General features: G+C 40.1%; 1 protein-coding gene across 1 annotated transcript; it reads left to right on the top strand.

The window, feature by feature from the left end:
* The first annotated feature begins 32,833 nt into the window (after positions 1-32,833).
* On the top strand, positions 32,834-38,496 carry IRX4 (iroquois homeobox 4). The gene is made up of 5 exons (XM_043978407.1): positions 32,834-32,878; positions 33,748-33,999; positions 35,267-35,376; positions 36,876-37,195; positions 37,625-38,496. Exons 1-5 carry the CDS (start codon positions 32,834-32,836, stop codon positions 38,428-38,430), a joined length of 1,533 nt encoding a protein of 510 aa, XP_043834342.1. The 3' UTR covers positions 38,431-38,496.
* Positions 38,497-72,089: the final 33,593 nt, after the last annotated feature.

Here is a 72,089-nt window from a genome sequence, read left to right as displayed (position 1 = left end):
AGGCAAATCACAAGCCCTACACACTTGCTTATTCTGTGTAACTCTTGCCCATGTCCCCACATCTCTTCATTGTAAAGGATCCATCCAATCAATATACTGCCGACCTTTCTCAATTTCCCCTGACATTAATATTAATAGATAATATTTATATAGGAGCAGCTAGGTGGCCCAATGGATAGATCGCCCAGCCTAGAGTCAGGTAGACCCATTTTCCTTAGTGCAAATTTAGCCTCAGACACTTACTAGCTGTGTGAGCCTGGAAAAGTCACTTAACATTGTTTGTCTCAGTCTCCTCATCCGTCAAATGAGCTGAAGGAGGAAATGGCAAACTATTCCAGTGTCTTTGCAAGAAAACCCCAAATGGGGTCATGGAGCATCAGACACAACTAAAGAACAACAAAAACATTTATGTAGCACTTAACTTTGTGCCAGGCACTAATTTAAATACTTTACAATGATTATATCATTTGATCCTCACATCTATTATTGTTATCCTGATTTTATAAATAAGGAAACTGTGGCAAACAAAGATGAAGTGACTTGCATAGGTGATATAGTCAGAAAGTGCCTGAGGCAGGATTTGAACTAAGATTTTCCTAAAGCCAGGACCAGTGCTTTATCCTTTGTGCTATCCAACTGCCTCTACATAAGGATACCATGGATCATTCAGGTTATCCACCTGTAAATTATTACAAATCATTTCTATCTGACAATGTTTAACAATAATGGAAATAAAATTTAATTATTTGTCAGAAAAATATTTCTCTTTTAAATATATGATTTGTAAATGTCACCATTTTAAATATTCTCTATTCTCTTATTTGACCTATTGTGGGAAACCAATTAGCCTTTCTGAGCCTACCTCTTTTCCCCCTCAATAAAATGAAAATAGGTTTAGATGTGGTACTACATTACAGACTTATAGACAGTAAGAACTAGAAAGAGCCTCATAGGCTCAGTGGTCCACGCCCACCTCATTTTATGGATGAAAAAACTCCCAGGGCATGCAAATCACTCCAGAGCCATTGGGGCCATACTTAGTACTTGTTGTTAATGGTTTAGAAAAACTAATGTATTTCTCGATGTCATAAAGTTAGCCTTTTGAACAGCTTACATTCTGAAAGACTAACCAATTAATTTGTGATTCATTTATAAGTAGCCAAGAAGATAGAGAATTAAAATACCCATGTCATAAACTAATCTTATTATATAAGATCACTGATCTAGGTAATAGAATGCTGAGCCTGGAATCAGAAAGATCTGAGTTCAAATTTGACCTCAGGCACTTCCTACCTCCATCATCCTAAGAAAGTCACTTCACCTCTGGTTTCCTGAACTATAAATTGGGTTTAACACCACCTACCTCCCAGGTTTGTTGTGAGTAGCAAATGAGATAATATTTATAAATTGCTTAACAAAGCGCCTGGCACACATTTGATACTTTGTTTTGGTGGGGGGTTTTCTTCATTTTGTTTTTTGTGAGGCATTTGCGGTTAAGTGACCTGACCAGTCACACAGTTAATGTGTCAAGTGTCTGAGTATCTATCCACTGTGCCACCTAGATGTCCCATTTGATACTTTGTAAGAACAATTTGAAACTACACTCAAAGAGCTATCAAACTGTGCAAAACCTTTGACCCAACAATACTACCATTAAATCTGTATCCCTAAGTGATCAAAACAAATGGAAAAGGACTAATTTGTACAAAAATATCTATAGCAGCTCTTTTTGTGGTGGCAAAGAATTGGAAATCAAGGGAATGCCCATCAAGTGGAAAATGGCTGAATAAGTTGTGGTATATGATTATGATGGAATAGTATTGTGATTATAAGAAATGACAAATAAGATAGTTTTAAAAAACTTGGGAAGACATATATGAACTGATGTAAAGTTGAGTGAGCAGAAACAGTAGAACACTGTGTACAGTAATATCAATATTGTAAAGGATGATCAACTATGAAAGACTTAATTATTGTGATCAAGACAATGATCCAAGACAACTCCAAAGGACCCATAATGAAAAATGCTGTCCATGTCCAGAGAGAATCAATGAATTCTTTGTACATATTGAAACATGATTTTTTATCTTTATTTTTTGTGGGTTTCATATGTTTTCTTTTATAACATGGCTAATATGGAAATGTGTTTTGCATGACTTCACATGTATAATCAATATCATATTACTTGTCTTCTCAAGGGTTGAGGGAGGCATAGGAGAAAGAAAACATGGAACTCAAAATTTTAAAAAATAAATGTTCAAAAATGTACATGTACTTGTTAAATATTTAATAAAATAAATTAACACACTTTTTTAAAAAAGGAAAGTGATGAGGGAGTGACTTGTCTAAGGTCACACTAGAGAAAGTGGTCAAGCTGAAACTCAACCCCTGGTTGATTCCAAATTCATTCATTCAGTGCTTTTTCTACTACCCCATTCTATCTTCAAGCCATGTTCCTTATTGCAAAAGGAAAGATAAAAACCAAAGTCTAGTAAAGTATTGTACAAATGTTCCACCCTGAAAGTGGTTGATGAGGAGACTGACATGCCTGTGGGGAAGAAAGCAGAAAGAAGAGACCAATAAAGAGAAAGGAAGTAAAAGCCTCTTGGGATGAGGCTACATGGAAAAGCAAGAAATAGGATCCCTGTCATGTTAAAATGGTTTTGTTGATGACAGTCCCTGAACGCAGGCTGATCTAAGGAAAAAGTCATAAACTGGCCAAAAAAAAAAAAAAAAAAACACCACCCACTGTATGTAATTTCTTCTGAGGGAAGTTTGAACTTGCTAGTACTGATGAAATAATTTCAGTGACCTGGTTGTGAGCTCAAAAAATTGTCTCTCCATGGCAAACAATGTTCTCAGCCCCAAGAAGTTTATTTTAAGAAAAGAGAACTCAGGGCTTCAGCCACCCCACTGAACCAGAAGCACATTAAAACATATCTCTCATTCTGAGTCTATGCAGGCAACATGTTATTTTAAGTAATAATCTAACTGATTCAATGTGTGTAAGAAGTCAGTCTGGATGATTTGGGTCTCATCAACTCCTCCCCCCTTCCTAAATGATAGAGTTTGGGGATTTTGCTGGAATTAGCTCATTTTCTTCATCGTCCACTTGATTTTGCCTAGGTAGATGACAAAATTGCCTAGGTAGTTGAGTCTGGACAATTCCTTCACTACACTATAAATGGTCATTTATTTAATAGTATCATGGACAAATATAAATTGAGTAATCCTTAGAAATAAAAAAAAAGAAACTCATCTTTCCCTTCAAGTCTAAGAAGAAAGTAGAGTCAAGTAGAGATTGCTAGCCTCATGGGCTACATTTCTCATATTGACTTAACTGAAATAACCTATTTGAGTTTTGTTTAGAAAGCTGTGGCTCATAATTATGAATAAGATGGGTGAAAAATTCAAGAATGCATGTTCCTGTTTAGTTCATTTAACTGTGCCCATTTTTAAGAAAATCAAAACCTCAAGTTATATAAGCTGATTATTATCTTAAATAAGACAACTTAAATGTCTCTTGTTTTAGATGGAAGCTATTTTCCTTCTAATAAGTATGACTAGAAAGTAGCAAGACAGTGATATTCTTTTCACAAGCATAACAGCATTTATACAACTAAATGAGTGTTGTGCCCTTCAGAGTGTCTCTTGGGAGGCTAGACACCTATTCCATCTTGCCATTACTCAAAACATGTTTGAAGCTCTTCAAAGGCAGCTTACAAGCCAAGCAAGAAAATCAGACTGTTTTCTTGACAATAGCATCATTATTCTGTTTGAATATCCATTTTATTTACCGAACTTGGACCTGAATACTTTTGAATATATGCAAAATTCAAATTCACCCTTTGAAAACAGAAATTTGAAACCATTGAGGATATTCTGAAGAATGTGTTCCCACTTGTGAAATAAACTCCAAATACACCATGGCCAAAGTATCCCCAAAATGCTAGTAGTTGACCTGATGAATTAGAGAAGCTTTTTACATACCAGTGCTTCACCAGTATCAACTTGAGTAAATTGTTAAATAAAATATTTAAATCATCCTTTGGTTTTCTGAAGTAGTTGCAATTTATTTAAAAAAGAAATCAAAATGAAGGATTAATTTAAAGGACATAGTGACCATCTTCTCAAAACTAGCTACTGTTGTAAAGGCTGTCAAACAACCTGAATTTACTTTTCATTGGGGAACATGCAATAAAATCAAGTCTTGCCAACTGATGATTTAAATTATTTTGATTTGTCAAATCCTACAAATTCAGCCCCACTGACATGCAGAACTATAAACTGTATCCTCATGTGTTTTTCCTTCTATTTTTTTAAAATATGTTTCAGAACATACCCTGTAGGCTATTATTAAACCTTGCATGAGAGAAAAACAGAATAAAAGGTGGAGTGATGTGTTTCAACTCAATGTACTTAGCCTAGAATCCCATGACACATCAAAACCATATATTAATATCATACAAGGTCATAAAGATAGAAAGCAGCTGAACCAAGATTTGAATTCAGGTCTTCAGATTCCAAATTTGGTGCTCTTTCTACTCTAACAGTAATGTTGTGTCTTTAATCAGCAACAACTTCAAGGATTCACGATCACTTAAAAAAGAAAGACTTGAATAAGGCATTTTATATGAATGTTTTACATGCTGTGAAATATACTTGTCATGTTCCAATCTGAGCCAAAGAAGACAGATGCCTACCAGGCTAATAGGGTCATTTGAAAGCATTTGATATATTCAGGTGGTTGTTGACAGTTGTCCAGGGTGTCCAGGAAAGGCTTTGAGTGGAGAACCAAAATAAGAAAATAATGCTCAAGATGATTTTTAAGAACCTTTTCAGAAGCAGAAACTGTTGCCTGATAGTGCCTGGAGTGGTTTTTGCCCATGGTATCTGAACCAAAACATTCCATGCAAAAAGAAAAGCCAAGTTCTAAAGATGTGCTATTTTTGGAACCAGCCCTACATTCCTCAGATGGGCCAGGCCTACTTTAAAGGTGAGGGGTGCTTGCCCTGAACAAGGAAATGACTGTCTCTTACCAAAACAGTAACCTAGGGGAGAAAAAGAGTAGTCATTTAGTTGTCTTATCAACTAAAACCTACATTTCCAACTAAATCATATCTAGAATTGGTGCCCTGTTCCCCTACTCTCTACAAATGTGTATGTGTTACTAAATATTATATAGATTATCTCCTGCTTTACTGAATACATTCCAACCAAGATGGCTCTTTAGCAAATTTCTATGAAATTAATCCCATTTTCTCCACCATGTTCCATTATAAAATTAGAGATGGGTTGTAAAATCAAGACATCTCTAAGGCCTTTCCAACTCTGTCTCCCCATACCTAAAAGAAAGGCCCCAATAGACTAAGTTGAAGAAAACTAAAACACAGATAGAGTCAAGACTAAAGACAAACAAGGCAGGCAGCTATCTAGGCTACAAAACATTGGGGAGAAGGTACATCTTGGATGAGAAGGCATAGTGAGATGGTTTTTTTAATGTACTTGTAATAGATTTGTTTTTAATGCTGGAAAATTCTTCTTGGTGGCCTGTATTTTGTGATAAATAAATCAGGTCATCTTCCTGAGTTCAAATATGGCCTCAGATACTTACTAGCTGTGACCCTAGACAAGTCACTTCACCCTTTTTGCCTAAGTTTCCTTATCTGTAAAATAGGCTAGAGAAGGACATGGCAAACCACTCCAGTATCTTTGCCAAGAAAACTCCAAATGGGGTCATATGAAGAGTCGGACACAACTAAATCACTAAACAACAACAAATCAAGTTGCTATGTAATATAGCATATGGAGTCCAGGAAAAGAGTACTTGGAGTCAAAAAGATTCAAGTTCTACCTTTAACATATAATAGCTAGGTGACCATGGGAAGGCCATTTAACTTCCTAATGCCCTAAGGAAATTCTGTAAGACTGTAAATTAGAGATGAGCTGTGGGACTTCTGGTGGAGACTTTCCACATAGAAGAGGTATCTCCACACCGGAAGTGTCCTTCACCAATGAAATTCTAGGTCTGAACGAAACAAAAAAAGTCAAGTCACATATTGTAGGAAAGGCCCCCAAACCTCTTATGGGCAGCCACATACACGGAGCACAGTTTTCAAACATTTTGGAGGACACACAAATGCTTTGTTCGGGCTCTCCAGGGGTATAGGAAGGCTCTGTGAAATCCTCAAGGACACCTGGAACCTCAGTCTTCTCTAACTTTCAGTCCAAGGCTATTTATTACACTAGATGCCTTCTTACTATATACTTAGGCTTGTACTAAGAGCTAAGGAGAAGTTCGTTTTCTTTAAAGAAGGACCAGCCATATTCCCTACTCTCAAGGATCACAGACTTACAGCCAGAGCAGGCCTTCATCTTCCTATGCCCAGTGTCTTACACAGTATCTGGCACACAGCATGCTGTTCATAAAGTATTGATGATTGTTTGATTATCTTTAGATGAAAAGTAGTACAGCCTGCTCTATTTATGATGGGGAAACTGAGTCACAGAGCCGTTAAGCAACTTACCCAAGGTCCTACAGATAGCACCTGGCAAGTAAAGAGTCAAAACCAGGCCTGCTGATTCCAAATACAGTGCTCTTTTCACTGTAACTCATTGTAACTTATCAGCGTTTGGGTTATAAAATAACCACACAGGCGACAACTAGAAAATAGAAGCAAGTAGAGTCGTATGGCATAAAGAAATAATAAGAAATGCCAGACCAGAGAATGTGGGAGAATTTGAAGAAATGCTGATGGAGGTGAACAGTGCTGGTCCTTGACAGTGAGTCATCTTCATTAATTATATGATGTGAAAATGATGTAATAGAACATAAGTTCCTTGAGGGAAGGAACTCTCATGTTTGTATTTATTTTCTCAGTGCCTAGAATAGAGCCTGGCTCAAAATAGGTGCTTAATTAATACTTGTCAATTAATTGATTAACAGGAGACTTTTTGTATCCTTGAAAGCTGTATCAATTGCTCCCAGGTGCAGAACAAATTTGAAATTAACCTACTTGTGCAGCATTGTCAGTGTACATTTTCAAAAACATCTCCCCAATCATAAGCTGTTGCCAGTGGCATCCACTCTTTGCATTTGCTGTTTCCATAATTTTTAGATGAAGGAAAGCTACCTAAATTGATAGGACCACAAGTGAATGAATAGGACAAAAATTAAATTAAAATGCAAAAGATTTGGCTGAAAAACAAAGGAAAGGATGGTTTGAAGAGCCAGATTAAAACAAGCAGTGATCAGTGTGAGAGGAAGGAAACAAAAGTTACTTTCTCTGCCAATTAAGATTTCTGTCTAGCTGCTTTTCACTTTAATTTTTAATTTCCTGCTAGCAAAGACCAGAAGGTACTGACGAGAAACTTCCTGACCACTTGTACAATGTACTGACCCAAGGCACACAGGATGCTTTGGCCAGAACAGCAAAGGCTCATCCACATATAACTATGAAGTCTATCCAGGCAATCAAATAAACAGGTTATGTTTGGAGTAGGGAGGAAGAAACAACCCAGAGAGGCCGGAATGAATAGCTAAGCAGCTTCCATTATGGTTGTATGTTTCTATGACCTGAATGACCCAAAGTAGCTATCTATACTGACTATATTTACTAAACAAATGTTCATCTCTTCTCTCCCCTAGGCCTGCAGAACGATTTGAACAAGATCACAAGTGTTTGAGCAACAATAATAAATGCCTTTAGTCAAAGTGTCTACCCAAACAGAGGGGGCTGAACACTTTAACTGATTATGTACTTATAATTCAGACAACAAATGTCAAAATAATAATTAATTGATTAATTAAAGTTATATTAATGAAGAGAACACCAGACTTGGAGCTAGACCTGGATTCTGGCGCCAGCTCTGCCACTACTTGGCCAAGTGACACTGAGAAAGTCATTAACCTCACCAATCCTCAGTCTCCTTTTCTGTAAAATGGGCAGTTTGCACTAGTTGATCTCTAAAGTTCCTTCCAGTTTTGAAACTCTTTGATCCTAAGTGGGAAAAATGAAGCAACCTTCCAGATGGTAAATTAGGATTTCTCTTTATTCTCCCCCCAAAAAGTCTTTTATTTTAACTATATAGATAACTCAGTCACAATAAGTATCTTTGCAGTTCTCTACTTCTCTTTGAAAGATGGAACTTTTAGAACAGTAGTAGAAACTCATTTTGAATATTGGCCATTTTCATTAGCTTTATTCAGTAGTTGCTCAACTATTTTTCTGTTGTACTGTTTTCTTTCCTCTCCCCAAGTGGTTCCCTCTCAGGTGATTGGCTGGAATGCCCCTCCCCCCTCAACAGACTAGCCTGCTGTTGAAATTGTTTGTCTAGCATAAGCAACTAAGTGGAAGGACATGGGAAGGAGAGATAATAAAATGCTTATTTTAAAAGGGGAAAAAAAAGCAAAAATAATAAATGAATGAATGAATGAATGAATGAGAAAACCAAAGACACCAACAAAAGTTTTTTAAAAAGAAAGAAAGAAAAAACATTTCCCAAAGCAATTAGACCAGTTCATAGTGCTCACAGCGCTTGGAAGAGAAATGCTGGCTATGGACTCCAGAAAGACACAAATGCTCAGATCCCAGCAGAGAGATAAATTAATGAAGATTCCACAAAGGGAGAAACATACTTCCTGTAACCAAATGCCGTAGCTTTACCCTTTGACCACATTTGTTCAAATCCTTTTTTTTTTAGTTTGAGGATAAAAAAAGCTCTGAGGATATTTTCCTACTCAGGGAGTTGTACTAAGACCTAAGAACTAAGAGGAGAGCTCAGAAAGCAAACATGATCTTAGCCTAGTTACCACATCACTGTGAACAGCTTGGTTAAAGGGAGAACATTCATTACTATTGGGATCCCCCAATTCTCTAGCGGCATTGCTGTGTGCCAATGTTTTAGAAATTTAGCTATTGGTGTACAGAGCTGTCTGAGGAAATTTTAGCCATGGGAGGAGAGAGTTGAAGGAAGACTACCTCCAGAAGAGAAGCCTACTGACTAATCACAGCGCTCCCTGTTGGATGGGTGACAGGGTAGCAGATGACCCAAAAGTTAGCACCTCAGGCAAGACTATAGTTCAAGAACATGGGGACACTAAAAGAATGAGTCCTTCCCTTCAGGAATAAGTGTTACTAGTCACGACATATCCAGTAGGTGGGAGAGATCGCTGAAAGAGTAGGTTGGAGGAGCTGTACATTTCCGCAAGAGGAGAGATCCTTATTAGCCATAGTAGATGGTACAGGTGGTTAAAAGAGCTATAACCTTCCTTTGCAGGGGAGAGGCTTACTAATTACAACTAGATCATAATTAGTTTGAATAAGGAATTCCATGAAATGACCACATTATTCAAATTCACACTGCATATCTTCACTGTGCTGAAATAAACGACCATATTGTATGTAATTATAATCTCAAATGTTGCAAATTCAAGTACATGTGACCACTTCATGGGATTCATTATTGACATTAATCAGGACTTGGCTACAGTATTCCTAGTCAAGGTTAGACAACATAGTGGGTCACCCTGAAGATTGCCAGATAGCTAAAGGCCAGCTGGAGTAAATAACCCCCAAAACCAGCTGAGAGCAATACCCTTTAGATAAGTAATATAAACTTAAATAGAAATGGAGGACACTAGAAAGTATATAAGGATCCTTGGAGGTGACATAGTGACTTATAAAACCAGATATTAAGATGATCTATAGGTGGCAGCTAGGTGGCACAGTGGATAAAGCACCAGCCCTGGATTCAGGAGGACCTGAGTTCAAATCCAGCCTCAGACACTTGACACTTACTAGCTGTGCGACCCTGGGCAAGTAAGTCATTTAACCCTCATTGCCCTGCAAAAAAAAAAAAAAAAGAATTGAAAAGTATGAGATACTTCTCCATCTATATGTTCTCTGTATATGCACCACATGTGATCCCTAGGAATGTACACTTTTAGCACTGAAGGCATCTGTATTTGTGGGAGGGTGAGTTCAAGGTTTATGGGAGAAAATAGTTTCAGTTTATGTTATTTCATTAAATAGCTTTACTTTGCACTAAATATGTCCTCTGGTTGAGTAAAAAAAAAAAAGTAAAACACAGTGGCGGCTTTTGAGCTATGGTTTAGATAGGATTGTGATCCACAAAATACCTAGAACTTGGAGTCACTTTCCAGAGGGCATATGGCAAAGGAGCCACAGGCTCCTTGCAGAGGCAAGATCTCTTATTACAGATACCCTATAGCCAGCAGGGACACATTGGGAGGGGGAGGTTTGGTCAGGCTGTGATTGGAAATGGTGTTTTCAAATGTATTGTTGTTCTTTTTATAGATCAGACCAGTTGTTTGAAAATAACTATTGTACTGCTGTATGTCAAGGTGACATTGAAGTATTATTGTTTATTGCTATGGTGATCAAATAGTGTGTTTAAAAACGAATGCTAAATTTCTAGAACACTGGTGCACAGCAATGCACCTAGAAAATATAGAGCACTGCTAGTTAAAGGAGCGCCTCAAGACCTAAAAGATAATGACTTTGAACCTGCCTTATGTGATGGAAATGGCTAGTTTCCTTCAAGGCTCAGTTTAAGCACCCCCTTTGAGATGAAGCCATTTTTGCCACCCCTCAACTGCCAGTGCCTCTCCCACCAGAAAAATCTTGTATTTATTTGCATTTATGTCTTGTATTTTATGTTTATATTACCTACATATAGACACAAAAACTGTCTCAGCAGATTATAAGCTGTTCCATGGCAGGGGGTGTTGTGCTTTGGTCTTTGTATTCTCGGTGTAAGCACATAGTGCATAATAAGAAATGTTCATTGATCAATTGATTTTTAGAGATGTTTCTGGAGAGGTGTGAAACATTTACTAACCAGTATGAAGAGACAAAAAATCATGCCTGTCTTCTATACATTAATTTAACCAGGAGATTAAAAATCAAATCCCTGGTGAAATAATAATTGGCAAGAATAATCTAGAAACTGCAAACTGGGTACTACCCTCACACACACACACACACACACACAATATGAGAGACAGAGAGAAAGAGAAAGGTCCATCACCACCACCTCTGAGAAAGAAAAGGTGGAACAAAGATTAAAAATTATCCTCCCTACAAAAGAATTGTCTAAAGATTCTGGGACGTGCAGTTTCTGTACATAGAAAGAAGTCAACATCTAAAGATGGGGATGAGGCTGGCTATAGCCTGTGCAAGGATTTCAATACTCCAAGTTATAAACCTTCTCAAGAGAATGACAGCACCTTATGGAAAGGAGCTATTCAAGTCCTTGATAAGACACGCCTCCGAAATACTGAAAAACAGGCAGGCAAAGGATTTGAAAAACTGGAGGAGATTAACGAGAAAATCTCAAGTGACCAGGATTTGAAATAATACACTCTTTCAAATCACTGGAAACTGGTGTCTCACACACAGTGTTGGAATGATGGCAAGGGCTAGAGAAGCATCTGGAAATGCTGAGGTTCCTACATGTCTAGGTCTAGTTTTTTAGCATCTTTTGATGTGAGGGGTGACAGCCCACTCATTGCAACATGTGGATAGGAGTAAAGAGAACAGTAAAGCCAAAAGTAGATATTATCAGGTATCTGCTAAACTAGCTCTGAACTTGTAGATAACATGAAACTTCAAGAACACATATTTGAGCTAGAAAGGGGGAAATCAATCAATAAATCATCAAGTATTTATTAAGCACACTATGTGGCAAACATTGCACTAGGCAATGAGGAGACAAGTACAAAGAATGAAACAATCCCTACTCACAATGAGCTTACATAGTGGGAGAGACAATAAGTACATATAGAAATATATTCAAAATAATTATAAAATGAATAAATACAAATATACACACAGTGAAATACAAGATAGTTTGGGAGGAAGGGCACTAGCAGTTGAGGGGTTCAAGAAAAGATTCATACAGAAGATGGTGCTTGAGCTGCATCTTAAAGGAAGGAGTGCATTCCAGGTATGATGACAGCAAGCAGAAAAGCATGGAGAAAGGAGATGGGTATCTGGTATGCAGAACAGGGACGTCAGTCTGACAAACAGATTGGATATTAGGAAATTCTGAAGGCAAACTGAGAAAGGATTTTACTGTAAAGAGAGAGAGATGCAACTAAGTGCAACACTTTCCAAAACATTTTCTTATGTATGAATTATGGGAGCAAGATGGAAGACCACCCCCTGTTTGGCAATACAAGGAGAAATTCTCCATCAGAAAATATTGAGATTATAAAGTTTTTCTCTAAAATAGTAAGTCTCAAAATGCATATATTATTCTGAGGATACTTTTACATGACAGTTTTTGGCATTTAAAATGGGCTTAATTTCCTCTATTCTGCTCCAAAATTTCTCCAAAGTCCTTTATTCCCCAATAATATTTTATATCCCCAGGACCCCTAGGGCAAAATTTCTGGGCTGCATCAATATATCTCAAGGCCAAGAAATGTCCTATGGATCATCAGTTTGAGGAATGGTAAGTCCCTATGGGACCCTCTAGTGGGAGCAAGGGGAATCCCAGCTGCACAAGAGCCCTGGTCATCTAGGGGAAGGGGTTAGGAGCATTAAACAAGGAAGCAATGAGATTTCAAAAGAAAAGTTCATAATTTCCTTAGAAACCAGGACAGGAATTAATAAGGAAATGAGCCAGTACCAGGTAGAGAGTAATGAAGGCTGGTGTAATTGTTGACTAATGCACACTTTACCTAGTCCCACTAAAATAAAGAAAAGACATCATCCCTAAAATCTGCTATATGCTGAACAAAGACTTCCCAACTTTCTGTTCCCTTTTAATGCCACACATCTTTGACACCTGCCCTTCCTCACTTCCTTACACTTTAACATCCTACAGCACTACTCTGCTGGGTGACTGATGACTTCTTAATCACTAAATCTAATTATCTTTCTCTCATCTTTTTAAGCTTTGCACAGCATTTCATATTGTTGGTAACCTCCTGAATACTCTCTTCTCCCTTATTTTCAGTAATTACACTCTCCTATGTCTTCTCCTACTTCTTAGTTTTTCTATTTTTACTCTATCTTCATTTTAGAGCTACTCATCGTCTTCCACCCTCTTAAAGTGAGTCTCCCTCACTTCTACCTTCAGCCTTCTTTTCTTCTCTTTAGACCAGGAGTCCTTTACATGTTAACCGAAGGTCATGGCACCCCATTAGTAGTCTGGTGAAGCCTATGACCTCTTCACAGAATATTTTTAAATAATTGAAGGAAATGCTAAATTTTAGTTTGAAGTTAGTGTGTAGATTTATAATTTCTTCCCATATGAATTCACAGATTCCCCTGAATTAATTCACAGAACTCCAGGATCCAAAAACCACAGATTAAGAACCAATTTTCTATGCTCATTCCCTATGTAATCACATTTATCTACTGAACTTCACAGAGATTCCTCATTTACTTAATAATTTTTAAAGCCCTGAATGAATGTTTTCTCTAAAGTGGAGCAGATCCTGTCTGGCAGTTTGAAGATATGTCTGTTCATTTGCCAGTATTCTAATTTCTATTCATGATCTGTTACAAATGCACACCCTATCATTGCCCTGCTTTCTGACTGCTAAGTGAAGCACTAGAAACAAGGACATTTGTAAGGTTGGTGTAAGATTACATAGGTGTGAAGAAATACCAAAGACTTTTCCAAAGTCTTAATTTTCCTGTAATTCAAACAGCTGTTCAACATCGATAACATCTGTATTACAAGTCATTCATAGCTTTCCAACCTACTAGTGTTTGTTTAGTAGATTTCCTCTCTACCAAAAACATGAAGTACAATGCCTAAAATGAAGAAAAACACTCCAAATTATCTTACCACCATTGAAGAACATTCAATCCTAATGGGAGACAGTTGAGTAATAAAGACAAAAGTAAAAAAAAAAAAAAAAAAGGCAAGGCTACTATAACTTTCATTTTTAAATCAACTTAAATTTTTAGAGGAAAAAAAGGGTAAAATGAATTCAAATCAGTTCAATTTAATAAGGATTTATTAAGGAACTGTTGGGTGTCCAGCACTTTGATAATTACTTTAAGGGAAATAAGGGTCACTTTGGAGCCAGGAAGACCTGAATTTGTTCTGGTTCTGAACCATACTAGCTATGTTAACAGTTGACAAATGGCTCAAAATCTCAGTGGCCCAGGTAATTCTCTAAGTCTGTAAGTCAGAGATGAGTTGTCCATTTGTATCAATGGAAGGAGTTTTAACATGGAGAGTTCATTGATGAATCATAAGCATAAGCCAAAAATATTTATAATAATATGTTTATTTTTTAAAGGAGATGATGTGGACAACTAGGTGGTGCAGTGGATAAAGCACCCACCCTGGATTCAGGAAGACCTGAGTTCAAATCTGACCTCAGACATTTGACACTTACTAGCTGTGTGACACTGGGCAAGTCACTTAACCCTCATTACCCAGCCCCCCCAAAAAAATTAGATGATGTATTCTCTACCCTTGAAAATCTTACAATCTAGATGTATGACATGGGTAGGAAAAAATAACGAAACAAAACAAACATAAAATAAGCATAATCTATAATCAAAATAAAGTATTACATGGAAGATAGAGCATTGACCCTATAGTCAGGAGAGAGCTGGATTTGAATACTGTCTCTAATATTAGTGTTGTGACCACAGCTAAATCACTTAACCTCTCTAAGTTTCAGTTTTCTTATTTTAAAAATGAATATTGAGAAAGTGTTCTTTGTAACTTCTTTCAACTCAATTCAACAAACATTTATTAACTTCCTCCTATATGTAAGACATTGATTTCAATTCAATTCAATAAGCACTTAACTGAGAATTTCACATACAATTAATAAGGATTTGTTAAAAAACCTATTATCATTATTAGCCTCCTCAATTCTTCAGGTGGCTCCAATGTCTAAGAGACATAAGAGAGCTCAAATGTATCTAATCTCTCTCCTTAACTCCAGTCCCAGCCAGATAGTCCTGAAAGATACCTTTACCTGAATGTCTCATTTCCATCTCAAATTCAAAAGGTCCAAAATGGAATTCATTACCTTCTACAGAATGGTGTAGTGGAAAGAGAATTGGACTTAGAGCCAGGGAACCTAGGATCATATTGTTATTGCATCACAATTCGGGCAGTCATTTAACCTCTCTGGGACCTACTTTTGTCATCTGGAAAATGACTGATTTAGACTAAATGATTTTTAAGATATCATCCATCTCTAAAGTTCTGATCCTACAAGCTCCTGTGATTATTCAATCATGGGAGGAACCTTGAATTTACCCTGTAGAGTTCAGTTTGGGGAGGGACATTGCCAGGATTTCCCATTTGGGTCAGATGACTTTGATATAACCCATCATACCAGATGTCCCAGGAACCTCCTTCAGAAATATGGTTCCAGGTTGGCCTACAATAGCTTTTTCCTGAAGAATAAAGGCCTCCACCCGACTTTGAGTGGCTGTTTGTTAACTCTCTCATGCTTATCCAGAGACTCCATAATCTTAGTGGGCCAGATGAAAAGTGGATTCATACCAAAAGCACAAAAAGTACCTAGACCTGCCAATCCCAGTAAGTCTCTACAAGAAAGCTCAAAGGTGCCCAGGCAAAGATCTGTTTCCTACCCCCAGGATGAACCTTAGATTTCCAATTTCCTCCTTTCTTCTAACGTTTCAGTCTATTGTTTTGTTGAATTGATCTATCACCAGAAAATTCTTAATCATTTAACATGTGCAAGGCCCTGTGGTAGGTGCCAGGAATACAAAGACAAAAATTAAATTATGCCAACAAATAAATAAACAAATAGAGAGCTAGTGCATAAATAAATGGATGGATGGATGGATGGATAGATGGATGGACGGATGGATGGATGATTGAAGCTATTACCCTTGAATTTTCTCACGTAAAGAATAACATCACAAGTATCTTACTGGATCAGAATAGAAGGGCTAAGGTAACCAGGGAGAGAATCATGATAAACATTTGTTGATTGATTAATGCTATGTGCAAGTAGTGCTATTAGAGACCAGATTTCCTTACTCTCATGAGTCTAAGTTCTTACAAAGGAAAATTGGGAATTGTAGATAAAAAGACAAAAGTGAAATTGTTCCAACCTTCAAGGAATTTACTCTCTACTGGAGGATATAACACATAGTATATTGATACTAATTCCGAACTTGCAAACACCAGGTCACATGATATATAGTTCACAGTTATTACATTTTGTTAAAAAGAGGCAAGCCAAATCAAGACAATAGAATGAACAGCCATTCGTTCCAAATCTTGAAGGCTCCTCTAACAAAATTCCCTTTTCCTTTATGTTCTGTTTTGGTGCCTTGGTTCTTGAGGAGGAAAAGAGAATGCAGACTTTTTTTTCCTCTTTTCCTTTCATACTTCTGTAGAGAAGCCACAGAATCTCTAGTTTCTCAAGTTAGTAATTTTTAAGAAATTTTATTTATTCTGAACTTTAGAAATAAAGCAAGCATTTCCACAACATAGTAGAATAGGGGGGAAAATTTAAATGTTTTTTTTTAAACACATCCAGTCTTTTGTTGCTATCTCTTGAATATAACATAAGGGCAGAAAACGAACTAACAATAAGAAACCCTAGCATCTTTCTTGCCTCTCCTGGTGCCATCACTCACATCACACGCAGTTCTTTTCTCCACCCTCACCTCTGACACCCCACTTCCACCTTTCTTCAGGCTCCTCTAATTACTAGCCCCACCTATCACCATGTATATTCACACTTTGTTTTCCTAAATTATTCAAATGAGGAAGAGGCAAATACCATAGTCTCCTGGCCTAGTTGTGCACTGTGTTGTGCTGGGAGAAAAATAAAAAGCTAAAACTGCCTATAAACTAGATCATGATCTAGCTATACATGTCTTTGAGATCACCAGATTGTGGCTGAGCTGTTGGGGCTTTCTTGTCTTCTGGAATTTCAAGTCATTTAAAGCTTTCATCTGTCTTCCAATCCAACTTCCCAAACAGCCACACACCTAAGGAGTACACATTCTTTGTGCTGTAAAAAATACTAAATTCAGTTTACCGAGCTTCATAGGATTTAGAGCAGGATGTACGATGGAGAGGTCATCTAGTGCAAACCCATGGTTTTACAAATAAGGAAGCTAAGGCCTAGAGAATGGGCAGCAAGATGGGATTTAAGCACAAATCTTTGGGCTCCTAGCCCATTGTTCTTTCAACTACAACACTAACTCTTAATAGAAGGATATTGAGGTTTAGAAAAAGAAATGTTTTCAGGTGACAAATCCTGTTGTTGTAGCTGCTGCTGCTGCTGTTGTTGCTGCTGTTGTTGTTGCTGTTGTTGTTGTTGTTGTTGTTTAAATTAGCAGCCTTCCCAGTCAATGACATACCACAATGGTTGGAATAAAGGGTTGGGGATGGAGGGAGGCAGGAAGAGAGCACCTTTGCCTGGAGTTCCCACTTCTAGTCCTCCTTGACTGGCCATTGGGGAATTTAGCCCTTATATCCCATTTTCCCTCTGAACATTTAAACTAGCACTTCTGCATTCTCTTCTCCTTATACAGGCAAACCTCAGAGATATTGCTGGTTCAGTTCCAGGTTTTCACAATAAAGCACATATAACAATCGTGGGGACCAATTTTTAATTAGGGAGTGCTAGCTAAGTGGCTTGCTGCAATATTGGGGCAAGGAAGGAGACCGGCAGCCTCCCTCAAAACAGAACACGATTTATTTTAACAAGAACGAACTTAAAAAAACCACAAACAGGATCAGTAGGATCAAGGGACAGGAAATAAAATGGGGAAAGGGAAATTATAATACCTGAAAAAATACCACTGCCCAGGAATCAGCTGAAAATACACAGCAGAACGCCTGTCGCTTTCCAGCTTCCACCTAGAATGACCAATTCTCCTCCCCTAAACTTAGAAACACCCCACACAGCCCCAGCCAATGGGATGGCCACTCTGACAGTCACATGACTGCCCTCACTAGGCTTCCAATCCTTTATAATTTTGCCAGGCCCATGTAGGCGTTGGAGAGTGGTGATGACGTGAGGTGCCAGAGCCCTGGCAATGGCTACAACCAATGGGTGGAGCACCGTGCGGTTTTCGGAGCCCCAGGCCAGTGTGCGCTGAGGCATAAAAACCTCAAATAACAATTAATTCTTTACACAATAAAGCAGCAAGTCACACAATTTTTTGGTTTCCCAATAAATATAAAAGTTCACTTACACTGTATACTTTTACTTACACTGTGCATTAGTTTCTTAAGTATACAATAGTATTATTAAAAAAAAAACAAAGTACAGACCTTAATTTAAAAATACTAACCAGCTAAAAAATGATAACCATCATCTGAGCCTTTAGTAAGTCATAATCATTTTGTTGGTGGAGGGTTTTGCCTCAATGTAGATGACTACCGACTGATCAGACTGGTGATTGCTGAAAGCCAATGTGGCTGTGGCAATCTTAAAATAAGACAACAATAAAGTTTGCTAAATCAATTGACTCTTCCTTTTGCAAAGGATTTCTCTGTAGCATGCAGTGCTGTTTGATAGCATTCAAACCACAGAAGAACTTCTTTCACAATTGAAGTCAATCCTCTCAAACCCTGACACTACTTTATCAAGTAAGTTTATATAATATTTTTCAATACTATTGTATCTCAGGGAATAGGAATGCCCAAGGAGAAGGAGAGAGAGAGAGAGAGAGAGAGAGAGAGAGAGAGAGAGAGAGAGAGAGAGAGAGATGGGGAAATGATAGTCAGTAGAGCAGTCAAAATATACACAACATTTATCTATTAAGTTAGCTATTTTATATGGATATAATTTGTGGCACCCCAAAACAATTACAATAGTAACATCAAAGGTCACTGATCTCAGATCACTATAACTGATAATAATAATGGAAAAATTTGAAATATTGCAAGAATTACCAAAATGCGACACAGAGACACAATGTGAACACATGCTATTGGGAAAATGATGCTGATAGACTTGATCAATTTAAAGTTTCCACAAACCTTCAATTTGTTTTATATACATATATGTGGGGGGGGGAGAATGTGTGTGTATACACACACATACATATGCAAATATATACATATATACATATATATTCAAAGCACAATAAAATGAGGTATGCCTATATATTAGTAGGGGAAATATGAATTACATGTTCCTCTGTTCCTTGTGTAATATAATTTTTGTTGGGGTAACACTATGATTTCATGGGTTTAAGAAAGGTAAGCATCCTATACTAATGCAGATCAGCAACTATTCTGCAAATTCCAGTCTTAGATGGTTGCTTTTATTATTATAATATATATAGCACCATTATTTTCATAGTGCTTCAAGGTTTGCAAGATTCTTTGAAAACATAACAACCCCTCTGGGCTATTCCTTCATTTGTGCTTTCATTGCAGAGTTGAGCTCCAGAGGGCAGCTTCAGGAGTGTGTAAAGTTATCCTTCTAAAACAATAGCAGGAGTCCCCCTCTTAGCATACTTTCTACTAATAATCAGCTGGTAAACATGGTTATCCCTTAACAAAAGCATTTAATAAAATGGTATAGTAAAAATAGTGACAACAAAGCATTCCTCGCAGGAAACTAAGGATCATTCTCCCACAAATATACAAAATCTTCCTGTAGAAGAGGGACCCCAAACTGAGAGTAAAATGGCAGTGAGGGCAGCTAGGTGGCACAGTGGATTAAAGCACTGGGCCTGGATTCAGGAGGACCTGAGTTCAAATGTGGCCTCAGACACTTGACACTTGCTAGCTGTGTGACCCTGGGCAAGTCACTTAACCCTCATTGCCCACAAAAGAAAAAAAAAGTAAAGTGCAGTGACTTACAGATTGGAAGTGTGGCCAGAAAGTATCCCAGAGCTTCCCAAACTAAGGAAGGAACCTATTAGGGACCTATTTGGTGAACTTTCTCTCACACAAAATTATAGAATTAGAGCTGTCTGAGTTTAAATATTATCATTTCATAAAAGGGAACATAAAGGCCAGTGAGGTTAAATTACTTATTCAAGTTCACATGGGTAGTAAAAGGGATAGTGAGAATTCAATCCCTGGTCTTATCACACAAACCCAGTATTCTGTCTACCATTTCATTTCCTGTGATGTCTCTGAGTCCAAAATAAAGCCAAATAGTCCTCTTCACTGGTTATCCATTCAAACTCATATAAAGAAAAAGGACTATTATATTATGCTTTTGGTCACCAGTTAGATTGAAATAAAGAAATATGTCAATAGCATTTTAATAAAGTCATTTTATGTTTGACCAACACTTGCAGTTAGTATGAACTAGAAATGCAGAACACCATTGCTGACTGAAGAATGATTACAATTCCATCTTTTTTGTAGGTTTCAACAACTTTCTGAATCATAAGAAAGAAGTGCATCTCTTGCTATCATATTCAAAAAGAAAATGAAAAGGTTGCTAAATGCATAAGTAATTGTAACTGATTCATTGATCTGAATACTGTTTAAAGTAAAACAGTAAGTATTTCTGTCACACTTTGAAGTTGAGCTCTGCAGCTCAGTTTCCTCCCTGAGGGTTACTTTATAGCCATTAAGAATATGTACCTTTTATCTGGTGCCTTCAATTAATTGAATTTCAAAAAATATTCTGAAATGTTTTTTTTAGAAAATCATTTAGTTCCTGGAGGACATTTTTGTGTGATTTATTGCTACAGTAATTAAAAGCTCCGAACATTAGGCTGGTCACTGTTGGAACTCCTGCCTGCCTTTGGCTATATTGTGGTTAAGTTAAGATATATGTGGTTTTCAAGACATTTTCCGAGCAAGAAGAGAAATTTTCATTCTTTTCAGACTGCTTCTAAAATGTTAGCATACTTTTCCTAAATTGCTTCTTAAAGTGATCCCACCAGTATTTACATGGTAATTAAATACAAACACAATTAAATTCTTCTATATTAAACAATTAAAGAGGGAAAATCCTAGAAAGATAAATGTTTTCTCACTTTCTCCACACTTTTTCTATGGCATAACTGATGTCACAAAATTATCTTTACCATTATACAACCCTCCCATGAACCCCTGATTGGGAATTTTGGTGAAGTTGAAAAGGCTAATTGGAATAATTAGCAGAGAGGAAGGCTCAGACTGAATTGAAAGCTAACAGTCTAGTAAAAAGGCAAAAAGTATGAATTAATTACATAACTTTGTTTTCATTTATCTCTCTTTCTCTTCTCACTCTGTTTATCTCAGCCTCTTGCTTCACTTTCTGTCTCTCAATATCTCCCTTTTTCTCCCTTCCTCTTCCCCCTCCTCCTCATTTTAGGAAAAATTCTTTTGCTGTCTTTATCAGTCTATGTTTAGGAATTCAAGTGGGTTTGGGAATCAGACTGCTAGAAAACTGATGCAGGTAAATAAATGTTAGTGCTCAGAAAACTCTAATATTACTTGATATTTCCTGCTCAAGGAATATAATTTCTTCCCTATGTCAAACACAAGTAGAAGAAACAACAGCTTTCTATTTTCAAATGCCCAAACATTTTTCTGCATTATTAATTGTTAAATATCCATAACACACAACAGATTATCTACATTTAGACAGATTTTAAAATGTGTTCACTACTTAATATGGGTTGGTTTGTTTGTTTTAATAATAAATCCGAGCATTCAAGAAGATTCTAAATTCCCTGGTGATCAAAGCACATATTCCCCCTCCTTTTAAACACTTGAAGTCCTCTCTCTCTCTCTCTCTCACTCTCTCTCTCTCTCTCATTTATGTGTGTACAAGTATGTGTGTGTGTGTGTGTGTGTGTGTTCTAAAGGCAGGTCTGGGTTCTTCTAGATGAATTTCCCATTTAAATATGCATATCTCAGACATTGTTTGAATTAATGTCCTTTCACTTTTAATATGGAATGTTTGAAAAGGGTTGAATAAGAAAATTCATCAGAGGATACTAGTTCAGCCTTTTGAACACCATATGCTAATCCTGGTGGTAGGAAATAATGAACAAAAATGGCTACTTCTTTGGATCCATGTATTTGTCCAACTTCCTCAGAGCATGGTAGGAAAAGAAAAGTACAATGCTGAATTCTTGCAGTCAACCCACTAGCATTGGTTTTTTGTTTGTTTTTTTTCGGGGCAATGGGAGTTAAGTGACTTGCCCAAGGTCACACAGCTAGAAAGTGTCAAGTGTCTGAGGTCAGATTTGAACGAAAGTCCTCCTGAACCCAGGGCAGGTACTTTATAAACTTTGCCACCTAGCTGCCCCTAGCATTGTTCTTCAAACATTCTAATCATTCATCCTACTTTTTTCTGTCCCCATCCTCCACTTTGAAATTATCTCATCACAGTTCTATGCCCTGGTCCCATCTTTCAGGGATTCTCTTAACTAGGCAATTGCTCTGTTTGATTTTTTAAAGTATATTTTGCCAGTACATTATCTAATGCTTGTCTGAATCAATATTCTTCATTATGAAGGTAAAGAGATAAAAGGATGGAATGACCATCTTTGTGGCATCCCTGTGATTGTGGAACTCAAAAAAAAAATGCTAGGTATGGCCTTAAAGATCACATTTCAATAGATAGAGCTCTTCATTCTGTGCTGTGTCAGTGTTTGGCTACAGGAGCTATTGGTGTGCTTTCTGTGAACTTTAGACCAAGAAGCAAAACCAAGTTTAGTACCTTAGAAAAAGTACTGAGTATCCTATCAAAGGACCTGAGTTCCAGTCTTGCTGGAATACTTACTACTGTGTGATGCTAACTTCTTTTGGGCCTTGCTTTCCTCACCTGTAAAATGATGAAATTATATTCAGTGGCCACTGAAGTCTCTTCCAGCTCTTGAGCTATGGACTGTGACTTGGGTGCTAAAGCACCCATGCCAAAGTCACATTCTCCATTTCCTGGTTCTTGGAGTCTGGCTCATCCTTGCAAAACAGTCATGTGTCCTTCTTCCATTTTGGTGGTATGATAGAAGGAAGACAGTAGGGACCAAATCTGATATTTTCCTCTTTGCAGTTGAAGACACCTGTATCGGTGTTAGACATGATTATCAGCACTACCAAGAGACTCACTCAACTAACTACCTCCCCTTCAAACCACTAGCTGCCTCTGCTTGTTGATGCAGCTTCCATCGAAGAGAGAAAACTAGTAGCAGTGGCCAAGCCCTACAGGGGCAGAAATATTTACTCAGATTCCTCTCTCACTGCTTTGCCAACAGAAGAAACAAAAAAAGAATTGAAAGATGATCCGTTGAGGAACAAGTACTGACCAGAAGGCTCTGGATATGGGGGTGGCATACAAGCAGAGTGAAGTGGTAAGATTTGTCTAGAGAATACACACCCTGACCCAAAGAAGGCTATTTTTGTTGCAGCTACTGCTGCTAGGGGACTGTCTTCTGAATAAAATCATCCTCTCTAAGTCTGTGGTGGGGTTTTTCCCCAGGGGACTTTTGGCAAGGGTCTTGGGGAATCTTCGTCTTTCCACCTGAATACAAGAGATGGGCTTTGGAAATAATGTGGGAGTATTCGACATAACCCTGTTTCCTATGAGTGTGGGTAGGACAGTTAGTGAGCAGGCATGAGCTTCTGATCTTCCAGTCTTCTTCTGGGTTTCCAGATCAAGGTCAGACTCTGATAGTTTGGCTCTAAATCCTAATGTACTACAGTAGGGAGTCTGCATGAAAAGCAAAAGAAAGTCTTGGGAGAGACATGGGAAGAGGACAAGCAGCTGGCACTTATTCCCAAGGAGGAGTTATTTTGCTGCATATAGCATGTGAATTATTTTTGTTTGGGGGAATAGCAGAGTCCTATCCATTGGGAGAAGACCTGTGACTATAGGATGTGGGGAATGATGTTAAGTCCACGGCAGCCTGAACTTAATGGAAAGATCTCCTACTTCCTTGCGTGTTCATTGGGGCTTGTTGTCTGGTTATAGTTCTCCTTATTAAATAAATAGTGACAAATATTAAACAGGAAAATTGGTTAAATAAGTCAAGTGGGGTTTAAACATCTTACACGTCTATTTTGTTTTGCTCTCATTTCCTAAAGGGAAAGTAACAGAATAAGGACCAAAAGCTCTCACCAATACATACCCCTAGCCTAGTGTACTTGATAATATGTTTTCTTTTCTCTCTCATTCTCTCAAGTTTAAACCAAGTCCACCTCCTCCCTAGAGAAGAAATATTCTTTTCTCCTTAAATGGAACCCAGTCCTAGGTTTTCTTATCTAAAGCAAAGAGGTCACCTTGATTAAAAGTAATCTAGATCCAGTCTGGAGTTGGAGTGATAAATAAGACACAGAGACTTCCTTAAGGCTATATCTCCTGTGAGTGACCCCCTCATCTGGCAAGTCAATGGTAAATAGCCAATGTTTTCATTCTTTGAAAAATGGCCTAAATTCATTTTTCTAGGACCAAGGCTCAGCTCCTTCATAGAAAGGGCAACCTAGAGAAATGAGACTTGGGGAAATTGATCATTGAGCTGATTTGCTTTGCCTCTTACTTTTTTTGTGGTCTCCCTGCTCTGTGAAAGGAAAGGGGGAGACAAATACTTTTCTAGTATGTTATTTGTTATTGGCAGAACAACTAGATGTTCTATTGTCTTCCTAGCATCTGGAGGAAACAAGATCATTTGAGAAGGAAGGGGTGAGAGGAATCTAAAAATATTTGTTCTTATATTATCCACTATCAAATTTGAAATGTCATTGCACAGTAATGTATTGTGAAGGAAAAACAAGTAAATGGCTATACCAAGTGAAAATGAAAAAGGGGGTAGGGTAAAAAGAAAAAATCATTCTTTCTCAATATAGTTTGTCTCAGAAAGTCATCATGAGTCTCCTTTTCAAATGAATTTTAGGCATATTTTGTGATATATATGAAATAGATCCCAGGTATCATACCATATATAATTTATCAAATATGTATATATAAACATATACATACATGATATATTGTACTTTCTTTAAATGCTGGGCTATAAGGTTTGGAGGAAATAAGCCTGAGACCCTCTTATTTCAGGAAATATAGACCTGTGATTTATGCCTGCTCCAGGTATAGCCCCCTGCTTTGTTTTTCCATCCCCTGTCTACCCTCAGTCTACACTAATGCTAGTTGGAACCATGGGCCTAAATCAGTAGGAGAGAAGTGGGGGGAGTAGAATAAAAACCAAATAACAATAATCAGCGTAATAGAAATCCAGAGTTACTCAAAAGCTTCCTTGCTAACTAGTTTTGCAGGACTTGATCAGGAGCTTAGTGGCTCTTGAATTGATTCCCATACAGCTAGCCTTCCTCCTTCTGTTTCCTTCCCCAATCCCCTCAAAAGTCAAAGTTGCTTTATTCTGGCATATTGAAAGCCTCATAGACCCCTTTGCTTGAAAGGGGGTCTCCTGAACCTGAGTGCTCCTTTAGGGCCCTATTCTGGCCAGACACTTCCTCTAGGAGGGACAGAAAATGTTCCTATCATCTTATCTGCTGCCCCCTCAGAACCCCTGTTTCCTTGCCAGCCCAAACATAGATCGATTCTTCTCCTGACTGACCAGAAGCCCCCTGAAGAAGAGAGCTGCCGAGGCGGGTATTGTGGAGCAGATGTGAAGAAGGAAGCAGAGAAAATGGGCTTTGTCACATCTAACTTCCCGGGGAGGGGGAGAACGGAAGGAGGGGATGGTGACCCAGGTGGACATGAGATTCAAGTCTTTTCTGTTGTGATGGGAAGGGAAAGAGTTCTTGGTTGCTGGCCCCTAGATAATTTCCCCCAGAAGTCCTGTGGTCATCTCTAATAGGACAGGTAGAGATGCTTAAGCTAAACCCACATCATTCCTCACAACACCGTCCCCCACCCCACCCCCACCCCCACCATCGCCGGCTCCTTCCTACCCCAAGGCTCGCTTGTGTGAGAGAGGTAGAGACTTGGAGAAAGAGGAAGCAAATTGAGTTCTTGCCATCTTTACTTGCCCTGATAAATTACAGTTTGCATGTAGGTGCAGTTAATCAAAGCCTTGATAGATGGCTGTCTTACAGCGTGTACAACCTGGAGATGATTTGGTTAAACGGAGGACATCCGTGTCCTTTCAGAATCAATGCAATTATTGTTTGCCACACGGACAACATCTGGAGTGGCAGGACTGATTTGACTGACCTGTTATTGATGGCGGTGTCCACTCTTCCTCCCTAACCTCCTTGAACCTCTGCAACCTCCTCCCCCCAACAAACACACATATCCCCCACCCCACCCCGGCGCGCGCGCGCCCCGCCACTCAGCCCAGTACTTATAACCCCCAAGAATGCATACGCGAGGTAGAGTTTTCAAAGGAAAAGTTGGGAACTCCTGCTCGCGTTGGAAAGTGTTAATCAGCAGGAAAGAGTGTGATCAGTGGAGCTATTCACTTGAACGTCACTCTGGTACAGGGGTTAGTGAAGTGATTGTGGCGCCTAGGGACTGAAGGAAGGCATATTCCACTCCAGTCAGGTGTTATACACTGAGAAATGTCTACATTAGTTCTCTATAGCTCTCCGCAAGTGAACCGGTACAGGAAAGAGACCAGGACCCCAGCAATGGAAAAGCCCTCGCGGGAAGATCAGAGTTGCAGCCTGGCTTGATCTCAGGTACAGAAATATCTTTTAACCCTCTCACCTCCCCAACACCCTCCCCATTCCTCATACCTCCTCCAACCCTCCCCCAGTCTCCCCCCGCCCGGCTCCTCATACCCCCATCCCCCTCCCGACCTCCACTTCTTTTTGATGAGGTGGCTCTTTTCTTCCACAAAAAGGGGGGAGCTGAAAAGTAGGGGCAGGAGAGAGGAGCGGAGGTACATCCGTGGGGTTTGTGCAATGATTACCTAGAACCGAGTGCAGATTGAGTGTGAGCGGGTGTGTGTGTGTGTGTGTGTGTGTGTGTGTGTGTGCGCTCGTGCGTGTGTTTTCTTAGGGAAAGGGAGATGGATCCGACGTTTCTGCGAAAGTGAAGGTACGGTACAGAACTCCTCTAGGGTCCGGGCTCTGACGCTCAAACTTTGCAGAAAATCGGATTTACTCTGACTGAAACAAAGTTTAGTTTCCACAAGAAGGGGTGGGGGGAGGGGGGAAGGGGGAGTTTGTGTCGGGGGGCGAACGCGGGGGGAGGGGAAGGGGGGCGGGATTGGTTTTCAATCCAAGTGCTGCCCAGAGTTCAGAAAAAGCAGGAAGGAGAAAGCGACTGAGGCGGGAGGGGGGGGGGGAAGGGGGACAGGAGGGAAGAAGCTAATAGTGAGAAGCTTAAGGGCGCTCACTGAGAGTCACAAGTCCAAGGGACCATGGCTCCCCTGAGAACCATGTGTCCAGGCATGTAGCGCTTTTGCCCCAGGACACACCGCGGGGAGCGCAGAGGGGGCTTGCAAGTTCTTGGAGCTGTGGTCCTCAGCGTCCTGGGCCACCTGGGCGGATGCTGAGAATTTCCAGAGTAGTGCTGGAAACTAAGGAGTGGAGAAGGATTGGGGAAATGGGGAGGAGGAGTAGTGAATGGAAGAGGGGAAAGGGAAAGGGCAGAAGACAGAAGAACCGAATTGTCAAGTGAAGAAAGTGAATAAATTGCAAAGTACTGTATCTGAATCTGAGGCCTGCCTTCCTGCACTCAGACTGTTATCTCCCTCCCTCTCCAGCACCCCTCTCTCACCTGACCCCGAGAAACCAGGTAAAAACTACCAAGGAAAAGAAGGGATTCTTCCCACGGCTTCCTCCCTTCCCCCCCTTCCCCCCTCCCCCCCCCCCGCCTTCCCACCCCACTTCTAAGTCGCCAGGGTCTTTTGGATCACTCGCACCTCCTTGCCTTCCTCTCTTGACTCTATGAGCAAAGCGCTAAGTCGCCCCAAATGGGTTCTGGTTTTGACCTGTACTGGAAGAGGTGGCCTCCCTAAGAGCTCAAGATCTCACTACCACCACCACCACCATCCTGTGCCACTTAGACAGAAATGGATTGTCAGCACTAGCTCTGAAACAAACGCTTCTTCCTGGCTATGGGCACCGGAGTTGGGGGGGGAGGGGGGAAGGGGAGACAGTCCTACAGTCCTTGGCAAAAGTCGTGGTTTTCCCTCAGTTTCCTGTCGCTCCCCTACTGGACAACAGGGTGGTTTTTGTCATTGCTGAGTTGTCAGAAACCAGATAGCCTAGGACAGTGAGTTTTTCATTCTAAAGTCCCTCTGTGTATTCTAGACATCCCCAAGTGTTTCAAAGGAACTTCCACCCCCAGCACCTCCCGAACCTGAGAAGAGGAAAACGCAGTCAAGTCCACTTAAGAGTGCGTATTATCTGGGGCTGCACAACCCCCGAGCTTGCCTCAACTAGGACTTCCACCAGTCTCCCTGGCTCTCCCGCTCTCTGGCAGGGGCCTTCTCTAGCGATAGGCTGATTTCTCCTTCTTCCACACACACCCCACCTCCCCACCCCCTCCCCTTACAATTAAGTTTCGGGAACTTCGAAGAAGGTGACTTCTATGGAATTGTTCGGTCTGTGGTGTTGACCTCCCTTTAGAGTTTCTAAAAAGTGCACGCATGCCGAAACTGTGGGGCTTCGCCTGGACCTATTGTCAATCCATTGAACAGAGAGTACTGATCACTGTTGATACATGCAAAAGCATATTTGTGGATATGGCTTAGTGTACATATATATATATATACATCTATTACTGTGTATGCATGTATGTATAGAATGCAAGCTATTCAGATAAGTGAGCCTGTAGCCATTCGTTCCTGGTCTGGAATATTCCGGGGACTCCTTGTGACTTGGCAGCAAGGACAAGCAAGAGGAAAACCCCAGTTCCTTGGCTAGAGTTGTGTCTTTTGTAGGAAAGGGGCTTTGGGACAATGATGTGCCTGGAGCATATACAGACTGTTTTACGGCACTACAATTCTTCTGTGTGCTTTGGGTTAGCAGCTGTCCAACAGTACTAGGGGACAACTTAGATTCAGGTCAATTTCAAAGCCAAGAGATGAAGCTTCTTCATCAGGGGCTGGGGAAGAATCTGGTGCATTTTGAGCTCAGGCACCATCACTGCTAAAATGCCAGGCAGTCCATAGTCAGGGTGGACTAAGCAAAGGCCATGGTCAAGCTTGCCGAGGAAAGTCGGACCAGTGAACTAAGACCTGTAAGGGAAGGAGACTAGAGTTGGGAAAGAATAACTCCCAGTCTCTTGTTTGGTAACAGAAGTTGGGAATGACATTTCAGAAAAGCATTGACTGATCATGACACCAGGGAGACTCAGGGCCCTAGGGAGGGCGGAGAGTTGTCGGTTGTAGGACGGGCTGGGTGGAAAGAAACATGACAGAATTGTACAGTGATTAATAAAGGGACCTTCTGTGCACCCACAATAACACCTCCTCCCCCCTCAAGGGGGAGGGGGGTTGCAAAGGAATTGCATTAAGGCTACTGGGTAGATTACTATAGTTATATGAATAGATGAAGACTATGCATATGGAATCTAAGCTGGTATTTTAAACATTAATAGATTTATCAGATTCTCAATTTTTGTGTAGTTCAGACCTATCTTTACTCAATTGTTTGTGATAGGAGCAGAAGCAAAGGGGATACCACAAAGTGGAGAAATTGAAGGGTTGTCACAACTGCATGAAAGTGTTCACTGGCTCAATCTGCTAATTATAGTGCTCAACTAGGAGCCAGCGTGGAAATAAGGGCAGCGGTTTTCTTCGTGGACTGGGTGATTGGTCCCCGAGGGTTTAAATAACCAACTTCCTCCACCCCAAGCACTACAACCCTCCAACAATGTCACAATCGGAGTAGAAGACAAAACAAATCTTCTAATGAAGACTTTTTTTTCTCCTGATACCTTGCTATAAATTATCTAATCCACCACTCATCTCCTACCTCCAGACTCTTTACAAGGTTATAAACAAGTTATGTGTAAAAAATAATAATAATAGTAAAAAGAAGTACCATGTTCTGCTGGAATAAGGAGGGGAGGGTGAGTGAGGGAGAGAGAGAGAGAGAGAGAGAGAGAGAGAGAGAGAGAGAGAGAGAGAGAGAGAGAGAGATTCATTTCTATAAGAAGGCCCGTTGGCTAGTTTCTTATTATTTACACGAAGGTGATATTAGCAATGCAGGTGAGAATGAAATAAACAGCTCGCCAAGAAATCAATATAGAATTCAAAAACAATTATTAATGTCATTTGACTCGTGTTCTTTTTACATTTCTCCCGGCTACAGACGCTAAACTGTCTGAATAATTTGCATGGATCTGCTATTCATTATTTCCGATGGCTTTCCTTTGAAAGCATCTAGGACGTTGCTTACTATAGTTTAACTCGATCGGAAAACTAGTATTTTCATCTGTAAATTAAAGCAATTACGCAGCAGATATTATATTATGTGTACTGTGGTCTCCAGATAGTCATCAATCACCTTCAATCGAGCTGTCAAAGTGGGCAGATTCGTTTCTGGGAGGCAGTCTTCCAGCTGGGGAGAAGAAGAGAACATCATCATTAATTAGAGTGTGACCCTGGGGCTATTCACATGTCTGAACCCAGGAATCTCTCTGAGCAAGTCTGCACACTACCGAGCAGCAGTTCCCTTGCGCTGGGCTGCCAGGGCTCCCACAGGCTCACTCCTTCAGCTGCCCTCCGCTCTCTGTATACAGCCCAGAACCACACGGGTTGCTTTTGGTCCTCACTGACCCACCCTGGGGAGCATCTAGAGAGGAGGGTGCGGGGGGGAGGTGGTCCCCAAGTATGGCGATGGCATTTTGGTTTTAGTTGTGTTTTCAGTTTTTCTTTACTAAAGGGATAAAGGAAATAGAAGGAAAGAAGCCCCGAGGAATCCAAGAGAACTGATTTTGTCAGTGGAGGGCAAGACGAATCAAAGCGTTATAATTATAAGTGGCTTGAGATCCTTTTACAGCCTGTCCAATGACTCAGATAAACCAGGATCTGAAAGCAGATTTAAGAAAGATTATCTAGGCTGGGACGGGATAGAGGAAGTCTTGGGTTGGTACTCTCTGACTATCTACCCCTACGCTCCTTCACCACTACCTCGAACTCCTCCCCACCCCCGGTAGAGGAGATCATTTTGGCAGCTTCTGAGCCGGGAGCGGAGGGGAATCAGCCTTGGCTTGGAAACCGCAATCTTAGCGGGGAGGCTGCGAAAATAATGGATGTGGGGTTTTCGTCTCCTTGCTCCCAGAACAACTTTAAAGGGCCTTCGTGCCTCCATGTAAGTGAGTCTTTTTCTTCCTCCAATCTGCCACGCCAGGAAAAGGGGGTGGACGGGGGTGTAAAGGATCTTTATGACAGGGTTGGTGAGGACTCCAGATGTGTGAGACCATCTTCTGCTGAGGGAGGACGCCCCCCCCCCAACTACCACCACCATGAAGCTATGAATTTTTAACTCTTCAGAGAAGGGGGGCGGGAGGGTACATGTAGGAAGAAGAGGGAAAGACAGTGACAGACGGAAGGTGGAAGCCCAAGGGACGGGCTTCGGGTTGCTGCGGACTCGGAGCCCAAGGGAACTTTTGGGGGCTGCTTGAGACTTTGTGCTTTGGAAGGGAACTTAAAAGAAGTGGCTGGAGTTTGAGAAACTTGTCTCAAAGGGTCTCAGAGATGTCCTGAAGTGGCAGAAGACTTTGTTTCACTTTCCTCAAAGGAATTTAGATATTCAAGACCTATAGTTAGATTGGATCATAGAACTGAGAGCTGGACTGGACTTTAAAAATCATTTAGTCTAAAAGTTTCACGTTAGAGATGAGGAAACTGAGGCCCAGAGAGGTGAAGTAACTCGCCCAAGGTTGTTGGGGATGGGGGAAGTATAAAACATTCACCAGACTTAAGAGATTTGGAAAGAAGAATGTGCAAAACTCTCTGGGGAGACATTTGTACTGAAACCCCAAATTAGGATTGTTGATTCCATAGGTTGTGTGGAGTCTGGGGACACACGTTTTAAGTACATATATAAATATATACGTGTATGTATATACTTTCCCGCTTAAAAACAAGAAACCTAGTTGAAGGGTTTTCTCCAGTTCCATTGCCCTGTAAATGGTGCTGCCTGCAATTGCTTCTTAGATCCTGAGCCTAAGAGTTTTACATTCAGTAACCCATCTGGAGTAAAGGATACAAAGAAAATAGAAGTCGTTGTCCTGTGGTTTATTGCCAATGTTAGTGCTAATTTTAACTGTTGATTAAATCTTAAATGAAGACTCACTCGTGTGTCCCTTCATATGTCTCATTTGTAATTGAGACTAATTATTACTGTGGGGTGGGAAGAAGCAGCTGCTCATTAATTAATTTCTAATTAAAAGTGCTTACCATTCTTCAGTGACTAAGGAGAAAAAATCATTAGTCGGTGCAATATTGATTCTTCAGATGAAAACCATAAAAAGTGCTATTTGTTTTCCGCATGTATTCCACACTTGCAATCTCGTTCTCTATGCAGCCACACATGTAGGTTTTGTGTATTCTTCACACACACACACAATCAGATGTGTCTCAAATGAATATTAAACCTGCAGTGAGGTCACTTTGAGTAGGTTTTTATCTGACGTCGGTCTTTGCTGTTTAAAACAATGTATATCCGATTTGACGTGTTTACCCGCGAGTTTTTTTTTCCTTTTTTTTCTGTTAAAAAATACGTACTTGTATCGCCATGGTTTGGCCGATCTCGGTGCCCCGTATGGCTATTTTCCGAGGCTAAACAAATAGCTACAATGATTACAGATCACTTTTTCTTCAGTTTAAAAAAAAAACTTTAAGGTGTAAGTATATAAATTAAATATGGTGTTCTGCTTCGTCCTATAAGCATCTAGGAACCTGTGGTCACCAATCAGTTGGTACGGTAGAGCAGAGCCCAGCTGCGGTAGCGTGTTAGAGCAGACGCCTCTCCTCGCTCCTTGATAACCAGGAACCTCTGTACCATGTCATACCCTCAGTTTGGATACCCTTACTCTTCTGCACCACAGGTAAGACCTGATGGTACACGGAGGATAATTGATTGAATGCCAATGATTATTGGCCACTTCCGAACGGGCTTCGGGCTGCGGGGTTGCTTGGGTAAAGTGAAGATCTATCAGAAGAGCATGAAATTGGTTAGACTGCGGTGCTGGCAACGTTTGCAGAGAGAGTTAGGTTCCTCTGCCTTTCTGGGTGATTTTGGAGAAGGAAGGGAGAGCGCAGTAGAACCCGGAGGGGATGAACCGGGTTGGGAGAGAGGAACAAGGTTTGGGTGGAGAACTATCCCCCCTCCAGGTTTCACTTGCTCCTTCAGATTTTTCTTTTGAAAAGGAAACAGCAAAGTGCGTTAAATGAGTAATTGCAGTCACATTGGGGAATACCCCCAAGACAGCAGGTTAATAACAGATGTGAGTGTTTGTGTCGGCGTGGCCATTTGAAATCTGGAGCAAATGTAAACACAGTAGTTAAGGGGAAAGGGTTCTAAGGGTAGGAGCAACCTTTATGTGGCAAAAGGAGTCAATTCATTTTAATATGGGGACGGTGCAAAAGTTCCTTTGAAGAAGGATGTTTCATCTATATATTCTGGATAATCAGAAGCCCTTCTCCCAAAATACATTCCCCTTAGATAATGGGGGGGGGGGGAGGCGGGATGTACCAGTCGGGACTACTGTGTTCACAAACGAGAAGGCATTGAGCTGGTACATTTCAAGAAATCGTAGATCTTCATTCGCAGCAAGAAAGAGAGTAGCGAATAGAACCCCCCTCCCACCTCCCCCCACCCCCAGGCATTTGTCTGTGGATGCTGGAAATTTGTTCTTTCTCACTAATTTCATCCCAAGTGCCCCTTCTGCCCTCAAGACCTCTTTCTTCCTTCTAGTTCCTGATGACCACTAATTCCCTGACTACTTGCTGTGAGTCCAGCGGCCGGACGTTAGCAGAGTCCGGAGCAGCTGGCTCAGCTCAGACCCCAGTCTATTGTCCTGTGTACGAGAGCAGGCTTCTGGCCACAGCTAGGCATGAGCTCAATTCCGCAGCTGCCTTGGGAGTCTATGGGAACCCTTACACCGGCACCCAGGGCTACGGAAACTACGTTACCTACGGCACTGAAGCGTCTGCCTTCTATTCTTTGGTAAGCTAAACTCTGGACCCGGGGTAGAGGAGTGGGGAATATCTCTCAAACAAATTTACCCCTTATGGTTCCTGGGATAGAGCTAACGTGTTAGGGACAGAGTGAAGAAGGGGGAGGGGGAGGGAGGGGACAGGGGAAAGAGGAGAGGGGAAGTCAGGAGGGGAGGGGGGACAGAGGAAGAGAGGGACGGAGAGACAGAAAATGAGAATTAGAGAATCTTTCTCCCCGTGTGGAACTGTCCCCTTGCAATGTAGGTGCTTTGAGATAGGTACCGTTGATAACTAAAAGTTCATGTTCAGCATTAGCAAGACAGTTCTTTGGTTCTTTCTGCTCGTGGAGATTGGGGTCTTCTTCGGAAAAGTAGTGGAGTCAATTGCTCAATAAATTGCTGCCTCCTAGGTGCTAGGGAGTAATGGTGCTAATGACGAATGCCAGTGATGCAGGAGCTACTGGGGCTTAGAGTCTAAAGTTGCATGTGTCCAGGTCCCCAAGAATCGATACACCTTCGAATGAGCTTTTCCTTTGGCATCATTATAGTGAGGGTTAATGTGTCTATTGATCTCCCTCCCGCTGAAATTCCATAGCATTTGGGATTAAAGTCTCGGGAATCAGTTGCCCTTCCCCCACTCTCACCTCCTACCCCAGGCCCCGAGCCCAACTCTAAATCCTCCTCCACTCGAACTTCTACATTCCCCCCTCCTCCTCTCTTCCCTGCTTCTTTCTGCTTCTGTTCACCTTCCTCCTTCTCCTCTTCCTCCTCCTCCTTTCCCTTTTTCTCCTCCTTCGCTTTTGTTTCTTACCCCAAAGTTAATAAACATATTGACAGGACCTTACTTTCTCCTAATGCGATTGAATGGGCCGTGTCTCATGCAAAGTTTCTTTAGGTCACTAGGGTTCTGGGTTCGGGTCCTGTCCTTAGCCTTGGGTTCCAATTGCTGGAGATTATAATACTTAGGAACTAAAAACGTCGATTTCGTGTTCCATCCGCAGTGTCCCTCAGCACCAGAGGAGGTGTGTATGAAGGGGAAAAGGGAAAGGGAGAGGAATACAAAGTATTTTTATTTACATTTTTCTACTTCCAATCTACAGCAACCATAGTGGATATGCACTTTATAGCTATAGCTTCACAAGGAACTTTATTTTCAGTAGAGATCCTGCTGGGGACATATTCTATATTCCATCGGAAATGTAACCAGATTAGTGTCGTTTAATTCCCCTAGAGGAATCAAAAGATTAATAAACCGACAAGCTTGATTTAATGTTACAGAATAGTTTCGACTCGAAAGATGGGACGGGATCTGCGCATGCGGGCATCACGCAGGCAGCCGCCGCCTACTATCCTTATGACCACACGCTCAGCCAGTATCAATATGACAGGTAAGAAGTGACAATTAAGAACTCCATCGAGGAGAAAGGGCACTGAGTGTGCTTCTGCTCCCCAGTCACACCACCCACATTCCAATGGAAATATTTTCCATATATGTCGTGTGTATATATATACATATGTATATATATACATATGTATGTATATGTCTCTACACATGTATGTATACATGTGTAGAGACATATACATACATATCTATTGCTGACTGTAAATACTGGTAGGTTATCATACATTGGCGACTTTCTTCACGTGACCATTCATTTTTGAAAAGTGATTGTGCAGAAGGGAGACGTAAATCTCTCAACCATCCTCTCCTGGGCCTATAGAGGGATGATCTTAGAGGTGAGGTATAGGGAATGGTTCAGCAGATTCCGGGGGCTGTGCTGCCCAGGTAGTGTAATAAGTACGAACCAACACAGTGTTTCTTGTGAGTTTTCATATTTGAATGTTTGAATAAAGCATATGGTTTAAATAGTAGAAGAGTCCGAAGGCGCGGAAACACCTGACGGTCAGCCCAAGGGACATGGTGGGGGGGAGGGGAGGGAGTAGTAGTGGGATAGGAAATACAAGGCCTAAGTCCCTCTTTCCCAGCTAAAAATGTGCTGACTAAACAGAGAAAGAGAAGGGGGGTGGGGTGGGGTGGGGAGGGAGGCACTCAAGCCCCCAAACAAAACTCTCACCTGGATCTCCCTCTCTCTTCCTTTGTGGTTTTCGGGAAGTAGAGGAGGGGTCCATTTCTGCTGTAAGCGCAGTGAAATCGCTGTTTTCAATGTGACAAGGAGGTCAACCCGACTCCCACCCCAGCGGCCCCTACCCGTCTGTGTGCACACCATCCTCCAGTTTCCCTTTTCCCCGATGTGATTGGTGTTTTACCTTCTCCCTGAAATCTTTCTTCTTGCTTTGAGTTCCTTACCAGACGGGTTGGACCCAGAACCTTCACGCATTCATAGACAAGTCACTCGTTACCTTGTGAAGTTTGTTAGCTTGAAAATCTTGAAACCCCACTTAAGCCATTTCAACCTTTTACACCCACTGGGCGCTAGTGACCTTTCTTGGCTGGGTACATTAAATATTCAGGTACAGTCCAGCATCTTCTGCGTTTCGTTTTTACATTTTCCCGAACAAAGGGGTAGGAGGGATGACTAATAAAGGAATCCTATTAAATATACGTCTATTAACATTTACGCCCTCGGGTCATTTAAATAACTTCTACTGGAGAATGGCTTATCAAACTGTCCAACAGAATCAACTTTGCTCAAACACTCTACTCTTTTCCGTCTAAGGTTTTGAAAGCAGATTTTTACCGCCTTGTATGTTTAAATTAAAAACAAATATTGTCTACCTACCTGGTGCTACAAAGCAAAGCAAACAGAACTGAACCTGGGATTTCTCCTATCTTGATCACAAGGGTTAATCTTCTGACGCAGCCCCCACGTGGTAGTCTGACTGACCCAGGTTACTTTGCCAACACCTTTCTCCTCTGTTCCCCCAGGTATGGCACAATGGACGGGGGAACACGGAGGAAAAATGCCACCCGGGAAACCACTAGCACCTTGAAGGCCTGGCTACAGGAGCACCGAAAGAACCCCTACCCGACAAAGGGTGAGAAGATCATGCTAGCTATCATCACTAAGATGACCCTCACCCAGGTTTCCACCTGGTTCGCTAATGCCCGCCGGAGGCTCAAGAAAGAGAACAAGATGACTTGGCCACCTCGAAACAAATGTTCAGACGAGAAGAGGCCCTACGAAGAGGAAGAAGAGGGAGAGGAAGAGTCCCAGGAAGACCATCTCAAAAATGAGAAGAATGATGGTTGGTTTGAAATGATAACATTTGGCTCTGGGTAGGAAGAGGGAGGGGAAAGATGAATCTTCAGTTCAATTATGTGTACTAGTGACTGTAGCAGTATAGAATGAGAAAATGCCTATTGTAATGTTCTTAAAGTTTGGAAGAGGGCAAACAATTTGTATTTATTCTAGGTCCTTGGTCATCTTTTGACCCACTGTGGGGAATTACTGTCCCTTCCCAAACTGTCTTTTAGGACAATTGCCGGAGAGAGAAATGAATTGGGAGAGATTTGGTAACAAGGAGACCACTTTCCCTTGGCTCCTTATTGAGTCCCTTTTAGGGATCTGAATTAGGGTTTAATGGAGATGAAAAAAGAGAAGAATTTAGTAAGTCGCTTTTTTTAACTTGTAGATGTCTCTTTTACCTCCCCCCCCCCACTCCCACCCTAAATAGAACGTGTCCGCAAGGAGGAGAAGGAACTCGAGCTAAGTGACTTAGATGATTTCGACCCCATTGAGTCAGAGAGTTCAGAGTGCGAACTGAAGCCGGCCTTCCAGCACCTGGACAGCGGCCACATGCGGGCGGCCCCGGGAGGCGCAGACTGCCCAGGAGACCCTTGCAAGGAGCCGGCCACCTCTCTCAAAATGTCGCTTCCTGGAGGCGTCCAGCTGGAGGAAGATGTGGAGCGAGCCAAGAACTGCCTCAAGAGCGTAGTGGATGAATGTGAGCAAGACCTAGTAGTGGGAGGGCGACAGAGGGGTTGCGATTCTAAAATGTGCTTCCAGCAGCCGGGGGAGTCCCAGATTCTGGAGGCCAAGCCCCGGATCTGGTCCCTAGCTCACACAGCCACTTCTTTGAACCAGACTGAGTACCCATCCTGCATGCTGAAGCGCCAAGGACTCTCCACTTCCTCCTCAGCTGCCTCCTCTTCTTCTTCCACTGCCGTCTCGGTTCCCAGCGGCGTCGATAGGCACCAAGATTCCCCTGTCACCAGTCTCAGAAACTGGGTTGATGGGGTCTTTCACGACCCCATATTCAGACACAGTACTTTGAACCAGGCCTTGAGTAACACTACCGTGTCCTGGGCTACCACCAAAGGAGCAATACTGGAAACCGGATCCCTGGGACGCTCTCTGGGGAACAGCACGGACATGCTGAAGGGACATCTGGCAAACTTCCCCCCACACCACCACCACCACGACTCCAATAAGGAGCTCCTCTCTTTTCCCAAATCTGGCAGCAAAATGTTCTGTTCTTAACAGCCCCGCCCCCCACTGGGGCGCAGAATGTTCTTATCCTTGGCAGAAGTGGACACAAACTGAAAGGAGAGTGGGGGAGGGGGGACAATAGGGAGGGGAAGAGCTTAAGTTTGAAGAATAAACTTTTTTCTACAAATAAATAAATAAATAAAAATAAACCTAAAACTAATCAAGAAACAAGCAAACCAACCATGTCAAAACAAGTAATCCAAAAATAGAGGATTTAAAAGTCTGTTTTCCTTAGGTTAACCGGAGAGACTATTTTCATTCCGTCCTGAGAAGAGTTTCCCTTGCCTACAACTTTGAAAAGAATCAGTGCCGGGATCCTTATTTAACTTCATGTCTAAAGAAAAAAAAGGGGGGGGGGAAAGCACGTGCTATATTTTAGGAGTACTTAAAAAACAAAGAGAAAGTTTACATCCAAAGGTTTACATTGAGGCAATGTTTCAATAGTGAGTTTCCATTTCAGGCATGCCAATATTAGTTATAAAGACTTTTCCCTTCTGATTTCATTGTTAGTATATAATTCTCACAAACAGCACTTCTCCCAGGTTTACACTATTGCACAAACTTAACTTTACAAATAAGATGTTTTAAAGAGGTATGTTCACATCAATGAATTGTCTGTTTCAGAGGTTTAAAATAATAATACTAATAAAACCGAGTGATGGTGTTTTGCCTTGCCCGATCACTAAATTCCAGATTTAGGATTTATACTGGTAAATGCTCCAATGATAATTTCTGAGAAACTATTAATCCCAAAGAATGGAAGACAAGTGGGGGAAAGCAGTGAGGCAAAATATTTACTCATTCTCTACATCAGTACAGTAAGATTTACATTTTAACAAACACTAGCTAATCACCAAGTTGGGGAAGGGAAAACTTGGAACCTTTAGACTTTCCAAAAAAAAACCTTTTTCAAACAGAACACTTTAGAACCTGAGGGAAATTAGATTTCTTCACTCCTTAGCATGCCCAGTTTAACCCCTGAAGTTTCCCCTTGGATGTGTGTGATAACTAAGGCAGGAACAGGCCCCTCTTACTGGCTCTTCCCAGCTGAAAAGAACTCAGTTTCATCCATCACCAGTGTTTGATGAGTCTGACAGCTTCTCACCCCCCAACCTCCACCTCCAAAGGGAAAACAGACAGAGCAGTTAGAGTCATATGTCCCTGCCTAAAAAATCAATCCAAACTCTATCTGTGCACTAAATTTGTTGAAATATTAAAGGAGTAGGGGAAAAAGTGGTTGCAGTTGAAGACTTTAGAAAGGAAGGAGGAGAACATGTCCCCAGAGGCCTGGGAGGGGAGGGGGAGGGCGGGGAGAGGAGGGTTAGGGAGAGAGGGGGAATCTTCTGGCAAAGAAACCGATTGGGCAGAGAGAAATAAATACAGGTGGATCTCTCTCAGTCCTAAGATCAGCAGAAGCTCCTGGACTAGTGAAAAAGTGATTGTTTCACATAGAAAAACTTAGTGTGTGATTTTTTTCCTCCTTTTCTCAACCGACCGTTTGAGATTCGAGCTCCTTTAGTAACGTGGAGAACCGCTAACTCTCCATGAATATTTCAGCATTTCAGGGCAGATGCTTTGCAGGTTTTGACATTAAATAGAGAAGAGGGTTTTCTACATGTGACTCTCAGAAATCTCTCTCAGGCCACTAGCCATTTAGTTCCAATGAGTCTTTTAAACACTTTCCTTAAGATCCCGAATGACAATTTAAAAAAAAAAGTTTCTGGCATCCTAGGAGAAGATAAAAGCTGAGTACCAGTCAAGACGCCAAAGAAAAGGGATAATAAAGAGATATTTCAGAGAACAGAAAGCTGGTGTTCTGAGTGCTAGATAAAGAGATAAATAGATTGGCAGATAAACAAGGGAGAAATAGATAAAACATATAAGACTGGCCCTACTGATGGCCGGCTATGACTGACAAAGTTTTCTTTACTGACAGGTACTGTGATGAGAATGATCAAGGACTAAATAAATAATGGTCTCGTGGCAAAGAACAAAAAGTCAAATTCCTAAACCTAGTGGACACTTTAGGTTTGGGCAGGAACTTTGGGGGAAAAAAACACCACAACACTATTCTTTACGAGGCTATTTTTAGTGGCACTCATACACACGTGTGCCTAAATGAAAACACGGGGGTCCCCGAACTTTGGAGACAGATCATCTCGGAGAAACCACTGAATAAAGGAATCTGGGGGGCGAAGAGTAGATCAAACCCTTCCCCTTGCTGCAAGCAGCTGTAATTGGATTGTATCTAGTCATATTCCCTGTCATTGTATTGACTTTCGCTCTCTTGGATGATATTATCGAGATCACTGAACCTCTCTGCTGATCTGGCTGTCAAAAGGCTGAGACAGGAGCCCCCGGCCTGGAAAACGTGCATCAGCCAAGATAATTTGAAGTGAAATTTTCATTTTGACAGTAAACCCCTCAATTTCTAAAGGCTCCGCACACGGAGAGCTCAGTGGCAGGGGGAGGCTTTACAGAAAGCCCACGTCTTAGACTGAAAAGGGCAAAAGAACTCGAATTAGTTGTAATAGATAAAAGGGCAAAAATAAAGAGTCAAGGGTACTTGACAGTAATAGCGAAAGTGGAGTCTCGGGGGAGAAGCGTTTTCAGCTCGAAGCTGGGCCAGCAGGAATTTTAATGCAGCCCGAGCGGCCGCCCGGAGCCTTCCACTGCAACCCTTTAGACAAAGCAAATCATTTTCAGCCAAAATAAGGCATGGAGGACAGGGATGACAGGGGATAAAAGATGAAGGGGGAGAGGAGGAGAGAGGAGAGAGGACAGAAAGAGGAGCGGAGCGAGGACTTTAGGCCGGAAGCAGAGCCACAGGGGTACTACGCCTGGGATAGGAAGCATGACCAAGGGGCCCAGGGTTGATCCCACGTGTCTGGGGGTGAGAACAGGGTAGCCAAGGAGGAGGAGAGAGTCTGATATGGGTTCCCAGGAGGAATGAGTCTCTGCCTCGTGGAGCTGTTGTTTTTCGGAAGGAGCCTTCTCGCCACTTGTTGGTGATAGAGGCACAGGCTAACCTGGGGTAGGAGCTAGCACAAGATGCCCATGGGGACATCATCACTCATGCCAAGTTCACTGGGCTTCAGGGGCTCCTGACCTACCTGTGGCTCTAAATCATTCATTCATACACAGTTTGGCTCTTGCCTTGTACTTCCCAATGGAACTAGGACATTGCATGAAAAACAAACAGTACAGTTCGAAGCTGAAAGCCTCTGCATGTAAATGGGAGAGGAAGAGGAGGAAAGAGAGGGTTAGCCCAAAGGCCTTTACAGTCCCATTTGAATAAACCAAAAGAATGTGCGGTTAGAGACATTAAAAGGAGGAGAGAGGATAAAGTGGACGAGGACGTTGGATGTCATTTCAGCCGAAAGACACCAAGAGAATTTCCTCTTTTCCCCCCAGAACCAGACATGCCGTGAGCTTTCTGTAGAATACTTACATGCTCTCAGAAAGTAGACTACATACCTGTGCCCTTCCCCCCTCTTACTATTTCTTTAACGATCTTAAGCATACCCAAGGAGAGCACTCGCAGTCAGATCTCCCAACTTCCTTGAGGAGCATCAGCAAAGGGGTTTAGGGAAGGAGAGAGAAATTAATTCAACGGGGCAAGGAAAAGATCATTGTCGATGGGTCCAGGGGCGGGGAGGGAGGAGGAGGGAGAGAAGTGTAAGGCAGAGATACAAAGGGAAGATTGTAAAAGAAAGAGGAGAGGAAAGAAAGAAAAGAGAACGAAAAGGGCTGGAAACGGAGAGACTCTAAATCATTCAGCCATGGCAAATTCAAACACACAAAGGAGGGGATGCTAAATTAACGGCGCTTTTTACATAGGGCCCAAATAAAACTGTAATCAGCGACGCGTTACTTTTCATTAAGCGAGTTTGACAGCAGCATATTCAGCCTCGACAAGGGAACAGGAGCGAAGAAATATACTGCTCTCCCAGCCCGAGTCATAAGATAATTCCTTAAGCTCCATTAACAACTCTTAGCCGCAGGAAATGGGCTCCCTGAAAACATCTCCAAATCTAAAAGCTTTATCGACCTCTCAAACCTCTGCTGATGGTTCTATTTTTTTTTAACTTGGGGAGAGACGTCCAGCAAGGTAATAGACTTTGACACAACACCTTCTTAACTAGAGAGAGAGGCAGAGAAAACCAGACCTTAAATGATATTTAAAAGGCAGCCAATTAAGATTTAAAATGATTGTCTCCTGAGATTATGCATGCGATTTATGTCACCTACTTTTTCTAGGCATGCATGCAAAATTGCAACTGGGTATACGGCCTATTCTCTATTTTTAAAAATGGATTAGGAAAAACAGAAAATAAAAGTCATATCCATTAAACATTTTCGATATCTCAGAATAAATGGAAAGACAATAAAGGGGTTAGGCAGGTTGAATTTTAAAATATTATGGCAGACAATTAGCTAATTAACATGGAAACAAAGCACATCGTTATGAATATTTCTTGGACATGCTGCTTTCTTGCATAAATTTCTGCAAATAGTCTCAATATCTAATGACTGGAGCTTTTTATCAGTAGATTATTGACATAGCAGAATGTGGTTTCTTTAGATGATTCTCACAATATAGATTCTGGTGACATGACAAGAGTTTAAAGGAACATCTCACTAATATCAAAGAAGTGAGAAAGAAAGAGAGAGAGAGAGAGAGACAGAGAGAGAGAGAGACAGAGAGACAGAGAGAGACAGAGACAGAGAGACAGAGACAGAGACAGAGAAACTAGATCCAAAATGTTCTTAGAGCTGATAGAACAGAGTGAGACATAGGTATTGTCCTCTATATCATTTAAATATAATTTACCCCCACCTTGAATTTTCTCTATTCTGGTATAAAGTTCAATAACTCAATCTCTTTTTCTTGTGCTACCTAGTGAAGTGATTTCTAAACAGCATTTAAGGGCAGGGCCACAGTGAACTATCCTTCAATGTGCCTTGAAATCACTGAGATGGAAAAATTTGTATGTGGGGGAAAATATCCACTCTGATCTGGATTATCCTAATATGCATGGGGTATGAAACTAGCTTTGTATGTGAAGCAGAAACTCTCTCAACCTGGAGAAGTGTTGAACATAAAAGTGCATTTTCTATTGAACCTTCTCCTGTTTAAGCTATAAACCTTTGCTGGACAGTTTTAATCAGTTTTGTGTTTGGGGAGAGCCCCACAGCATCTCTTTGAGAGTTTTTGCACTAATTTTTGCATTTTAAAAGGTAGGAGGCAAATCTTTTTGATGCAGAGGTCAATGGCTAGTATGATTCATAGAGGCCTTGTGTTCCCATTTCTCTTTCTAAACAACATATTTCATGTAAAGAGTGCTACAGCAACAAGTAGGGATACATAAGTATTCCCAAATAGCCTGAAAGACCCTTAAAAACATGACACTGAAGAATAATACTAATCATTTTTAAAAGGTTTCCAAAGCTGTGTCCACAATTATCTAAATTATCAATTATCTAAACATCTCAAACAATTACATATTTTCATTGTCCCAAATAATTACTTCACTTTTCTAATGGGCCCTGTTTTGGCATCATAAGAGTCTACTTCACAGCACCTGGATCTCAGATCTTAGCCAACCACTATGTCTACTGCTGCCAAAGTTGATAGGTATGATGGGTTTTTTCAGATGTAGCTGCTTAGTACTGAAAATCTGTGTTCCCCTTTGCCTGAAAATAACACAGTGCTCACTTACATATCCTTAGTTCCAATTTCATCCAATGATACCTGAAATAATGGCTGGCTTAAAAGATATACATTCCAAAACTAACAAGGTTGAGGTTTGATCCCCTGGTTCGTGCTTGCTTGGGTTCCTGAGGGGACAAATTTACCAAGCCTGTAGATTCACATTCCAACACAAAGCATAAAGCATATATAGAGACAGAAGTTTGATGGTCTCATTGTCTTTTTTAAAAAATTTCATTCTGTATCCATTTTTAAATCCTCAGGTTTTTTTCCCACTTTTTAATTAGTGGAGAGATGTGCTACTATCTTGTTTCTCACTTTCTTTAACCTTCACTTTAATCATTTTGAACTTTCTATTGGTCTTGCTGGTAGGATGATTCCATGATATATGGCCAAGACCTGCAGGGCTATGGCAAAACTGCCTGTTTTATGAAGGATAAGGTGCTTTCAAGATACTGTTACCCTCCAATAGGCAAAAGCTTTACAGGAGGGTTTCTTAACCTTTTCTGTGTGTCCATTTTAGCAGTCTAGTGAAGCCTGTGGACCTCTTTTCAAAATAATGATTTTAAGTACATAAAATGCATAAGATTTTGGAGGAACTCAAGTATATTAAATAGATTAATTGAAAGCTTAAGAAAACAAATTCACAAACTCCAGGTTAAAAATCTCAACATTTGTATATTTTATACACATATTTATTTCACTGAAGGAAAAATAGAATCTCCAGAATGAGAGATTTTGCATTTGTTCTTGCTTCAGATACAACAATGGTTTCTTAAATTGCAGAGTGAAGTGTTTATACAGGTAAATGCTCATAGGAATCATAAAGGAGGTTCTTGACCAAGCTTTCTAGGACTCCTTAATTAGCTCTCTCAGTTCAGACTAATAAAATGGTACAGTAAAAAAGGAACTTGGAGGCCATCTAGTCATGGGCAGGTATGTTCACAGCTCATTTCCTAAAGAATTTTTTAAAAGGAAAACATTTATCAGATACAGATAAAGGATATTATATTTATTTACCGAAGTAAAGGAACTAAAGCTTAATTTTCAAAAATTTTACTTTTAAAATGATACCAAAGTCAAAAGCATTTCCTAAGCACCTACTATGTACTGGGACCTTCAATAAGCACCAGGGAAAAAAAGAAAGGCACAAACATTGCCTCTCCTCAAAGATCTTATATTTTAATGGGGAAGGCAACATTCAAAATATCCAATGTTTTCTCATATGTAAAATGAGAGAATTGACTAGATATTCCCTAAGATCTTTCATTCCTACATTTCTTTCTTTTTTTTTTTTTTAGTTAGAATAAGGTGGTAGTTTATTTAGGGGAAGGGAAGGGAAGGGGGGAGGGAAGGGAAACCATGAAAGAAATCCTTGGACTTCTCATGGGGAGATTGGCACAAAGCACGTGGCTCAGAGTTACCAATCTCCCCTAGCAGGAGACTGGAAGGTACATTTATAGAGGACTGATGGGGGTGGACCATCTGCCTGTGGAAAGTTCCTTTAGTGAGGGAGGACCATCCCCCACTGGCAGTGACTGGAGGAATTGGGTGAGGGGTGGCCACTGATCTCTCTTCAGGACATAAAGGCTGCAGCCACACCCAAATTTATCTCCCCAGGGGTAAGGGAGACCAGAATGAAGGGTGGAGGGCCCAAAGCTAGCTCAGTCCAAACTGGTTCCACTTATCTCTCTAGGGTATCTGTCCTCTGGTTTAGTTTCTCAAGGAGAAGATTCCTTGATGTGCCCCAGAGAACTTCTGGGGTGCTCTGTACCCCATGACATTTCCCCACTTCTCTATATATAAGGAAAGGGGACAAAGATTCTTCTGAAACTGCTTCATGCTGACCGGGGGTTAAAGAAATCACGGAAAAAGGGATGGGGAGTGAAGAGAGGTGGAGAAGGCCTGGAATGTGAGGAGCTGTGAGGGGCCCAGAGAATCCAGAGGGTGGGAGGCGACACATAGGCACAATGGGTATCTGCCATGAATCCTTGAGCCTAGATGGAACAGACTTAAACAAAAAAAAATTAAAACTTAATTCCATCTTGGTTCTACAGCTGGGACAGCTATAAATCCAGGGACCCCAACCCAATTTCCAACCTGAGAGTGTTCATCCCCAACTTGTACGGCCAGGTCCCAAATCTGTTTTTTTCTCCTCGGGGTACAACAACTGGCAAGAATAATTTGCATGGGGCAGCTAGGTGGCACAGTGGATAGAGGACTGGCCCTGGAGTCAGGAGTACCTGAGTTCAAATCCGGCCTCAGACACTTAACACACACTTACTAGCTGTGTGACCCTGGGCAAGTCACTTAACCCCAATTGCCTCACTAAAAGAAAAAAAAAAAGAAGAATATGCAAATCGGTCCAGGAAAGGTCAAACGCCAGTGTCACAGACTTAAAGCCATCTATGAACTTTGTGGGGTTCTCTGAATAGCTCCCCAATTTCTCTTTAATCTGAGATAACCCAGAAACATGTAATCTGAGGATCCGAGCATGATTCAGACATCTAGGAGTCTCAGGCTGCTCTCTGCTGTCGTGTGGACGCCAACAGTCTCTACCTCTCTGTGACTCAAACGGGAGGTTGAGTCTGGTGGGAGAGGGAGAAGAGAAACCCAGAAGGTAGGGCCCTACCTCCAGGTTTTGTGTGCCAACTGTGGTCCAGACGTCTGGTTGAGCTTTCCCCAAGGGAGGGAGGGAGACTCAGGCTGCCCTCTGATGTCGAGTGGAAGCTGACCTTCTCTCTACTTCTCTGTGACTCAATTGGGAGGTTGAGTCAGGTGGGAAAGGGAGAAAGAAAACCCAGAAGGGAGGTTCCCACCCCCCCGTTTTCTGTGCCATGAGGAAAGAGGAAATTCCTGTGTCCTTTCAGACATTCGGGTGCCAAAATGTAATGGGGGAAAATGGGCTATCAGATTGGGTTAGGGGTTGGGGTTCTTAGGAATTCCTCTTTAAAGAATTACACCCTCTTGCACACAAAAGTAGTTAGAATAAGGTGGTAGTTTATTTAGGGGCAAGGGAAGGGGAGGGAAGGGAAACCATGAAAGAAATCCTTGGACTTCTCATGGGGAGATAGGCACAAAGCATGTGACTCAGAGATATCAATCTCCCATTCCTACATTTCTATGGTCTTAGAATTATATTCTTAAATATAACTTTTGTTTGAACACCAACATTCTCCTTAAAATCATATTACTCACTTGTTCATTTTATAAAGGCTTATTAGGTATCTGCTGTGATCAAAGCACTGTGCTGCATGTGGGGGGGGGGGGAGTGCCCACGTGCAATGGTAGGGAGTGGGGTTTAGAAATAACATAAAAAGACTTAGCTCTTACCGTTAATGAGCTTACAGTTGAGTAGGGGAGACATGACACCTACAAAACAACCACAGTACAAGGTAGTGTTAATGTAATGCTACTACAGTGGTGCATGCAAAAGACAATAAGAGCTTAGAAAATGGAGAGAACATTTCTTTTGGAATAATCAAGGAGACCTTCATGAATTAAATGACATTAAAGTGGACCTAAAGGAATGAAAGGTATTTTTTGTTTAATAGGGGAGAGGGGGGGAGGGGGGGAGGGGGGAGGAGGAGAAGAAGAAGGAGGAGGAGGAGGAGGAGGAGGAGGGAGAGAGAAAGGGGAGAGAAAGAGAAGGAAGGAGGAAGGGGGAAGGAGAGACAGAGAGAGGGGGGAGGGGGAGACAGAGAGAGAGAGGGAAGGAAGGATGGAGGGAGGAAGAGAGACAGAGACAAAGAGAAACACAGAGACAGAGACAGAGATCCTAACTTGGTGTGAGGAGAGGACCAAAGACATAATAGCATAAGTCAGGATACCCCAAGCTAAATTCCAGGAAATCAATCAATCAATCAATCCACAAGCATTTCTACTACTATGTACTAGGCACCTTGCTAAGTGCTGGAAATAGAAATACAAAGAATGAATCAATTCCTACTTGCAATTCTAATGTGAAAGGAGATTTTCATAATAGTTTAACTGGACCTGCTAGCAGTTAATCTGGAAAAAATGATCAGGGTGTCCTTAAAATGTCAGGCTAGGTGGTTTGGACTTAATTTAAAAAGCAATAAGTAGGGGCAGCTAGGTGGCGTAGTGGATAAAGCACCAGCCCTGGATTCAGGAGGACCTGAGTTCAAATCCAGCCTCAGACACTTGACACTTACTAGCTGTGTGACTCTGAGCAAGTCACTTAACCTTCATTGCCCTCCCCCAAATGAAACAAAATGAAAGGCAATAAGTAGTTACTGAAGTGTTGTGATTCTTTTTAATCAGGAAAGGGGAATCATCAAAGGAGTGCTATAGAAAGATTAGCCTGACAGGCATGTATAAAGGATCAAATTGAGGAGAGAGTGAAACCAGAAAGACCAGTTAGAAAACTATTACCACAGTCAGGAAGTAAGGAAATAAGAGAATGATAATAGTGGGAAAAGAAAGGAAGGAATACATGTAGCATACACACATGTATATATTAGTGTAAAGGGGAACTTATAGAAATATAGAAACTTATATTTAGATAGAGACATCTACATATAGAAAGATATTCTGAGAAAGAAAGAGATCTGTAGATAGATGATTAGATAGATTATAGATGGATGGATAGATAGATGATAGATGATCAATAGATAGGAAGAAGGGTAGGTGGGTGGGTAGATGGATGGATGGATGGATGAATAGATAGACGGTTAGATGGACAAACGTGCACACATTCAGAGGAAGGGAGGGAGGTGAAAGACAGAGAGAAAGAGAGAGAATCCAAAGTATAATTAACAGAATTTATTTAGCAACTGATTGTTTTTCAAAGTAGCATGGAATCTCAAAGCTAGATAGGCCCCCAAAGATCAATTACTACAGCCTCTCTCAAGAATCCCCACTACAACATATTCAAAAAGTGGTCATCTATTGTTGCTGTTGTTATTCATCCTTCCTTCTAGAAAAGGACCATTGACATCAGAAGTTTTAAGACATTCTAACACTAAAGAGCTAAAATTGTTAGGAAATTTTCCTTATGTCAAACTTTAATATGCCTCTGCAGTTCCTACACATTCCCCCTACTGTTATTTTCTGGGGGCAAGTCCGACAATTCTGATCCTCTTTCCACATGACAATCCTTGAAATACTTGAACAGAGATTATCCCCCACCTCAAAAAATCTTTTATTATTCAAGTTAAATATCCCCAAATCTTTCAACTTATACTCATATGAAAGGGTCTCAAGACCTTCATTATCTTGTCATCCTTCTCTGAAAATTCTCTAGCCTATCAATGTCCTTCCTAAAATGTGGCACCCAGAAACTGAACAGTAGTTTTCACCAAGTCAGTTTAGTAAACAATCCAAAATTTAAGAGTCTCAAAGGACGCCTTGCTTTCATTCAAAACTTAACCAACCTGTCATCTTCACTAACTGTGTGTACTGAGAGAGATACCCCTGTGTTTGTCACAGGACAACCTTTTGCATTTTCCTTTATAGATATGGACAATAGAGGCATACTTGATCTCTAGGGGATAACCTCCTCTTTCTATAAAACCTGGAAGATTTCCATCAGCTTCTGAATGAGCAGTGGACTCCCTGCCTTGTAAATGTCTGCTGTGATGGAATCAGGACCAGACTCTTTGCCACATGAGAGGAGCCTAATTACATTCAAAACCTCCTCTTCAGCTGGAAAGTTGGCTAAAGAGACTGACTTCAACCATCAAATGAGATATATGGACAATGGACTGTGGTAGTCTTCTGAGCTCGCATTGGATCAACCACAGTCAAACATAATGTACCTTGAGTCTTACATTGTGATGTCATTGGTCCTCCTTGAGTACAAAGGACAAACAACAACAACTATGTACTAGGCACTGTGCTAAACACTGGAACTACAAAAACAATCAAAAGAAAAGTCAGTCCTACCTTCATGGAGCATATATTCTAATAGGAAAAGACAACACATAAAAGGAAGATGAAAAATGAGATTGAGGGAGAGCATCTACCCATGGGCATGAGGACAAAGTCTAGAGAGTCAGAAATACAGCCAGGATGGCGCTGAAGTGTGGCCAGCCTGGGCCCATCCCCAAAATGGACACTATTGTACAGAAATCTCCAAGGATAAAAGTGGGCTGGCAAGTAGGAGGTAAGTTTCAGGGTAAAAGAGACATGAGACAAAATTTTGCCTAATTTCCACTACTTCATGCAGTCTCTCTTTACAAGGAACACAAGAGAATAGACAAGGTCATGGGTGACACTTTCTAAATGATATAATTATAGAATAGTATCTACCCACTGGCTCAAATGAAATATATTTTTCTAGCTCTGCTGTGGAAATTGTTGTATTTCATCATATTAAAAGGCTATTCTGGTCCAGCCTGATTAATTAATGTTCCTTAGGAAACTGTTGACTTGATATATTCTTCAGCATTGGCCAGGGGCCACCAGGAGTTTGTTATGAGGGTGAAATGAGATGATGTAAATGAAAGTGCTTTTAAAAGCATAAATGTCATATACATCAACATTATTATTCTTATTTTTATTAGTAGTATTATTTTCCTAACTGACAGCTCTTAGGCATTAGGATTAAATTAAGTTTCAGGATATGATCAATGGAAGGAAAACCAAAACCTAACACTACTTGTCAGTCTTTGGGGTAGAGGAGAGAGTACTCTTTGAAAAGAATAAGTGGGTCTCTCTGGGAAGAGTTTGAACAATGCTGAATTATTCTCAAAGTGGAGCAGTGGATAGAGTGCCAGATCTGAAGTCAGGACGACTCCTCTTCTTTATGAGCTCAAATCTGGCCTCAACCACTTACTAGCTGTATGACCCTGGGCAAGTCACTTAACCTCATTTACTTCAGTTGATAATCTACAAAATTAGCTGGAGAAGGAAATGACAAACCACTCCAGTGTCTTTGCAAAGAAAACTCAAATGGGATCACAAAGAATTGAACATGACTGAAAAACCGATAAGAAACTTTCAACATATGTTTTTCAAACATGGAATTTCTATGGCTAGAGAGGCTTTAAGGTAACTTTAGAGAGCTATCAAGTTCAAAAGCACCAAGGTAGACACAGAAGGAAGAGGTACTAGAGAAAGTGTGGCCAGAATGAATCAGATATGCCTGGGAACCTCTCCTTCTTTGGGGGTTCAACCTCAGTACCCATGGGGATCAGTGCTTTTCTCCTCTCACGGGGTGATAGAATCATAGCTCTAAATCTGAAATGTACCCTAGAAATCATGTAAGCCCCTCTGTGAGGAAACAGTGATCTCCAGAGCTGAAGTGACTCACATAAAGTCACACAGGTAGTAAGTGGAAGACCAAGTTCAATATTCCAAGTTCAATACTGTTTCCTGGCATCATATTACCTCCAAGCCATGCCTTCATCTTCAATTAGCTACTTCCCTTTAATAAGATAATTTGTTTAATGGTACCTATTTTTTGGAGTTGTCTGCTAATGGTGTGTGTGTGTCTCACACACACACACACATATATATGCATATATATGTCATGGAGCTGGTTCATTATGGGTAAACATAAACATCCTCAATTTTTTGTTAATCCACTAATTGGGACTTTGTTTTGATATCCATGATATCTCCTACAAAGGTTAAATCCTTGATAAAGTGTGAATCCTTTTCTTTACTACTCCACTGAAGTAGTTAAGTTCATATGTCTAAACCACACCCTTGGAGGCTTAACTTTGAATGAGGGCTAGAACCTGAAGAATATGAGGAGAATAAAAGCTGAGAGGTAGAGCAGATGGAAATTGGCTAGACACACAGCTTCTTTGTTTTTTTTTTCTTTTTTGTGAGGCAATTGGGGTTAAGTGACTTGCCAAGGGTCACACAGCTAGTAAGTGTCAAGTGTCTGAAGCCAGATTTGAACTCAGGTCTTCCTGAATCCAGGGCTGGTGCTGACACACAGCTTCTTATTTTCTCTCCTCACACTCTTCAGGTTCTTGTCTAAGAGGACAAAGCAAAGGAGCTCCTGAAAGGAAAAGAATTCAGAGCTAAGGAGCATCAAGGGACAGAGATACAATGTAGAGGAGTAAACTCTGATATTGATCTTCATTTATGCTGTAAGTTATATGGACTGTGTAAGTTCAGGGGGATGAGGTTAATTCTCTAAGTGACCTTGACATCTTTTCCCAAATTAGGGGAAAGGGGTGACACACAGAATAGTAATCTGAACCTGAAGGGATGCATGGTTTCCTGGGAAGTAAGGCTCACAAGAGAGGGAAAATTATATGGTGACTATGAGTGATGCTAGCAAAACATGAACCCAATATCCACTAATGATAGACAAAGTGTGATAGCTTTAATTTTGTTACCTAAATCATCCAAATGTTATCTTTAGTTACTGAAATAGTTTATGCTCTTAAGCAACAGTAGTCTTCTATTAAAATCCCAGGACCTTACTTATTTACCTTAGCTTTAATTATTTTTGAGATTTTGCTGGCTTCAACATTTATCCTTCTTCAACATTGTTTTTATTACTTTCTATTTACTTTTGAGGCAGATAGGTGGCACAGTGGATAAAGCACTGGTTCTGGATTCAGGAGGACCTGAGTTCAAATCTGGCCTCAGACACTTGACACTTACTAGCTGTGTGACCCTGGGCAAGTCACTTAACCCTCATTGCCCTGCAAAGAAAAAAAATGAATGGTAACCTTATATTTACTTTTATTTGTAAATGTAATTTTCCCTAAAAGAGTGTAAACCACTTGGAAAGTAATTATTTTTTTAGCATCTATATGGCAGAGTAATACAAAATAGGTGCTTAATTAGGTTTTTTTGTTTTATTTATTTTACTCTGAACTTAAGAAATAAAGCAAGCATTTCATTTGTTTCTGCTCATTTCACTCTTCATTATTTTATGGAGGTCTCTCCATGTTTTTCTAAAATCAATGAGCTCATCATTTCTTATAGCATAGTAATATTCCACTATAAACATATACCACAATTCCTTTAGCCATTCCCAATTGATGGGCATCACTGAAATTTCCACAAAGAGAGCTACTGTAAATAATTTAGAACCTGTCGGTTCTTTTTCCTTTTTCCCTAATAATCTTGGGAAATGGATCTAAGAGTGGTATTGCTGGGTCAAAGGGTCTAGACAATTTAAAAACTCTTTGGGCATAATTTCAAATCTCTCTCCAAAATGGTTGGATAGGCTCACAGATTCACCAACAATGAATTAAGGGCTTAATTACTTTTTACTGAATTGAGTAGGACTGGAAGGTACCAAATGAGTGGTACATTTGACTGTTTCATATGTAATCTGTGCACAAGAACAATTAGATTGAAGCTTTTAATATATACAGAACTTGAGAAAGGCACCCAACTCCCATTCAATTGTTCAGACTAACAAGATAACAAAAATGGGACAGGCTTTATTTAATACATCAAGAAAATATGCATGGGTAACAATGGATGACTGATATTTCTCCATCAAAGGTTATGCCCTTGGGTCCTAGACTTTCCCCTCCCCTCCTCTTGTCCCTAACCTGGTTCATTTTAGTCCAGAAAACAGTTCAAGGACAAAATTAAACTTTACCAGTATAGCACCCCTTCCAAGGTCACTTGCAAACTTACCCTAATGCTAGAGGTCTGGAATGCACAGAGAGAAACAGCTTACAATTTCTGAGTTCCAGGAGTAACTGTTAGGAGTTGAGTTTCTTTATGCTGTCTTTCATGAGCCCCCACCAATTTGCTTCCAATTGACAATCAGCCAGATTTTTTACAAAGGTATTTACTAAGTTCGTATAGTGAAAATAACTGGAAAAAAAAAAAACCAAACCTTTGCCAATTCCTGAGTTACACTCTTCCACAAAAAAACACAGTGTCCATGGAAAGAATGGGTTAAGATTGTGAGTAAAATTGTAATAAATGTATGAAGAAAGGAAATTCTAGTACTAGAAGTCTTTTTTTTTTTTTTTTAGTTCATGGTTGTCAATCTTCTCTGGTGCAAGGGATCATGCTCCTTAAATATACTTTCTTCCACTGGGGGAGGGGGAGAGCTACCCTTCTCGATAGGGACCCTCTACAGTCACCCTTATCTGTATCTTGACACTGGACCCAGATGGCTCCAGAGGAGAAAGCAAGGCTGGTGACCTTGTACAGCCCTGCCTCACTTAAATCCAATTCATTTGCAAGTCAAGACATCACCTTCCTAATGTCCTTGATCTTCTTCAAGAACAAAGGAAAAGGGGGTCAGCTAGGTGGCACAGTGGATAAAGCACTAGTCCTAGATTCAGAAGAAGCTGAGTTCAAATCCAGCCTCAGACACTTGACACTTACTAGCTGTGTGACCCTGGGCAAGTCACTTAAGTCTCATTGCCCCAAAACAAAAACAAAACCAAAAACAAACAAACAAACAAAAAAAACACCCTTCTGGATCCAGTTGTATCTACCTTTGTGCTTGTCCTTGGTGTGTTTTCTGGATACATTTTCTGTTATTGGGCTACTTGTTCTCTGATAAATGGGGGAAGGGGAGGAGAGAAAGGAATTAAGGGGGGGGGGGATCTCTTTCCTCTGCTCAAAAATAAGTCTTTCTTGGGGATTTGGCTGAAGTCATCTGAACTGATATCTCCCATTATTGGATTGGTCCAGCACTTCACTGAATAACTGCTAAAAATTCTTCTATTTTTTAAACTTCCCAGGGATATGGTTAGCTTGCTTGGTTAAAAAATCATGCTAATCCTTTCTTGAACCAATTAAAAGGAATTCCTACCTCATAAAGGGATCACAGGATGTAGAAAATCTATTATAATCATGTTTATTGATTGATGTGTGGGTATAGAACCCCTTCCCTTATACCACAATGTAAGGTAGTTTGGGGATACAATCATCAGCATACTTCAATATTCAAGGATCTATGATCTTACTAGTGCAATTATGCCATCAATGAAGCTATCAACCCTTCTATGACATAGTAGACCATCTTCATGAGTTGCTTCAGCCCCCCAAAAACCCATCACCCAGGGCTACTTTAAGGTGATGAACTTCACAGGACTTAAGCTGGGCTCTTCCTTGGATGACAATGATAATAAGGTCACCCACTGGGCCCAAACTCAATATATCTGCAGCATGGTAGCACTTACCAAAGCTTTTTCTCCACTAGTATAGTATTTGAGAACCCAGGATTGCATCCATGCCTCTATGAAGAATCAGAGTTGTGCTCAATTTGAGGACAAACTGTAGAATCAAAATAAATCACAAGCACAGTTTCACATTATTCTGGGTATTTCTAGGTTCCTTCTCATTCTGTAGTCATGGGGTTCTTTACCTTTTCACAGTTACTTGTCATTTGTCCTTCATTATTAATTTTTTTTTGGTAGGCAATTGGGGTTAAGTGACTTGCCTAGGGTCACACAGCTAGTAAGTGTTAAGTGTCTGAGGCCGGATTTGAGCTCAGGTCCTCCTGACTCCAGGGCCAGTGCTCTATCCACTGTGCCACCTAGCTACCCCGGTTCTTTACCTTTTTTTCTGTCATAGAGCCATTGGGCAGTCCAACGAAGCCTATAGATCCCTTTTCAGAATAATATTTTTAAGTGCATAAAGTAAAATACATATGATTACCTGGGAAAGTAATTGTATTAAACATAGTTATCAAAATCTTTTCTAAAACAAAAATCACAGGCCCCCTGGAATTTATCCACCACCTATCTATCAGTAATGTCCTTCAGAGACTGACTGACTGGCATATACAGGCTGGCCCCTGGATGAAGAAATAGAGAGAAAAAACCTTAATCCTAATTTAATAATTGGTAATTAACATGATAGGAAATAATAATTTCTCTCATTCAGTCATCTTTTTATTACCACCTACTGCCCTTGAAAGTCCTTATCCTCTTCTTTTAAGCTTTTAAAATACTTATTACTTCTCAGTTGCATTCTAGCACAGAAACCTCTCAACCTGTTCCCATTTCTTCTGGGATAGCCCAATTGTTCATATACACTTTGGGGTAGAGAGGCATTTTATCATTAAACTACAATCAATAAATTTTTATTAATGAAAGAATATCATGTTTACACTTTCATTTTTAATTGTAAATCTTTTTAGAATGTTGTAGCCATTACTATATAGCAATAAGAGATACATTTAAATTTGTAAGGCAAGAGTGTCTGGAATTTTTACCTCTAACCATATCTACCCTCAGTCAATAATTTCATAGAATGACAGTTCTCAACAAGGACCAGAGTCTTACTTAAGCTAACAAGTTATTATCTTTCACAATAAGACTACTAACAAGACACTAATTAATAAATTTGTTAACAGATGCCTCTTGTTTATAGACTATTAAATGAGGTTCCATGTTTTTGGCCCTATCACAATGTCCATTTTCGCAGTAGTCGATTGCCAAGGGAAGAAATAATTTATGTTAGACAAGTAGGTAAGAATGCAAAATCAATTATTTTGATCAACAGTAACTCCTGAAATGAGGATTCATTTATAAAATACTTACAAATGACTATTTCATCTTTGCTTTTCAGATAATTTGAAAAGCCCAAAAAAAAACTCTTTCTATCTTTGTTGCTGCCTTGCTTGGTGACCTTGGATGAATGACTGCTTCTTGTCAAACGGTCAAATTGACATGTCTTGTTCTTTCAAATTAGCATCATTGGAATGATCACTATACCGATGATTATACAATGCTAGAGATGCATATTAAAATAGAACTGGAAGTGCAGAGTTTCATAGGTCAGGTGCACCAATTTGTCATCATAAGAATTTATTTTTTGTTGTTTTTTTATTTTTAAGAATTTACTTTTGGTGAGGATTTTTGTTTTTGTTTTTTAAGAGTAAAATGGTCATTCCCATGACCTGATCAGACCTCCTTAGACTCCTTCATAATTGGATTTGCCCCTGAAAGAGAGAGAATGGGATATCATTGAGTCCATAGTTCATAGAGATAGAGCAGTGAAGAAACTCAGTCATCTAGTCTACCCCCTGTACATAATAGATTTTCAGTTTCATGTGCAAATCATCTTTTTTGTTTGTTTGTTTTTTTAGTGAGGCAATTGGGGTTAAGTGACTTGCCCAAGGTCACACAGCTAGTAAGTGTTAAGTGTCTGAGGCCGGATTTGAACCCAGGCACTCCTGAATCCAGGGCCAGTGCTCTATCCACTGCGCCACCTAGCTGCCCCTGCAAATCATTTTTTATTATATTTTTATTATACTGTGTCATGGAAATATTTGTTTTATTCCATAAATTTAACATAAATTAAATTTTACAAAAGAAAAGAAACTGGGGCCCAGAAAAGTAAAAGGTCTTGCCCAACATTACATAGGTAACCTCCAGTTGTGCTAGCTTGTATTCTCTGGAAAGTTGTAATGCTATCATAATTTTAACTACTTTTCAATATTAAAAATAGGAAGACTGAAGTGTTATGATCATGAGCTACCCCTGACACAAATGGCTTGAGATTTTCCTATCTGTTCTGTCACCCATATATAGGTATAGCTTATCCAAATGATTACAAACCTAGAAGGATAAAGAGAAGGACTAGGGGCATCCCTAGGAAACAATTGTCTTGAGTTCTAGTTATTTTAGTTCATTTTCATCTTCCTAGTTCTGTGCTCTTACTACTTGTGAGTGATTTATCCATCCTAACCCCACCTTCAATCCAGTTGTTTAATGAGCATTTCCCCAGCAAAATATGATCTCCAAGAATGAGAACTGAAAGGAACAATTCCTTCTTTAGATTGAGCCACAGTTAAGTTTTCTTCCTTACTTCTAATCACAGAATAATTCTCATCCCTCTTTAGCTAGCTTTTCTATAGATTTTAAGACTTCTATCTTTAAAAAAAAGACTTCTATGTTATCTACTCTAGATCTCCAGGATAAACTTAGAACCATTCCTCTGATATAAGTCCCTTCACCATTCTTATTCTTTTACTCTACTAGGGATTAACATAACCTTTTTATATGTCATGGTCCCCTTTAGCAGGCTTTTGAAACTTATAGACCTCTGATCATATATAGATGTGTAAAAGAAAATATAGAGGATTGCAAATGAAACCAATTATATTGAAATACTTATCAAAATATTTTTCCAAGACAATCCCAATGGATTATTGATGAAACATACTATCTACTTCCAAAGGAAGAACTGATATTGATGGAACACAGACTGAAGCATGCTGTTTTTCACTTTCTTTCATTTTTTTCTTTTATTCATTTTCTTGTACAAAATGACTAATATGGTCATGTTTTATTTAATCGTACATGTATAACCCATATCTGATTACTTGCTGCCTCAGGGAGGGGGAGGGGAGAGAGGGAAGGAGGGATAAAAATTGAACTCAAAACTATAAATAAAAATATTTATTACTTTTAAAAACTATGTTTTTTAAAAAAGTTCATTGACTTCAGGTTAAGAACCTCTACACTAGATATACTCCAGTTAATCTATGGCCCTTTTCCAAGATGGTGACTGTAATCAACCACAGTTCTCTAGATATGGCTTGACCAATGCAAAGATTTTTCTCTTATTAAGAATACTGTGCTTCTCTTAATTTCTCACCAAGTTGTAGTATAAACTTCTTCATCATACAATGGGTAACCTTTTTATCCTAGAAGATCACTTCAGTCTTGGAATTCTCAATTCAGAAGTACCCTTTGCCCCTATGTTCCTTCCTCTCATTGGATGGTTTCCCCCAGAAGCTCCATTTAAGGAGGGCCCCTTGTCCAACCATCTCTTCCTTAATCACCAAGCTGCCATCCAGACTTCACCATCATATTCCAGCAAGGGCTTTCCTCTTCTTCCTCCTTCTCCTCCTCCTCCTCCTCTCCCACTGCCTTTCAGCTTCCTTTTACATCTCATCCTCCCCAACTAGAATGAAGGTTCCTTGAGGGGAGGGACTGTCTCTCTTTTTGCTTGTGTTTGTGTTCCTGGTGCTTAGCCTCGTACCTGGCACATTATGTGTGCTTGATAAGTACTTAGTGTTTAACTAACATTGTATATCTTTTTTTTGGTATAGCCCAGAACACTACTAATATAATTGGTTTGCAGTCAACTATTTTTTTATAAACTCTGCTGTTAAGTCTGCTTTACACTAATGTATATATCAGAGATAGATGATAGATAGATAGATAGATAGATAGATAGATAGATAGATAGATAGATAGATAGATAGATAGATAGATAGATAGATAGATAGATATAACCACAAATGTATGTGACCTATGTACGGGGCTTAACATTTATCTATATTCAGCATCATTTTATCAGTTTATCACATTATTCCATTCTGACAAGATTATTTCAGATCCTGATTATGCTATAATTGAAGGCATTAGGTCTTTCTTCCTATTGTGTGCCAACCACTAATTTAATAAGTATGCCTTCAGTGTCTTCCTCCAAGTTGTTGATAAAAATGTTGAAGAGGATTGAGCCCAATCGTTAATGGTAATTTATAGCATATCCAAAATTTCTCATAGTTATAAACATCAAGTCCATGGAAATCTCAGTATGGCCACAATGATTACTCTAGTCCTTCCTATACTCACCAGCTCTTAATTATCATCATCTTTTTCAGCTGCTCTCCTATCTCTCAAATAAGAAAATACAACCATTTATTTGTGATAAATCTATTTTAGGGCTCTTAAATAACATCAAGACATTAGGCTAGACCAGGGCTTCTTAAACTCTTTCTACTTGCAACTTTTTTTCTCCTGAGAAATTTTTACATGACCCTGGGTATATAGGTATATAAAATAGGTATACATAACCTTTTACTGCTGACAAATTTTTGTGACCTCCGCATTCAGTTACATGACCCTATATGGGGCGGCGACCTACAGCATAAAAAGCTATGAGCTAGACCATCAGGTCAAGTTGCGATACAAGGACTGCTGGAAGTCCCTGACACCCTTTCAGAGGGTCCTTGAAGTCAAAATAATTTTTGTAGTCATAAAAAGTCATTTTAATTTCAAAAGTAGTAAATATCAACAGACACAACACATTTAAACAAGATTATTTTGGAGTCCTCAAAATTTTTTTAAGAATATAAGGGGGGGCAGCTTGGTGGTGCAGTAGGTAAAGCACCAGCCCTGGATTCAGGAGGACCTTAGTTCAAATCCAGCCTCAAACACTTAATGCTTACTAGCTGTGTGACCTTGGGGAAGTCACTTAACCCCAATTGCCTCACCAAAAAAAAAAAAAAAAGAAAGAAAGAATTTAAGGGGGTAGGGACCAATAGGCAGCACAATGGATAGATACTTACTAACTGTGTGGCCCTGGGCAAGTCACTTATCCCTGATTGCCTTCTCACACCCCACCCCCCACAAAAAAGAATGTAAAGGAATCCTGAGACTGAAGAGTTGGAGAACTGATGGGGAACTGATGGGAAATTGGCCCATGTATAAGGCCAGCCCAAAGTAGAACTCATGGAAATTGTGTAGTGAGTTAAATGGAAAGCAGAGATAATTGCTCATTTCTTTCTTTTTGCTTCCCAGGGTGCTATGAATTTATTATGAATTGATTTTTTTCCTAGAAAAAAAAAGGAATTTGTTGCTTAATTTGACGTTTCTCTTAATTCGTTCAGTACCTTCCCTGTTTGTTATTTTCCTATTACTTGCAGTGAATTGTATTTAAGTGAGGAAGAGGTATGCACAGTCACCATCCTCATTTTCTCCTCCAGACCTTTCTGGGTCCAGTGGCAAGATATACATCAGGATGACTGGAGATGGGCCTGGATGTTTAAGGTAATTTGGGGTTTAAGTGAATTGCCCAGAGTCTCATAGCTAGTAATTTGTCTGAGGTTAGATTTGAACTCATGTTCTCCCAGCCTCAGGGCTGGTGCTCTATCCACTGTGCCACCTAGCTGCCCCTACCCTCTGTGTTACAAGCAAACAAGCTATAACTATAAAAGTCGGAAATAATGAGCAAATTCACTAGTTACAGTCCTATTTGGAATTTTAGAAATTCTTTTAACTTTATTTTGCATGTTTTGAGGATCAAACAATATTACCATTTTGCAAGCTTTTGTAACTATAGAACTATATAAATATAAGGTTTGTTACTAGAGACTAAAAAGAGCAACATTAATGACATTATGAACAAAAAAAATTACTTGTAAAGATCATTTATCTTCTTAGAAGAAGATTTTCTGAAGTATCCTATTACAGGATGAAGGGAACTGTATAGAACAATAAAGGGGTGCTGAGAAATGCATGGAATGCAATGTACACATCTATGAAATTCTCCCTCCCATCAACTCTTATTAGACAGCAGCAGATACTGAAATAAAGCCAGGATGCCCTAGTTTAAACATAAATGTTTCCCTTTCATTTTTTTTTGGTTTGTTTTGTTTTACTTTAGTGATGCCAATAACTTCCTGATTAATAAATTAGTTAATTGTTCTGGCTTTACTAACCTTAGTCCAAGCTGGGACTGTTTTCTGTATACATTTACTTCTTCCTCCACACACTCCTTACCCTTTCTTTGAGGAGAGTGGTGATAACTCTAGAGTTTTGACAGTATATTGGCAATTTTTTCCCAATTTATTCAGTTGTTATAAGAGCAGAGGCTGATGGTACAGAGGAGCCTTTAAATTGGTTTTGCCAAGTCTGCCCAAATTTACCTAGTGAATTTAGAAAAATGGTTATAGGAAGTTGTTGTTACTCCCCTACTTCAATGAGTATAGACAGTAATTCATTTCATCCTTCTCAGGCCATGTAATTCTACACCGAACAAAACAAATCCAAAAATGTTCATGTTAATTTCTTTTTTTCTTTCTAATTAATTGCAATTTAGTTTGGCTAAAAATAGTAACTCTACAAAATAAAGTCCTAAGTGTTTTTGTTAACATAGATAGATAGATAGACAGATGGATAGATGGATGATAGATAGATAGGTAGATAAATAAATGAATGGATGGATGAATTAATTAATTATCTGGTTAGTTGATTAATTAATTAATTAAGAAATAAAGGTATACAATAAAACAATCATTTTCATAACAGCAGAAAAAGCAATGATTGCCCATAAAACTGGAAATCTACTATGTAAAATTTTCTACTCCTTTTAAATATATAATAAAGATCATGTAAATTTCTTTTTTTTTTAGAGATGGCTACCATTAGACACAAATATGTATGTTTGTATGTATGTATATGTGTATATAATGTACATATTATGTGTGTGTAAAATCATTCTTTACTCCTATTTATCAGGTCTAAGTGATAGCATTTAATTTTAATTTTTCAAAGGAAGAACTTTTTTTAGTTTCAAATGAGTGAGGAATTTTTATTTTAAACATTTTAAAATTGTATGCCCAATTTAGCCTCTCTGTCCTCTTGTCATCTACCACCTCATATATATATGAGTGCCTTCTTTTCAAAATACTAAAATCTCCTAATCACAAGACAGTTCAATTAAGGGGTAACTATTTACTTTTATAAAAAGATACTTTACTTTAGAAAAAAATTCACCATAACTTTAATTTAAAATATCTACCTCGTCTATGAGAGAATCAGGCTAGGAGATTTATAGGATCTCAGTGTATTTAAAATGTGACTTAATTGGGGGCAGCTAGGTGGCTCAGTGGATAGAGCACCGGCTTTGAATTCAGAAGGACCTGAGTTCAATTCCAGCCTCAGACGCTTGACACTTACTAGCTGTGTAACCTTGGGCAAGTCACTTAACCCTCATTGCCCCGCAAAAAAAAAACAAAAAAAATGTTACTTAATTTAGAGAAAATACTTTTATGTAAACACTTTGAGAAAATTTGTATTTTATGTAAAGTGGGGATCATTTTTAAACTGTTTTAGATCTGTGATATCATCAATATAAGGAACTCCTGAAGAGGAAATCCCCTGTCCCCACCCCACACACTGCTCTATTCAGATCATCAACTTGCCCTAAAGAATGGACTAGTATGTTGAGAAGTAAAATGATTTTGCCTTCAGTCATGATATTAGTACGTATCAGAAACAGGACTTGAACCAAGGTCTCACTCATTCCTAGGCCAGTCCACAATGTGTAGTATATTCACCTATTTTAATTTCCAAAATATTTTTGCATCATTTTGACAAACATATGCCTATAAATGAACTAAACCTTGCTTTGCTTTCATAATTAAACCATTATTATATGAAGAAAAAACTTGTTCCCCCTTGCCTTCCCCTTTAGGAAGTCCACACCCAACATTCAGGAAAGGGAAGTGTGAGATTTAAAATTGGATATTAGATCATAAATCTCCCCTACTTAACTTTTCCCTTAATTTATCTCCCAGACTAGTAAATGGAAGAAGCTTCTGGTTTTCTAGATAGAGCCTTTATTGTATATAAGGTGTTGTTGATTAGAAGGATAGGAAAATAGAAATACAGTACAAATCGTCTTAAATCTAGGCTTAGTCTATATTCCTTATAAAAACTCACCAAACCGAAAAGGCCACCTTTGGAGAGAGAGAGACCGTCTGTGCCGCGCCGTCAGGAGTCCCGCCAAGCAGGCAAAAAGCCTACCACCCTCGTTCTCTCCACCCCGGAAGTCAAAAAACCCGGCAGGCAGTCTGACATGCGCAGCAGGCGGACTGTTCATCTCCTCCCCAAAAGGGTGGTCCTTGAAAAACTGGCGTCTTTCAGTTATCCTAACCGACTGTTAAAAACTTTCATATTTCACCACATTTCCCCCCTTTGCTTCCTCAAGAAACAGAATGTTTCCTTGATGGAACAGTAAAAAGAATATAATAACTTTTGCTGACTAATAATATGCGAACAACAATACAGAAAAGGAAGAGAGGAAAGTTTTGTCCAGAGGGGCGATTTTTTTTTTTTCTCATGAACCGACGCTTTGACATTAGTCTTGCAAAGGGAGAGCCTCTGCAGAGAGTACATGTTACAGATAGTATATATTATAACAGAAAGGAGATAGTAAAAGCTAATAAAGCAAAACAGTTCATATAAAGTCTCTGAGTTCTCTTGTCTTCTTGAAGTGGTAAGATGTCATCAGGAGGAAACTGGATTCTGGTCTGGAAAACTGGACTCTGGACTCTGGTCTGGATTCTGGACTCTGGACTCTGGTCTGGATTCTGGACTCTGGACTCTGATCTGGAAAGCTGGATTATCTTCTTTAACTGTTTGAATTGCTGTATTTTTTTTACTAAACCTTAGCATAGCATGAGGTAGTTATGCAATGTGTAACACTTTTTACCACCATGTGTCTGGATCAAAGCCAAATTTAGTATGTGTTCATGACACCTGAAAATGTTATGGAAAGGTTATCATACCATATCTCATGGTTCTGAGACAGCCAGTGATTGTGCTAGGCCACAGGTGAATTCAACTGAGTGAGATAAAAAGATAAATAAATTCAGTTAAATTAGGTTAAATTAGGAGGGAGATTAGACAAAGGGAAAGTCCGTGGGGGGGGGGGGGGTATTTGGAAAATCCACCGAATTAGCCGGCTTATGGCCAAACTAGGGAGGGTGGGAGGGTCCTTAAGGTCCCTAGGGGTGATCCCTTCTATTGCTTCCCTAGACAGAGGATACTGTTCATTTATTACCAATTTTACTTACAGAAGCTCAAGGAACAGCAGGGGAGGTATCCAAAATCCCCTCTGACATTCCTGAATCTTTATGGGCCTCATCCCCTAATGAGGTGGGGCTCCTTAAGTCTGCCATGCCTGTTACCTTTAAAGTTAAGGGGGGACCACCCCCCTCCATTCCACAGTATCCATTGTCTAGGGAAGCAATAGAAGGGATCACCCCTATAATTGAGGCTTTGAAAAGCCAGGGTATTATTATTCCATGTCATCACTCATCAAACCGAAAAGGCCACCTTTGGAGAGAGAGAGACCGTCTGTGCCGTGCCGTCAGGAGTCCCGCCAAGCAGGCAAAAAGCCTACCACCCTCGTTCTCTCCACCCCGGAAGTCAAAAAACCCGGCAGGCAGTCTGACATGCGCAGCAGGAGGACTGTACCCGGCAGGCAGTCTGACATGCGCAGCAGGCGGACTGTTCATCTCCTCCCCAAAAGGGTGGTCCTTGAAAAACTGGCGTCTTTCAGTTATCCTAACCGACTGTTAAAAACTTTCATATTTTACCACAGAAGGAAGAGAGTGAAAACATAGTTTTTCTCTTCCCGTTAAGGCTACTGAGAAGACAATTCTTCCTGGCTCAGTCGACTGTCCTCTTTGGACACATCGCCCTCCTTCAGCTGCCTCCACAGGGACCAAAGGATTACTGCATCATTCCAAAGTGTCAAGTTCTTCAAAGGTGAGAATGTATCCCTGATGGGAAGGAGGCAGAGGGGTGTGTGTTCGTGCATGCACAATGGATGCCTCCTCCAGGCTCATTCCCACATATGCTCTACAAAGTGGTTTCCAATCCAACCTGCACTATGTGATAAATATCACAAATGCTTGTATAAGCGCAAAAAAGAGATCCCAGTTGAAGCTTTATTCCAGGTGCCCAGTGAACTTTTTTTTACCACCATAAGGAAATGTAGCCCAGAGGGACCCAGAAAGAGCCCAAAGTTCTCGGAATCACTCCCATCGAGAAAAAAGAAATGCTCCTTTGTAATCCTGTATTTTAAAGGGAGGAAAAAATTTCTTCCAGAAACACCAAAAATACATACTAAGAATCATTTCCATAAAGGTCAAGATATAGAGCCACAGCATGTCAGAACCATAAGGCATTTTAGAACTCATCTGGTCTGTGTTGTTTTTCTTTTTTTTTTCTTCATTTTACATATAAGGAAACTGAGAACACTAAAAAGATTGTGGGAGAGGTATTAAAACTTGGACCAAGGGTCCTGGCACAGGAACTAGTGAGAATGTACTCTATGTGTCCAGTGTCTTGAATCTTGAAACATAAAGGAAAGAGAGGAAGAAAGGGGAGAAGGAAGGACATAACTCATAAGGGAATGGAAAGACCAGGATTACTCAACATCTAAATACAAACCACTGCTTTCTGCCCCCCCCCATCTCCTCTTCCCCCATTAGCAGGTATGGGACTGGACCTCTAGCCACCCTATGCAGGGAGCCTCTGAGGAATTCATATTGAAGTGTGAAATGACTGATATCAGATTAGTCTTCAATAGGGCGCAGGGAGAGGAGGGGTGAGGAGGCATATGGAGAAAATGAGCTCGAGAGGCTGTCCAGAGGCACTGCCAACTCTCTAGGTCTCTGTTCTCCCAGTCTGGAAATCAGAGCATTTTACTCTCTAAGGAGCAGCACATTATATTGAGATGGAAGTAAGAAAAAAGAGTTCTAGGAGGAAATGCATAGGAGATTACAGTAATAGGTGCCAACTTTGCTCCAATTCAATTAGATTCATTAAACATGTATTAGGTGCCTATTACATACCAGGAAATGGAAAATATAGAGACAAAAAGTTAAACAGCCCCTGCTCTCAAGCACCTTGCATTCTATTGGAAAGAAACAACATGTTTGAATATAATTAAATAATATATGTGTGTGTGGTATAAATACTGCCCCCCCCCCAAAAAAATAGGGGAGGAACATTAAGCACCTGAGTTAAACTTTGAAGGGAACTAGGGATTCAAAAGAAGAGTATCCTAGGTATAAGAGACAGATAGATTGTTCTTGAACCCTTTTAGAGTCAAACAACTCAGCCAATTATCATGGAGTTTAAACATCATGGGGGGGGGGAAATATTTGTTCACTTTAAAGAAAATAAATTAGATCTACAAACTTTTGGAGAGACCCAAAGATGTCTAATGACCTGAGTCATTAGACAAGTAAATAGAGGTTGTTGGGTTTTGTTTGTTTGCGGGGTTTGCAGGGGGGGGGGAACGACAATGTGCTTGTTTGCTTGTGTTTTACCACGGGAACATGAAGCAAATAGGTCATGATATACCTACCTATAGCACCCATTATTGCTGTCATTTTTGTTAGCAATGTTCTGTAAGTAGAAAAGATAACTGCAGAAAGTCACATGTAGCAAAAAGAGTTTGCTTTGAGCCAATAAAGTAGCAAAGGCTAATCTAATGTCTACAGCATTTACATAGCACTTTATAGATTTCCAAGGTCCCATAAGTAAATTCTGGAATGACAAATGAATATTTCTTAGCTCAAGTGAGAATCTATGCCTGATTTGAAAGCAGCCACATCTCATTGGAGGTAGGACCAGCCAGCTGTGGGAGTGTAGTCTTGGGAGTGGCACTGAATAAAAATGTAATCAAGGGCACATGATAGTGTATGCCTTGCTATTTCTGGGTTGAGGGGAGTAAAGTGTTTTCATGGCCATTAAAAGTTTAGAGGTAAGAGGGAATGCTCACCCAGTCTACCATTCCCATCCCATCCCTAAGGATTAAGGTGAAACGTTACCTTGAAGAAAGGGTTTCTTTTTTATCAGGCTCACAAAAAATCCAACCAGCCCTAGAAATGTAACCTGGCTCCAACCACCTCTACTCATATTACTCACCATTAACAACCACCAAATTTTATTAATTTTCTAGAGAAATTTCCATTGATGACCAAAACAAAAAAGAGAAAATGAGGATACTTGAACAACTTGAGTCCTTCATTGTGTTCCTTTCCCTTCTCATAATGTGATCTTCCAGATAAAATCCAGGCTGAGGTGCATATTCTTTAATAGCATGTTTCCAAAGAATTGTATACTTATGAGGGCATTCAGGTGACCAGTAAAAATGGCTCCCAGTGCCAGAATCCTCATTCTGAGGGCTGATGCCAACCTATGGCATCACCCAAGCCCTGAGCAAGTTCCAAGAACTGTGCCCATTCTCCCTTCCCTGGAATTCTTCCTGATGTAAGTCATTTAGTGATGCTCTCCCTCCACTCCCACGCTTTACCATTGGGAAAGTTTTAGGATTAGTGAGGCAAGAACAGTGATTGGGGAGGTAAAGTGCCCTAATTATAATCTTGCCAAGTTATGAGAAGACTGAATTCTTCTCCAGACTGTACCTGGCAAAATTAAATGTCCAATGAAAATGCTGGGTACTCTATTTCCCAACTCAAAGAGTTATGGCTCTGTTAGATCTAGGATATTCTGAGAGCATACTCTACAACTTGACTAGAAAGTGTTCATCTTTGGGAGTCATGGCATTCTTGGGATAGTAAACAGAGGATCCTGGCAAGAAAATGTCATGATGTGGGTAGTAGTGTAATACCCCAACTATTCCACTTTTGCCTTTAACTTCTTCCCCCTCAAAATGCTTGTTTTCTATTTTATGCAGTAGAATAGTCTGGACTCTATCTGTAATGGGGTCACAAATCTAGAACTAGAGTGACCTCAGAGATCATTATATCTAGCCCTTCCATTTAACAGATGCATAAACTGAGGCTTGCATAGTTAAATGACTTGCTTAAAATCATCCAGGCTCTCTGACATTCCACTATGTCAAAGGTGGAAGTTGAAGTCAGACCCTCTGATTTCACAAGTTGATGTCCTGGTTTCCTTGCCATTGTACTGTCACAATGCTAGGAAACTGTCTTTATGTCATCCTCCATGCCTTCCTCAGTTTAAGGAGGAAAGTGTTGGGGAAAAATAGAAGGGGTAATAACATGGGCCAAAGGTGGGTGGGAAGATAAAGACACTTAGAAAGAAGGAAAAGGGCTTCATTAATGGGCACTTAGTAAAAAGATGCTACACTTGCCTATTTAAAATAGCAACAAAAATCTCAGCCATCAGTAATAAGTATCTCAAATTAAGGTTGTCCCAAAGTCACGGAGGTATTACAAGTCACTTGGTGCCTCACTGTATTTTTCTTCCCTGACAATGGTCTTCAAATTGGACATTCCAATTTCAAACACAGTTTCCAATGGAAAGTCAGACATTTGGCTCAACTTTGGGGAAGTCAGTGGAGCAGAATCAAAAGCCCATTTCAGCTTGGAGCTGATCTCAGCCTCGTGCTGGCTTTCAGCTTTACACCTCTGGGGACTTTTGACCTTATGCTTGCTGCCGGATGCTGTCAACAACCACTGTATTTCTGCCTGCTTAGTGTTCCTTGTAAGAGTATCTTAAAAGAACTCTCACCATATGTTGTCTTATTCCTTTGGGGTCCCTGAAGGAAGTTGGGAAGGCTACTTAAGCAAGCTTTGTAAATGTATGTGGCTGTCTCTCTGTATCAAGGCATACAGCTCTATTTTGGCCTTTAAGCCAGACTTAAGTTTATTAAAAATAAATGCATCCCATTGAGCTAAGTCTGGCTCAGAAGGTGTCATTTTGCCAGATGGGCCATTAGTTGTTGCCTAGTTATTAATAAAACACATTCAATTAGTACTGTAAGTCTCTTCACTTTGCTTGACTGTCATCTACCCAGGGCTCTAGACTCCCAAGTTTTAGCAAATTTATGGACAGAAGGGCATGTAGTAGCTTCTACCTACCAGCAGAGGATATTTTCAGTTGTTTGATTATGGACAAGGAGTCTCAATGGATATAATAAAAGTGGACTGGAGTGTAAACACAGAAGTATTAGGCCTATTCAGGAATTCAATGAGACAATAAGCATTCAGCTCTACAAGAGCCATTCTGAGTGCCAGGGTAAAGCCAGGAGGAACTACCACAGCATAACAGACAGCTCTGCCATCCTTTCCTATACTGGTAAATAGTCAGAATCAGTTTGGGGTAATCTTAAGTATTTTATTTTACTCCCCAAAAATTCATGGAAGAGAGAATACCAAGAATGGAATGAATATTGGACATTATCCAGGACAGAAGGATCATAGACTGTAGGCACAACACTTAAATAATGTGTATTAAGCACTATATAAGTGTCAGGCATTGTCATTATGGTTGTTCTTTTGTATTGTAAAAAAACCAAATCTTTAAGTGGAGAGTGACCCCTAACTCTGGTAAGATGATGGAATTAGAGCTCAAAGGTACCTTGGGGAACAACTAGCACAAACCCCTCATTTACAGATAAGGAAATTACTGCCCAGACTACTTGAACAACTTGGCAAGAGGCAAGTTTTGATCCCAATTCCCCTGAGCCAAAGTAAGGATTATTTGCACTGTACCCCACTGCCTTCACATGGACACCAAGCTGGGAGGTCAATTAATCTATTTTTGTAGTGTTTTCTGAAAGAGCTAGTGTGGATTAAAAATCTAAATGGGGATAATAAATGGAGAATAAGGAAAGACCTGTCTAACTGGGGAAACATTTTTACGTCAAAGCACATGCAATTGCAAGGTACATAACTTTAGTTGTCAAGTTCCTTTCTCAAGCATTTACATGTGTCTCAACTTTCTTGCTATAGTTAAAGAAGCCTAATTAAACAAGGAAGGCAAGATGCTGTATTACCCTTTTTGCCTCATTTGTTTTATTGTGTCTTTTGAAACATGACTTTGCCTTATAAGTAGGGACATAATAGAAAAAGGGAAGAATGGTGACTTTTTTGGGGTTGATTTATTGGTACATGTTTTCACAGTTTAAGAAGCAGTTTCAGCATCTTCAAGATTCACTTATTTTGAGAGATGGAAGGGACCACAATGACCAAATGCTATAACCTATACACAAATAAAAAATAACTCTCATTATTATAATGATTGGAATGACGTCACCTGCTCAAGACTTACGGTAGAAAAGCTGCACCTTGAAGTGAAGGTCTTTGAGGGCAAGACCAGAAGTCTTTTCTTTAGCGTCAGGAAGTGATCTTTGCTGGTGGAGGGAAGAAGGAAGAGCTTGGCGCTCTGACTAGGGCCTTTCCTGAGGACGCTGGTGGAGAAGGGAGCGAGAAATGTGCTCTCCCTTTAATAGATAGATGAATGTAGGCCTTTCTCTCTCTCTTTACCGAATTCTTATTCTCCTTAAAAAATGCTAAAGCTTATAATTTATTGGCGACCACTCATTAGATATTTTAGACAGTTTAGGTAGAATTTTAGCCCTTAACATTATGTAACAAGGAGACCTTTCCTGATCTCCCCAACTGTTAGGGTTCTCTTCCTTCATAAGACTTCATTTTCACCTTCACATGGCTTTGTTTTTACATATATGTTTGCTATTTATCTTTATACATAATCTATAAATAAGCTTCTTGAGGCAAGGAACTTTTTCATTTTTGTTTCTGTATTCCTTGCATCTTGGACAGTGTCTGGCATACAGTAGTTGCTGATAGATGCTTGCTGAGTGAATTAGGTTATTAAAATTTCACTTAATTAATGGAGGCTGAAAAAGACTTTCAAAACTTGGAGGTGTCTGAAAAATTAACATAGAGGTCATGTCTTAATGTGTAATAAATGAATGAGCCAGGGCTGAGCTCAGACAGTATTGAGAGAATTAAAAAGTCCATAGAGGAAGATGACTTTTCAATGTATTCAAGCAAAGGCCTATACTGAGACAATTCAGTTTTAAGATTGATCAATATTTCCCTTCTAGAGATTTAAGTTCAAACATACTTTGTGTAACTGATGATAATAATCACACAGAAAACACCATTTTCGGTATTACTATGGGCTCAGATTGCTTTCTTTTCCTTAGCTGGGAAATCCAACTAACCTTTCAGGTTTTGAGACACTATTGAGCCTCTAGAAAATGTATGTCTGGAGTTTTTCAGGTAAAGATCAAAAGAGTAGAAACAAACCTACCATGTGGCAAATTTGCAATCACACCTGCTTTCAGTGGTTCATGTTACTGACTCCAGACCTTTCACTGCTGGGAGGATAAAACTCACTCAACAAATTTAGAAAAAGGAAAAATTTTGGAGACATTCTTTCAAACTGTAGGAAAAGGTGTAAGTGTGTAACACTTTAGGCAATTCCCCAGGAATGTTAGCTTTTAAAAAAAATTTGATAAATTATTTTAAGTGAAAATATAATGTCTAACTGGCCTTTTTTAAATGATGAGGGGGAAAGGAATTAGGATCATTTATCAACAAGGCATTTCAGACACAGCTGCCAAAGGGAGCAAGATGGTTCCAGGTCCTCCTGGAAAGAAGTTGGACAGAATCCCACCTCTTTTTCCTCTCTACCTCTCTTTGACTTATTTAAAGCATGGTGTATAAATTACCCTTTGTGCAGTG

This window comes from Dromiciops gliroides, chromosome 1 (assembly GCF_019393635.1).
Source record: "Dromiciops gliroides isolate mDroGli1 chromosome 1, mDroGli1.pri, whole genome shotgun sequence".
NCBI lineage: Eukaryota > Metazoa > Chordata > Mammalia > Microbiotheria > Microbiotheriidae > Dromiciops > Dromiciops gliroides.
The sequence above is the reverse complement of the archived record's forward strand: the minus strand, read 5'-3'. Positions and strand labels throughout refer to the sequence as shown.

Bases quoted from the DNA above. Each gene is read 5' to 3' on its own strand.
- IRX4 (XM_043978407.1), top strand. From the start codon at position 32,834: ATGTCATACCCTCAGTTTGGATACCCTTACTCTTCTGCACCACAG. The intron at 34,000-35,266 runs GTAAGCTAAACT...TTAATGTTACAG, and splicing joins CGTCTGCCTTCTATTCTTTG to AATAGTTTCGACTCGAAAGA. The intron at 37,196-37,624 runs GTTGGTTTGAAA...CACCCTAAATAG, and splicing joins CAAAAATGAGAAGAATGATG to AACGTGTCCGCAAGGAGGAG.